The 50,724-nt window shown below is 42.7% G+C and overlaps 2 protein-coding genes across 4 annotated transcripts; one reads left to right on the top strand and one right to left on the bottom strand.

Annotated features, from left to right (window-relative positions):
• Positions 1-5,333: 5,333 nt before the first annotated feature.
• LOC149307214 (uncharacterized) lies at positions 5,334-13,752 on the bottom strand. The gene is made up of 8 exons (XM_089538281.1): positions 13,681-13,752; positions 10,381-10,479; positions 10,074-10,163; positions 9,610-9,774; positions 9,275-9,399; positions 8,861-8,933; positions 7,441-7,579; positions 5,334-7,211 (listed from the first exon to the last, which is right to left on the bottom strand). The coding sequence occupies exons 1-8, from the start codon at positions 13,750-13,752 to the stop codon at positions 7,192-7,194; spliced, it is 783 nt and encodes a 260-aa protein (XP_089394407.1). The 3' UTR covers positions 5,334-7,191.
• Positions 13,753-22,021: 8,269 nt separating this feature from the next.
• LOC149307213 (uncharacterized) lies at positions 22,022-50,384 on the top strand. 3 transcript variants are annotated; one of them, XM_089538600.1, is made up of 20 exons: positions 22,022-22,079; positions 24,969-25,283; positions 26,617-26,768; positions 28,862-29,159; positions 29,330-29,424; positions 30,983-31,091; positions 32,546-32,671; positions 33,499-33,624; positions 34,546-34,629; positions 36,002-36,190; positions 37,535-37,776; positions 38,634-38,856; positions 40,434-40,577; positions 41,166-41,239; positions 41,762-41,846; positions 43,625-43,729; positions 46,018-46,128; positions 46,567-46,680; positions 47,779-47,839; positions 49,182-50,384. In XM_089538600.1, exons 2-20 carry the CDS (start codon positions 25,056-25,058, stop codon positions 49,736-49,738), a joined length of 3,123 nt encoding a protein of 1,040 aa, XP_089394726.1. In that variant the 5' UTR covers positions 22,022-22,079; positions 24,969-25,055; the 3' UTR covers positions 49,739-50,384. The 3 variants fall into 3 exon arrangements, with proteins under 3 accessions (XP_089394726.1, XP_089394727.1, XP_089394725.1); XM_089538601.1 differs by having other exon boundaries at positions 29,327-29,424; positions 38,634-38,820; XM_089538599.1 differs by having other exon boundaries at positions 29,327-29,424.
• Positions 50,385-50,724: the final 340 nt, after the last annotated feature.

Here is a 50,724-nt window from a genome sequence, read left to right as displayed (position 1 = left end):
AACTGCAACATTTTATTCCACACCTCTCAAATGGTTTTCTTTTCAATTCTAAGATGCATCAGAACAAAAATGTTATTTTCTTTCTCCTCCTTCTTTCTCTCTTTCCTTCTCTCACTCCTCCTTCTCCTCTTTCTTTCTCCCTCTCCTCCTTTCCTCTTTCTTTCTTTCTTTCTTTCTTTCTTTCTTTCTTTCTTTCTGTGCATCAATAGTTGTTGTGTACCTTCAAGTTGCTTTCAACTTATGGTGCTCCAGAGGCAAACCAATTCGGTTTGGGTTTTTTTGTTTGTTTGTTGGCAAGATATCTTCAGAGAGGATCTGCCTCTGCCTTCCTGTAAGGCTGAGACAGTGTGACTTGCCCAAAGTCACTCAGTGGGTTTCTATGGCTGAGTGGAGATTTGAACCAAGGAAACCATGGCCCTGACCTAGTGTTTATAAGACCTGAGCAGGGCTGTTGATAACAAGGTGACTTGGAAGTCTCTCATTCATAGGATCACATGAGTTGAAGCTGACTTGATGGCAAAATAGCAACAATACATAGGCTCATAATCTTTGATTTGTTCGCCGTTGCAGTGACTACACTATAGATGCATTCTGGGAGGCGTTCAATGTATACATCCCGCTGAGTGTGTTTCAAGGGGAGGGGGGTGCATATAGGTAGTGGATGTTCAGAAAAGCCTGAATCTTTAATGAAGTAGAGGCTTAATGCTGAAAGTTGCTGTGAGCAATTTATGCCGCAAAGTTTAGGCTTGCAATTTAAAACGTTGGGATATTTCTGAATGCTGATTAGTTGAGGAGAGCCTTGGGTCCGAAAACAGAAAGGCCATTTGAAGGCATGGGTTCTTGCAAAAGTTTAATCAGCTCTTGAAACAGAAAATCAACAGCCAGAAGCCCATCTAGGGGTCAAAGCTGAGCTGGAAACATTCTGGCTGCTGCCACACTGCAGAATCAATGCAATGTGACACCGCTTTAACTGTCATGGCTCCATCCTATCGAATCCTGAGATCTGTAGTTTCTTGTGGCACCAGAGCACTCTGACAAAGAAGGCTACCTGGCTGTATACCATAATAAATATGTGATCCTATGTGAAGGCTACATATCTCACAAAACAATAGATCCAAGAATTCCATTGCACTAAGCCATGGCACTTAAAGTGATGCCAGATTCATTCACTCTGCAGTGTAGATGCAGCTGAAGACAGCTGCCTCTCTTGGCGTCTGCTGAGAAAAAATGCTGCTATCTAGGCATGGTTATTGATGTGCAGAAAGACAGAAAGCTGGGCAGCCCTCGTTTGCTTAGAAAACCGGACTCAGGACTTTATCACATGGAGGCAAATTGCTTAAACCCCGTGCAGAAATGGGATTTTAAAATTCAGAAAATGCATGCAAATGCGGGAGACTTTCAGATGCGTTTGCTTGAAAGAGAAATAATGCAAAAATAACCTGAATGGAAAGTCGACAAAAATGACTCCCTTTTACTTTTGGAATTTCCCAAAAGTAAAACGGAGTCATTTTTGTCAACTTTCCATTTGGATTATTTTTGCCTTATTTCTCTTTTGGGCAAACATCGTCTGAAAAACATCCCACATTTGCAGGATTTTTTTCTACTTTTAAATCTAGTTTTTGCTAGGGATTCATCCAGTGTGATTCTTCAGTGTCTGTTGTTGTTGTTACCTGCCCTCAAGTTGACTCATGGTGATCCTGGGGATGAGATGCCCAGGTTTCAGCAGTGACCAGGAGTGTTTTTGCAGTTAAAGCTAATGTGCCCATTGCAGCTATTCTGAAACAGAGCCTACAGCGCCTGGTATTCAGTGACAGTCTCCCACTCAAGTACTAACCAGGACTATGTGGCTTCCAGGATCAGATAGGATCTGGTGCCTTCAGGATAAATATGCATTCCTAATGTGGGATCTAGTCCTTAAGTCAACATCTGCTTCTGAAGATACAGACTGAAGTCTACAAAAGGCCATGCTACCAAGCTTCTTTCTTTCAGTTAGTCTCAAAACTGCCACAAGATCCCTTTGCACTCTGTATGGAAAATGCCACCCTTAATTTGTTTGTTTGTTTGTTTATGCATTTTACAACTCACCTCTAAGTCAAGGGAGGTGGTCTGTGTTTGAAGTATTTTGCAGTCTTTCTGCCATTAAGAGCTTGAAAACAGCCAGCTGTAAAACTCAGATACCCAAAACAAATTCTGTCCAGCAAAGAGCTAAAACAGAACTCATCATAACCAGAGTGTGCATCTCCTTTTTCTAAACACCAGATAAATACGTAAATAAATCAAAACCCAAAAGTACAACAAGCAACCAAAAATAGCACAAGGTAGCCAGCAGATTTGTGGAAATGTCCATCTGACATTTGAAAATAATCTTTAATTATATTAAAATATAATAATTATATTAAAAATTTAAAAACATACTTGTTTAAAAACATACATATTGTCAAATATACTATCACAATCTATATTGTCTTAGTCACCCCTGCCCCCCACCCCCTTGTAATATATTCTTATGATACATAAATTCTTATGATTATTATTAATCACTATCACCCAACATTTTAATACAGTATAGTCTAAAGTACATCTATTTTATAGCAGAGGAAATGAAATAATGACTAAATTTAATTAATTTAATAACACTTTAAACGACACATCTACTCTCTAAAGAACATATTTAGGCACTGTTTCTTTCATTCAGGGATAGGACTAGCTGATCTTTACGCATTTCTGCCAAGATTTTAATGAGTGCAAAGAGCCGATGAAATGAGAAAAAATGGAACAGAATGGATTTTCCACTGTTGAAAATGTGGAAGATGCCCAGATTGAATGTGGGCTGCCGACTGCTTAGCCACAGGGCAGTGTGATGGTTTGAACTGGTAAGCAATAACCCATTGGTATACCGTGTTTCCCTGAAAATAAGACATAAAATAAGCCATAGCAGGATTTCTAAGCTTGGAATACCGTGTGGCCTCCCTCCTTCCCTTCCTCCCTCCCTCCCTCCCTCCTTCCTTCCCCTCTCTCCCTCTCCTTCCTTCCTTCCTTCCTTCCTTCCTTCCTTCCTTCCTTCCTTCCTGCCCCAGCTTGGCTATGGGGACAAGGTTTGCTCTGCTGTCAACCATGGCTGGGCCGGAGCTCGGAGTGGGGCCAAGGCTTGAGCTCAGCAGTCCTGTACCCAGGTCTAACAGTTAGGACAAAGCTGCTGGGCTCCGAAACCCAAGCCTTGTCCCTGACTCTGGCTCCCTCTGGCCAAGGGAATTAAAAAAAGGAACTTTGTTGGCCAGAGGGAGCTGGGATCAGGGCCAAGGCTTGGGTTTCAGAGACCAGAGGCTCTGTCCTGGCTGCCAGACCTGGGAGTTGGGACTCCTGGACCCAAGCCTCTGCTCCGCTCCAAGCCCCGGCCCAGCTGTGGCTGACTGTGGGTTAGACTTTGCCTCCACAGCCAAGCTGGGGCAGATGCCGCAGAAAAGCAGGTAAGGAGGAAGAGAGAGAAGGACAGAGGGAGATGGGAAGGAAGGAAGAAGGAAACGAGAGGGAGAGAGGAGAAGGAAGGAAGGTGGCTGGGAGGGAAGGAGGGATGCCACACAATATTTCTTATTTCCAGAGCTTATACTGAGCAAATGCTTAGAAATCCTGCTATGGTTTACTTTATGGGTATGCCCTATTTTCAGGGAAACAGATCCCAGTCCCTGTTAAAATTCCCATATGGCCTCTTGTGGGATGGCTTGCTTCACTGGTAGTTGCTGAAGCTGCCATAAGGCTCCTCCCTGTGTGGCTAGTGGTCTCTACAGTGGCACTTCTCATTTCAGGCTTGATTTTAACACTAGTCTTGTACCCAACAATGATCAATTTTACAACAACACATTTTAGTGTTTAACTGTTTAAATGCATTACACAGAACATCAGGACTCAAACCAAGACATCTCTTGCTTCACAGGGCTGTTAGTTGCAAAAGCAGTGCTTTGCAAAGACATCACACTTAAAAACTGTTCAGTCTGAGCCTGCTATTGGTGTACATAGTTTCATCACCTCAGCGCCTGTCCCAAGGGGCTTTTGACTTCCACATCCCGAAACCTTTGAGGGGAGATTCCTTCGGATAAGCCAAGGTACTTCAGACTGTCCCTGCCTTTTGATACTTGCTTGTCACAGTTCATTTAAGACAGACACTGCTAGTTATTGTCCTGAATATAACAGAGGTGTTTTAAAATTTTGGACAAGTCCCCAGCAGAGCCAGAACAGCCATGGGCCTTCCAAAAGAAATGTCTTGTGCAGAATAAGCTTCTGGCTTGACACAACAAGTGTGTCTGGTTTAAGTGGGGGCAGCAAGATGGCACAATGTGGGCTCTTGTCAGTTTATTACATTGTGGAGTTACACTATTCCAATCTAAAAGGCACCTGATGTGATTACATTATGCAAGATGGCTTGTTTTAAACTAGCAATGCGGGACACAAGGAATTTCTCACTGCAGGGATGTTTTCTCCCTTGAGACTTCGGTGACCTAAAGGCACTTAAAATCCATGGACTTTCAGCTGGTAGTCTTTGGCCAAACCAAGCTCAATGAAGAACTGACCTATGTTCTTCTGCTGGTCCCCCTGATTTGTGGAAATGTCCATCTGACATTTGAAAATAATATTTAATTATATTAAAATATAATAATTATATTAAAAATTTAAAAACATACTTGTTTAAAAACATACATATTGTCAAATATGCTATCACAATCTATATTGTCTTAGTCACCCCTGCCCCCAACCCCCTTGTAATATATTCTTATGATACATACATTCTTATGATTTTTATTCATCACTATCACCCAACATTTTAATACAGTATAGTCTAAAGTACATCTATTTTATAGCAGAGGAAATAAAATAATGACTAAATTTAATTAATTTAATAACACTTTAAAGAACACATCTACTCTCTAAAGAACATATTTAGGCACTGTTTCTTTCATTCAGGGACAAGACTAGCTGATCTTTACACATTTCTGCCAAGATTTTAATGAGTGCAAAGAGCCGATGAAATGAGAAAAAATGGAACAGAATGGATTTTCCACTGTTGAAAATGTGGAAGATGCCCAGATTGAATGTGGGCTGCCGACTGCTTAGCCACAGGGCAGTGTGATGGTTTGAACAGGCAAGCAATAACCCGTTGGTATACTATATTTCCTTGAAAATAAGACATAAAATAAGCCATAGCAGGATTTCTAAGCTTGAAATACCGTGTGGCCTCCCTCCTTCCCTCCCTCCCTCCTTCCTTCCCCTCTCTCCCTCTCATTCCCTCCTTCCTTCCTTCCTTCCTTCCTTCCTTCCTTACCTGCTCTTCCAAAGCTTCTGCCCCAGCTTGGCTATGGGGGCAAGGTTTGCTCTGCTGTCAACCATGGCTGGGCCAGAGCTCGGAGTGGGGCCAAGGCTTGAGCTCAACCGTCCTGTCCCCAGGTCTAGCAGTTAGGACAAAGCTGCTGGGCTCCGAAACCCAAGCCTTGTCCCTGACTCTGGCTACCTCTGGCCAAGGGAATTAAAAAAAGGAACTTTGTTGGCCAGAGGGAGCTGGGATCAGGGCCAAGGCTTGGGTTTCAGAGACCAGAGGCTCTGTCCTGGCTGCCAGACCTGGGAGTTGGGACTCCTGGACCCAAGCCTCTGCTCCGCTCCAAGCCCCGGCCCAGCTGTGGCTGACTGTGGGTTAGACTTTGCCTCCACAGCCAAGCTGGGGCAGATGCCTCAGAAAAGCAGGTAAGGAGGAAGAGAGAGAAGGACAGAGGGAGATGGGAAGGAAGGAAGAAGGAAACGAGAGGGAGAGAGGAGAAGGAAGGAAGGTGGCTGGGAGGGAAGGAGGGATGCCACACAATATTTCTTATTTCCAGGGCTTATACTGAGCAAATGCTTAGAAATCCTGCTATGGTTTACTTTATGGGTATGCCCTATTTTCAGGGAAACAGATCCCAGTCCCTGTTAAAATTCCCATATGGCCTCTTGTGGGATGGCTTGCTTCACTGGTAGTTGCTGAAGCTGCCATAAGGCTCCTCCCTGTGTGGCTAGTGGTCTCTACAGTGGCACTTCTCATTTCAGGCTTGATTTTAACACTAGTCCTGTACCCAACAATGATCAATTTTACAACAACAACACATTTTAGTGCTTAACTGTTTAAATACATTACACAGAACATCAGGACTCAAACCAAGACATCTGTTGCTTCACAGGGCTGTTAGTTGCAAAAGCAGTGCTTTGCCAAGACATCACACTTAAAAACTGTTCAGTCTGAGCCTGCTATTGGTGTACATAGTTTCGTCAGCTCAGCGCCTGTCCCAAGGGGCTTTTGACTTCCACATCCCGAAACCTTTGAGGGGAGATTCCTTCGGATAAGCCAAGGTACTTCAGACTGTCCCTGCCTTTTGATACTTGCTTGTCACAGTTCATTTAAGACAGACACTGCTAGTTATTGTCCTGAATATAACAGAGGTGTTTTAAAATTTTGGACAAGTCCCCAGCAGAGCCAGAACAGCCATGGGCCTTCCAAAAGAAATGTCTTGTGCAGAATAAGCTTCTGGCTTGACACAACAAGTGTGTCTGGTTTAAGTGGGGGCAGCAAGATGGCACAATGTGGGCTCTTGTCAGTTTATTACATTGTGGAGTTACACTAGTCCAATCTAAAAGGCACCTGATGTGATTACATTATGCAAGATGGCTTGTTTTAAACTAGCAATGCGGGACACAAGGAATTTCTCACTGCAGGGATGTTTTCTCCCTTGAGACTTCGGTGACCTAAAGGCACTTAAAATCCATGGACTTTCAGCTGGTAGTCTTTGGCCAAACCAATCTCAATGAAGAACTGACCTATGTTCTTCTGTTGGTCCCGCTGAAGCTGAATCATCTCTCCATCCTGAGGATGCTCAATCACAGTACCACTGCAGGCAAACGTCTTCTAGAAGGCCTTCACCAGTTTCTTCTTCTCATAATCATCGGCAATGCCTTGGAGTGGACAGTGGTGAAGGTTTTTCTGCCATTTCTCTGCTGGATCCTTAAATGGATGTAGTCCTCAGTCCCAGCAGGAGGTAAGTCATCACTCTTACTTGCATCAGTAAAGAGGTCGATGGAGTGGAGGTTCTGAAGACCGGACATATGACGTCTTTCGCTTCACCTTTTTTCCGGGTTGGAGGCAACAAAAAGAGGCAGGATCTTCGATGATGGCGGCTCTTAAAATGCTTTGGAGGAAACTTAAAAACAAAATGAAGGAGGGACAAAGTGAGAAAGAGGCAGTTGAAATATCTTCTAATGCACAAGTGTTAAAAGAAGAGTTTCACTTCGCCAAACTGAAAGAGGACTGAGGCAAGGGCCTTCTTTGCTCTGGCTCCCTCAATGTGAAATCCCCTCTCCTTGGATATCTGACTTCATTACTGAGAAATCATGGAAGGGGCTGTGTGTCAGCTCTGTCTGGTCTCTTACCTGCACATCTAGTGGGTCTGTTGTATGGTTGGTAGCGGCTGCAACGTTTATGGAGGTAGCAAGGAGGAAAACAGGACTGGTGAATGCTTGGATCCTGGCTGGTCCCTGGATGTTCTGCCTGAACTGGCGCCTGCTTTTTCTGTTCATATCAAGAGCAAAAGAAGGTGGAAAGGGAGGTGTTAGTAGCAAACCTGACTCTCCAGGTCCTCCAGTGCAACTCTGAGACCAACATCTGATAGACATTCACCATAGAATTGGGCTAGAGGAGCTAGAAATGCCTAGTGGATTTTTCTCTCTAGGGATCTCATGGTCCTCTCCTGGAGTGAAACTTCAAGGGAACCATGTCCTCTGATCAAATATCCCATCCTCTGTTGGGGATGTTGTGAAGGCCAGAATGTTCCCATCTTGCATCTGGACTGGGATGTGTAACAGAACTCATTTCCCTTTGTACACTACACACACACACCCTGAAAATTTGATAAATGGAAAGTAAGCAGTTCATTTGGCTAGAAGATGCAGCAGCCTGGTTGTGACTTCTGCTGCTGACCACTTTCCCTTCTGGTTCCCAGCGATAAATATTTCAGTAATAAGATATCCAAGAAGTGGATTGGTAGAACATTCTAATACAATCCATGAAAAAGGAGAACCAAAAAAGTCAAAGCCGAAAAAGGTGGAAGGATATGTGCTAGTGTTCTAGAATCATTTATCTTTCTAGAACACAGCCACATAGCCCAAAAACCTATTAAAAAAATTAAAGGCGTTTTTGGATGCTTTCCTAGAGGATGTGTTTTGTGCTCATTTACTGTATATACTCATGTATAAGTCTAGAAATTTAGATCAAAACATTGACCCCCAAAAACTGAGTCGACTTTATCCACGGGTCAATCTAAGTACTGTATCTTAACTCATTTTTTAAAAGAAGGCAACATCTCCTGGTGAAAAGCAAGAGCATAATATATAAGCATCAACTACTCTCTCATCCATCCAGCCTTAAGAGTAAGCTATGTCTGCTGGAATTTTATAAGTTCTTTGACATTGTTTTGCTTTGCTTCATCCTCTCCTATTTTACCCTTGACTTATCCACGGGTCATAGCAAAATCCATAATTTTGACCCCAAAACATGGCCTCAACTTATAGTTGTGTATATACGGTATTTCTTTCTTTATTTCTTTATTCAGAAAATCCATAATGTTTCCTTGGCATGAATATCTAATATATGACAAGCTAAAAGTTAATAAAGAATTCAAATATTAACTGATATAACAAAGATTGGTCACTGGTATTAAAATATCCTTCTGTTATGTTTAAATGGGTTTTTTAAAAAAAGAAAAAAAAAGAAAACCCATATTGTTTCCATTCACCGGAGCCATCCCATTACACTTAACACATGTCCTTCCCACATCCCGATGTTGAGTCTCACCTCCATAACATTTGTCCACTTCTGATAGGCACTCTGCAGCTTCTGTGCAACTTTTTCCAAAAACCACAGGATCCTGGGAAAGGAAATGAATTACATTTTCCCTTTATGGTACCTGCCTAGCAAGTTCCAGGCTATTTTCTGTGGAGAGCAAAGGGGCTCTCTTAGCCTTAAAACCATGGGAAGGTCTGTCAAAATCCCCTTCTTCAGTTGTAGGTGGCACTTAGGGGCAATTTGGGAGGGGTAGCCCTCCAATGTCCCTCGGGGGAACAATTCAGCCTTCTAAACCCTCCAGACTGCAATCTGCCATGTTCAACCAAGGGGAGCCATCAAAAGCCAAACAAGCTCCATTTCTATTGCCCTACCCTGGGTTTTCTTTCTGGCAAAAGGCCTGGCAGGGATGTAGGTGAAACTTACCCTTGCCAGACCTTGCTGGCTATCTTGAGGAGGGAGCTTCTGTCCTGAAGGACTACAGGAGACAGGTGTTGTTCTGAAGTCCCCTCTTGTGAGTCTTCCAACTCCTCCACGGCCGTGCTGTACGTCTGCATAAACAAACAGTGAGCAGAAGCTATACACTAGCCGTGTGTATGTGAAGAGTGAAGGGGAAGGTGGGAGGAATTGTTATGAACCGGCCAATTACAGTGGACAGCGAAGGAAAGAAGAAAATCAGCCCGAATTGGTGCTGGGTAAGAATTCTACGAATACAGTGATCTCCCCCCTTTCTCTATGCTATGGGGGGGGGGGGGACTTACAGTGTCCAAGCTCCCACCACTGTGGTCCTCCTCCTCCTCATTGGGCCCTTCCTCCACATCGGTGAACGGCTCACTCCCAGTTGAAATATCATCGCCGAACACCTGTGGCTGGCTGTCTTCGCCGAACACCTGTGGCTGGCTGTCTTGAGGCGCACTGCCTACGGACTGAGAAAAAAGAAAATTGGTCAGCTCAGTCCTAACCCAATGCAGCCAATTGCCTAGGGAACATGAATTGAAATTATTGTTCCAAGTTATTATTGCTCAAGACCAACCTATCCTGAGGTTTTCCTGGTAAGATTTGTTCAGAGAAGGTTTGCCTTGCCTTCCTCTGAGGCTGAGAGAGTGTGGCACCATAGGGTTTTCTTGGCAACCCTATTCAGAGAGTCCTAGTTTAATTCCCAAACAACCATGCCAAACACACACACAACCAGGATTCTAACATGATTTTAGGCAAAAGACACTACCATCATTTCAATGTCCTCTGGCAGCCAATCTTCTGTATCTTCATTCCGCGCTGTCTTGAGCGGCGGAGGACTCAGACCCCGTTCACGGTCCTAGAAAAAAGAAAGGAGAGAAGGAGGAAAGGAGACAAAGGAACCCTTTTTATTCCTTCCTTCTGCTAAAAGATGCAATGGGACATCTTTTAAATCAAAGAACAAGCAATGAAATAGCAATAACACTACCCCTTGCCAAAGAGCTTGCTGGCCCTTATTGAAGACTGACAGGGAGGCTGAAAAGTATATGTTCAAGAAGTCAGCCTGCCCCTCTCACCTTTCTCAGACGACCAAGGCGGACTTGCATGCCCTCATCATGCCTGCGCTTCCTGCCGTTACTCTCCTTGGCAAGGTGCTTCATGTTTTCCTTCTGGATCTGAGGTGGGAAAGGAAGCCCATTTAAGGAGGGAAATATTACCAGCTGGAAGCTCCCTCTTGGAGCTGAGGAATCCCTGTCAGATCTCTCTTGGGCTACAAGAGATTTGATCAAGTGCTTCCTGCAATAGCTTTTTGTGGGTGGCCATGTTCTAGAAAAGTTTTGTCTTGATGTTTCGCCAGCATCTCTGAAGATGCCAGCCACAGATGCTGGCGAAACGTCAGGAAGAAACTCTTCTAGAAAATGGCCACATAGCCCAAAAAACCCACAAAAAACTATGGATGCTGGCCATGAAAGCTTTCTGCTTCCTGCAAGTTTGCAAAACTACATCTGCCACCATGGCAACAAGGAACTTAAAGTTTGTACTAAGGGGCTGTTTCCACTTGTGATTTACAACGATTTAAAATACACCGTTTTAAATAAAACCGATTCAAAATAACCCTGGTCTTATCCCGCTTTTTTTTCCTTTGTTCTCATTTACCAACTAATTCGCTTTAAGTGATCCGCTTGCGTTCCTATTCAAATAAACCAGTGTATATATAAACCGGTTTTAGCCTTATTTCGTTCCCACTCACCATTTTGGGGCTGTCAATCAAAGCAACGTCATCAAAACGTCACTTTTAAATTTCACGGTTTTTTATAAAAGAGCCAATGAGGAGGCACTTAAAGTGCGGCGGGAAAGGGAAGGAGGATTAGATGTGAGGAAAGGGAGAATAGCCTTCCTTCTCAAACAAAGAGCAGGCTTGCATTTTTTTTTTCCCTTCTGTCTCCTGGGGGGAGGACAGGACAGAAGGTTTCGGGTTACTCCTCTGCTCTGCGAGGCTGTGTGTGTTTAGGAGGGAAAGGAGGGGTAGCTTTGTCCACAGCTGGGAGCCTGCGCTTGCAGGGTGAATTCTGAAGACAGATTTTTTCCTTCCTTTTCCTCCCTCTCTGGTCTCTCCCTTCGAAGGAAGGGGAGTCCTGCAATTATCCGTGGGGAAGGATGGTTGAGGGGAGAGAGAAACTGCCTCCCCAAAGCACTTCTGCTTGGCTGCTGCCTTTGAAAAAAGACCCCAGAGAGGCTGGCGGAGGCTGCTTGCTTAGGGAAAGCTCCTTCCAGAGGAACTATGATGGGTTTTGCAGGACGGATCCCCGCTTCATGGCTCTATAGACAGCCCAGGGAGGGAGCACTCTTCCCCTCCATTACAAATGGTGTTCATTGATACACACACACACACACACACACACACACACACACACACACAGGGTTTCCTTATCTCCCCCGAGATTGCTGTGCAGCAACCCTCTCTTTGAGTGGCACGGATGCTGAAGAGATTAAGCGCCTGTAAACCATTAAAATAAAATAAAAATCCTTATCTCTTATTGAAAGACCGCAGCAGAAAAAAGGGGTGAGGGAAGCAAAGATGCCGATGGCCACGACGGATGGGGACAGAAAGGGCAACTCCCCCAAGCTGGACCATCGCGCTCGCTCCTCCCATCCAGCTAACCCGATTTCAGAGGCTGATCGTTCCCATTTAAATAACTAGATTCCTATCCCGAATCAAGGAAAAAATAGAAGGTTCAACCCTTCCATTTTTTTAATGCGGGTTATACGCCTTTAACGCGGTTTATAAAAAGAACCAAGATATGAATCGATTTCAAATGGGGACGCATGCGGGGTGATCTAAAACCGTTCTAGGTTTAAATCGGGTTCAAATGGGCACGCTACTTTCTGAATTGGCTTCGTAACCCGCGTTATACCCCAGTGGAAACGGCCCCAGGGATTATCAGGAGCCCTGGTGGCGCAGTGGTTAAATGCCTGTACTGCAGCCATTCACTCGAAACCACAAGGTTGCGAGTTCAAGACCAGCAAAAGGGCCCAAGCTTGACTCAGGCTTGCATCCTTCCGAGGTCGCTAAAATGAGTACTCAGACTGTTGGGGGCAAATTAGCTTACTTGCTAATTAGCTTACTTGCTGTTCACCGCTATGATCTTTGGAATAGCGGTATATAAATAAAACAAATTATTATTATTATTATTATCATCACTGCATCAGTACTGCCCAGACTTCCTTTAAGGGTGAATTCCTGATGGGGAGGAACAACTAACTGTCTTTGCAAGACAGCCAGACGCAAACATGCTGCCCAAACATAAAACACCATGGAAAATGCATGAGGCTTTTTCTGTACCTTGTCATACAGGTGCGTTTTTTTAATTAATGTCACCAAAGTGGCCATTATTTTCTGTTCATCCAAGATATCCTGGAGGCTGGAGATGGATAAGGAAACAAGTAGGATGCTTAGTGTCCTGCAGCCTGACCATGCTGGCTTATCTGCCTCTAAAAACCTCCTAAGTAAACAACAACCATTGCAAGAGAGCCACAAATCCCACCCTGGATGCTTGGATATTGCACCTCTGGTCTCCAAACAAACCAGAAGTAAATAAAAGGTTGCTTCTGATTTCTTCTAAAACTCTTTGGGAGAACTAGAGACACAATGATCAGCTGAACTTCCATGCTCTCCTTGAACATGTCATACCCAAAGGGTAAAAAGAAAACCTTACAATATATTTCTCACTTATTCTTACTTTCAGACACTTCTAAATCTTTTTTTATTATTCCTAGCTGTTGGGCCCTGACCTGTTCCATCTGGGATGTTTAAATCACATTGGGTTTTCCTCCCTCCATTTGTAAATTGCCCAGAGTCCTGCTTTTTTTGGTGGGGGCAAAGGGAAATAAAAGAATATCTTACAATCCCAACAGTAGGTTTAATAACAGAACACACATGTAATGAAACCAGATTCCCAGCATCTCCCAAAAAACCAAAAGGCACTTACATTTCATATAGGCTGGAAAGCCTTCTACAGCGCTTAAGCCTATGGAATTAAACAAAAAGGAGACAAGAGTTATCAGATATCTGCCCATCTCAAACCTTGCAGTTTTCTAGTTTCAAAGTGTGGCCCTGAAGGGGTGTTGGACTACAACTCCCAGCTAATATTACAATAGCTGTGTTACATCTGCCAGGAATACACTATGGGGAAACCTTAGAATTATATCACATCACCTCTTACAAAGGAGCTTTCAGATTTCTTGTTAGAATTATAATATTTTTAATTAATAGGATGAGTTAAGGATACATTGGATCCTCACAGAAATGCTCGAATAGGGCAGAAATAAAGAAAGAAACCGGCAGCTCTCCCATGGGCCCTTGGAGTAATACCAACCTCAGAACCTCTATCCGAGGATGCATTCTTTTCATTGGCCTTTCCACACATCGCAGAGGCACTTTCCGCCATCGTGGCTCCCTGCGTCTGGCCTTCATTTCGCCAGAAAACACTGAGCCTATAGAAACAAAGAAGGTTCAGCAAAATGGCTTGCAGGAGGTGCTATTCCACTATTATTTACTCCCTGGCAGAACAGAAATACCTGTGCTCATGGGATTGTGATATTCTTACAACGTTGTTGGGGTGTGCCTTCAAGTCTTTTCCTACTCATGGTAGCCCAAAGGCACACCTATCCTGGAGTTTTCTTGGCAAGCTTTGTTCAGAGGAAGTTTGTCATTGCCTTCCTTTGAGGCTGAGAGAGCGTGGATTTGCGCAACGTTACCCAAAATGTTTCCATGGCTAAGTGAAGATTTGAATCCAAGTCTCTCAGCAAGCCAGCCCTCCACTCCGACCCATAGCGAGTGCTATTGGATCCCCCACATATGACTTGGCAAGTTTCGGCCGCACAATTACAAACCCATATAGGGCAAAAAACCCCACTACATCAAGGACTCAGCTCACCTCACAGGAAAAACCAACAACCTTCAACTTAAACACGGAGACATACTAATCAGCTTTAATGTGGTCTCCCTGTTCACCCCAACAACTGAGAGGAGTGAAGATAAGCCACCACCCAAGACTGAGACAAAACTGACAGCCTCACCTACAGGAAAATGGGAAAAGATATAGCAGACCACACCGAAAGACCAAAACAAAAATTCAACAAATAACAATAATAATAATATAATTTATTTATATCCTGCATTTTCCCAGAGGAATCAAGGTAGATTACAGCAAAAACTATAATAAATACAAATAACAATAAAATCACATTTCAAAATCACAATATACATGAAGTAGGGAGAATCATGCCCCTAGCCTAATATGGTTCCATGTTTCTTCCATGTGGAGGATGCTAAGATCACAGTTAAGGGGGTGAAACGTGCACTGGCTGATATTGGAAGCAGTCACAAGTAGGAGCCCTGATGGCGCAGTGGTTAAATGCCTGCACTGCAGCCACTCACTCAAACCCACAAGGTTGTGAGTTCAAGACCAGCAAAAAGGCTCAAGCTCGACTCAGGCTTGCGTTCTTCCAATGTTGCTAAAATGAATACCCAGATTTGTTTAGGGGCAAAACACACTGGGGCGAGGCAACTGCACACACCTCAACTCCACCCAGATGCCAGCGTCTTGCCACATGCCTGACCCATTCCTTTGGGGCCATCCGTCAAGCCCCTTAGTCCCATTAATCAAGTAGTAATTGAGCTTTGACTGGTTTGTACCTAAAGCAGGTAAAAATTACTTTCCCCCAGATATACTATTTTGTTATTTCATTATGATAGTAATACCCATGTTTAATTATGTCACATTCAGAGTATGATAACCAAGTGTAAATTCTATGTCATATAATACTCTTTGTTTTTTCTTATAGAGAAACCGCCCAGAGTGATATTTTCATGGGAAAGGCTTTAATGGAACAGTGGTTGTGCATCAGAATGAAAATGGAGGTCTCTGAGTTCAGTTATTATTGTATTACAAAGAGAACCTGCAAGGCAAAGCATTATAAAAGGCCTCAACAATGTGGCTTCACTTTAATTTAAACTTTTGAAAGGACTCTTGAATTCTGCTAGAATCACATGAAACAGTTTAGGAGCAACTCAATTAGAAAATGTGATTTCTTTCCAGTGAAGAGTAGGATGTAGGCACTTAAAGGCAGTTTTCAACCATTTCATATACAAAACAATAACATTAGTTGGGCATTTGGATTTACTGAACACAAACAATAGGGAAAAAGGACAGCATTGGCAATAGCTCAAGCAAGGAACCTTTCAAAACATCTGACAAATATAGTTAAAAGGAATAAATGGAATTAATATGGTGAGTTTCCATAATCTGTTAATACTAATCAATCAATATTACAAAGGCTTTAATTACATCAAACCATTGAGCTATATATTCCGAAGTATTACATACATTAATCACTGTAGTCAACAAATCACAAGAACAGTACCAGAAAGGTGCTGGTTTTGTTGTGGTACAATCCACTTCACTTTAGCCAGAAGGTTAAGTGGGTATGTGTGAGTGTATGTGTGTGTGTGTATTAAGAGACATATGTTTTGAACATCCCTACCACTGACTTGTTAAACGCTGATGATCCAAAGGCAAATGATAGATGCCCAGAAATTATGTCATTAGATCCCATTGACTGAAGAGACACTATGTGGCCTTTTGGGGTGGTCTGCAGCCGCTCCTTTACTGGCCAGATTGGTACTGTGGCTACTGCATGCTGTGGCACTGATTTGGCCTCCGTAGAGCACAAAAAGGAGCTTGTGCCCTTGGAGAGGCACCATAGCTGCTGCCAAAGGGTGTGATTATTATTATTAACCTTTATTTATAAAGTGATGACACCCCTTTGTTGCTGTGCCTTTTGGACGAAGCACCAGAGGTGCATCATCATGGCACCCTGAGGGCAACATTAGGGCATTGAGCATGGGGACGCTGAGCCCTGACTGTCCAGGGACTAAAGTAGCAAGAGGGTAGGAAAAGGAATTCAACATGCAATTGCTGTAACCAGGTGGGCAAGTGAATGTGTAAATTACTACTACTACTAGCTGTAGTAGTGTAGTATAGTGTAGTAGCAGTAGGAGTGGTAGTAGTGGCAGGCTTCTTTATATATCACACTTTTTATCAGAATAGGGATACTGTATAAAGTGACTTATAGCATTAAAACATTAAAAGACTGGTTTGGTAATTTCTGTGGTCCTTTGGTGAATATACATGGACGAAGTATCAAGAATAAGGTGTACAGTTTATTTGTTAAACATTGCAGTAATTTTTTTTAATAGAGTCACCATCAATCCCAGAGAGTAGCTTCACAATATCATTACACCAAAATGCAAAGGCTGCAACCCAGGTAATGGTAAATGTAAAGGTTTTCCCTTGAAAAGATTGTCTAGTCATGTCTGACTGTAGGGCACAGTGTTCGTCTTCCATATTAAGGGAGGTGGTGTTGTCATGCCAGAAGTACCGGTAAAACCCTCACTGGACACATCACAAACTATCATCAATCTCACATAGCAACAACTTTCAAAAGAGGAAACATCCTTCCTGGCCAACTCTGCAGTAACCATCACTAGAATCCCAGTTGAAGACATCATTGTCTAGGTTGAATCCGCTCTCCATCATCTCCCAGAGGAGGAAGAGATAGGAGGAGAAACAGCCAGGATTCTGCACAAGGCAAAACCACCTCTCAGCAACATAACCAAAAAAGAAGGAAAAGCCATCAAGGAACTCAATTTGGACCCAGAAATTATCATTCTCCCAGCAGACAAAGGCAATGCCACTGTAATCATGGAAACAGAACATTTGGGCCACACAGTGTACAGAAACCCCACACATACAGACAGATACCTGCACAAGAACTCCAACCATCACCCAGGACAAAAAAGAAGCGCAATCAAAACATTGCTAGACTGAGCAAAACGCATCTGTGAACCCCACTTCTTGGAAGATGAACTGAAACATTTGGACCAGGCTCTACAGGCTAATGGTTACTCCAGCTCAGACATCAGAAGGGCTGCCAGACCCAGAAGAACACAGAAGAGTGAAGACAAGCAGCCACCCAAAGGGAAGGTATTTTTTTAATCATACACCAAAGGAGTCTCAGACAGAACAGGGAAACTGGTGAAGAAACACAATATTCAAATGGTTTACAAACCAACCAAGAAAATCCAGCAAATGCTTTGCTCAGCCAAGGACCAGAGAGACCCTCTCACAGCCGCAGGAGTTTACCATATACCATGCAGCTGCGGGCAAATCTACATATCCCTATCCACCAAACGCAGTGTCCAAAGACAAATCAAGGAGCATGAGAGACACTGCAAACTGAGTCAGCCGGAAAAAAAATCAGCAGTGGCAGAACATGTTATAAACCATTCTGGGAATAAAACATTGTTTGATAACACTGAAATTCTGGACCATACCAACAACTATCAGGTCAGAAGGCACAAGGAGGCCACTGAAATCCATAAACATTTGGATAATTTCAACCTGAAATAAGAAACCCTTAAAGTGAATTTTACACACATTACATTTCTTCGTTCCTTGCCCTTTTGGAAGAAATGCGTGTAATAACCTTATGTAGTCAATATACAGTAATACAGGTCAAACTGTAAATAATAAACAGATCCAGAGTTCAGTTAATACATAGAAAATAATCTACAATGTCATCTCTTTCTGTCTCTTTTGACAGCTGGCTGTTGCATTTCTGCATCATTATATACAACCGTTAACACTACTACTGTCTATGTTAGTATCTGCAAGCCATGGTCCTCCAATCACTTCTTTAAAATTTGTAGATTATCCTTTGCAGATCTTTCAGAACTAATGTCCAATTGAAGGAAGAGCACCATCCTTTTCTTTTACTAGCTGCTTTTGTTCATTCTATATTTTGTATGCCAAGCCACTTTGAGACCCACGCATGGGAAGGGACAGAATTTAAGAAATAACACAACAGTTGGCCCTTCTTCTGTACAGATTTTTTATACATGGATCCAAGCATCCACAGTTTGAAAATGTTCCAAAAAAGTATACATTTCAAATATCAAACCTTGATTTTCCATTTTTATAAGGGACACCATTTTGCTATGTCATTATATTTAATGGGACTTGAGCATCCATGGATTTTGTTATCCACGGGGGATCTTGGAACCAAACCCCAGCGGATAACAAGGGTCCACTGTAGTTCAACGAACATAAGAAATGAAGAATTGAATAAGAAGGATGCTTTCAGTTGAGATCAACCAGTCCAACTTGTGATGCCTTCACAAAGGAGTGGTAGATGCCACAGAAAGAAAGACAGGACTCAAAACTAATATCACACAGGAAATAGGCAAAATAACGAGTAGAAATACCTCTTGCGATGAAATCCTGCCACTTTACACCACTTCTCATCCACAACGGACACTACTCACACCTTGGCCAACATTCTCAATTGTTTCCATGGAAACAAAACAAACATCCCTTCCCATTCTATTTGGTCCCATCTGACCATTTTTCCATGAAGTCCAGTGACATGGGTTACAATTCTCTTAATAGGGTGATTTCAACTCCTTTTTAACTTCACTGGTTTTAACTGGCTCTTTTGGTGAGCCACCTTGGATCTCACCTAGCATAGAAATCAAATAGCTATTTGGATCAGAAACTGGAAATGCTGGCTCCTACACCATGAGAAAAGCAGCATATAAATGAAATTATAATTATGGTTATGATTATTGCAAGTTGGTTCTCCTTTACCCAAAATGCTTGGGACTAGAACTGCTGAATTTTGGAATATTTTGGATTTTGGAGCCTCAGATAAAAAGTGCTCAACCTGTTTTAACAACAGAATTAAAACCATTTAAAACTTAGTTTAAAACAGGACAGCACTATAAAACCTCTTCTCTTGTTAACACTTTGTTTCCAAAGGCTTGCTGGAAGAGAAAGGTAGCTCTCCCACTTCCTTTGCAAGATGCTGTGAGCCATTTATACAGAATAATCCCAATGTGATCACACCTGGATTTCTAAAAAAGCAAGGGATGAAAACTTGGGTGGATTGGGAGATAAATGTACACCAGAGACTGACATGAAAATGGAGCATCACTGGAAATGCACAAACGTTACAAAGCTGAGGTCAAACTGTAAATAATAAACAGATTCAAAGTTCAGTTAATACACAGAAAAGAATCTACAATGTCATCTCCTTCTGTCTCTTTTGACGGCTGGCTGTTGCATTTCTGTATCATTATATACAAAAGTGATGTTTCTACTCCCTTGTGTTTCTTATGGGATACATAACTGGTTGGAGAAAGGAAGCAAGGAAGGTTCATTTTTTAAATCTCTTAAAAATAATGATGACAGAAGATTTTGGCCCTATACAGACGGGCACTTTCTTTCGGCCTATGGGTAGACTTAGGGTGCAATGTCCACACGCTGGGTGCCCTAACCCTGCCCCCAGGGCACCATTTTGCAACACACTGGTCCACATGGCATGCGACATCATGATGCCCCTCCGCTGCTGCATCCTCTTGATGCAGCACTGAAGGGGCATCATAAAGCCATGCCACCACAGCTATGGTGCCCCTTGGAGGGCACAAATAGGAGCTCCTTTTTGTGCTTTCCAGAGGCCGGATTGGGGCTGTGGCATGAGGCCCTGATCCGGCCAGCAAAGGGACGGCTGCAGACCGCCCCTTCGGGCTGGTCTATATTGCTTCTTTCAGAAGCAGTGTAGTCAGAAGGAGAAGCCATATCACATCACTTAGGGATGCCATCAGATCATGAAGATGGTGCCACAGCAGAGGAGAGGGGCAGAGAAAGGGAAAAATCTGCTTGAAAGGACAGATGGGGAGAGAGAGAGAGAAGTGAGAAACAGAGAGAGGAACGCAGTCCAATGGATGTTGGTGATTTCTGTGTTAATGGAGCAGTGAATCTATTCCACATTACAGGGAAACCTGCAACCCCTTTGGAATGTTATCACATCACACCTTGGAGAAGTGCTTTGAGGCAGCTCAGATCCAAGCCGGGCATCTCCCACAGCTTTTCAACAACAGGAAAATCCATCCCTGTTTGGATCCGTGTCCTCAGCAGTTGTCCCTCCTTCCCTCGTAGTTGTCCCTGTGGCTCCGGATATCTCGGCCAATGTTATGTGGCCTCTTGCGGGATGGGTTGTCTGGCAGGAAGTTGCTGAAGCTGCAGTGAGGCTCCCTGTGTGGCTGGCAGTCTTCATAGTGGTGCTTCTTACACCAGGGTTGTTCATATTGAGGGTGTCGTTATGCAACTCAGACTTGGCTGGTGTTACCACCATAGTTGAACTTGCGGTCCTGTTGCCACCTGTCTCGTTCTGCAAATAAAGGAAGGGATAGGGAAAGGGCTCAGTCTCTTCTGCAAGACACCCAGGAGTTGAGTATTTCCAGGGAGGGGGGGTTCCTAAATAGGATTGCATGCAACCTTTGGGGTTCTGCCTGAGCTGCAAAGGGAATTTCTGCCAGAGTACATCAGTAAGGGTAATCTCCTATAAGGATTCTTAGGGAACATGCAGTTGCTATGCTATTTTATGGGTTACTTGCATGATGCATCAAACAGGCAATTGCGCTGAGTTTTTAAAAATCTTATGAAGCATCATTTATAAAATTATGCATCAGTGGGTGACTAAACACAAACTCATTTATTTCTTTCTAGTAATGACAGTCAAAGGTTTATCCACACTGCAAAATTGAAGCAGTTTGACACCACTTTAACAGCCATGCCACAACAGCAATAGCAAGTATATTTCCATATCGCTTCTCAGGGCGCTTTAGCACTCCTTAAGAGGTTCACAAAGGGTAAGCTAATAGCCGCCAACAAGCTGGGTATTCATTTTAGTGATCTATGGAAGGATGCCAAGTTGAGTCGACTCTGAGCCCCTGGCTGGTATTGTGAATGAACAGGTGCAATACAAGCATTCAGGGATTCTGGATTGGTAGTTTTGTGAAATATTTAGCCTTCCCTTTCAGAGAGCTCTGGTGCTCCACCAAAGTACAAATCCCAGAATTCTATAGCATTGAGCCATGGAAATTAAAAGTGGTATCAAAACACTTGGGACCCTCTTGTTGGTGTAGTGGTTTCAGTTATGGACTACGACTGTGGAGACCAAGGTTCAATTCCCAGCTCAGCCATGAAACCCGCTGGATGATCTTGGGCAAGTCATATGCCCTTCCCATTCCTAGTCTCCTTATTTCTTAACTGCAGTCTCCTACCCTGCTATAAATAAGTACTAAAATCTAATAAACCAGCATAAGAAATGCAATACAACAAGAGGGCACGCAGTACAGTAAGAGAGCCATTGTGGTGTAAGAAGCAAGAATCAGTAACAAGAAACACTTGGCTGAAATTCTTTCTTCTGTTGTTGTTGTGTACATTCAAGTCGCTTCCGACTTATGGCCGACCCTAAGCCAAACCTATCACAGGGTTTTGTTGGCAAGGTTCTTCAGAGGGGGTTTGCCATTGCCATCCTCTGAAGCTATGAGAGAGTGACTTGCCCAAAACCACCCAGTGGATTTCGATGGGCAAGCTGGGACTAGAACCCTGGTCTCCAGAGTCATAATCCAACCCTCAAATTGCTGCACCATTCTAGGTGTCATTTCTCTATTTGACCAGTGACCTTGTTTCACAATAGGCAATTTACTAAGAGACGGAAGCAAATGCTAAGAGAGAGGCATGTTGCTGCCAGAGTTTCCATAGCAGCTGGCCTGTGTTTCTTGGCATAGCAGAAGCGAGCAGGATCTATTTTAAAGTCTTTCCCACAGCATTTGGGACTCAAAGGTACAGCAGACGTTTCTCAGCAGGTAAGTCTGGGCCATACCAAGTGGCCTCCATTTCTTTAGCGTGGAATTCGGTTCAGCTTCCTCAAAGAGCCTGAGATCTGGGGCGGTTTACTCGGTTGCACAGTTGCTCTCTGATCATGGGATCCTATGGAAACCTCTAAACAGATATCTCTAAGTGCAAGGACCAAGACTATACTGGTTGACTGTTCCTTATTCGAAATGCTTGAGAAAAGAGGTGTTTTGTATTTTGGGATACCTGTATTTGCATATATGTTCATGAGATATCTTGGAAATAGGACCCTGGTCTAAATGCAAAATTCGTTCACTGGTATGTTTCATATGCACCTCATACACAAAGCCTGAAGGTAATTTACACAATGTTTTAAGTAGTTTTGTGCATGAAATAAAACTTGTGTACCCTGAACCATCAGAAAGCAAAGATGTCACTATCTCAGCCACCCATGTTTCAGATTTTGGAATTCCAGAGACTCAATCTGTAGTACGTTAGGGACCTTGTAGGGTTGCCATCACCTGTACCACGAAACTGGGACAAAATGTAAAAAAGTAGGTCAAATGTAGGACAGTAAATGTAGGACATTCAAGAAAAAAGGAGGACACAACCAGCTAAAAGCAAAAAGCATTAATAATTTTTTTTAAAAATTAATATAAATCCTTGTTTACAGAAAACATTCTTCCTGGACAGAAGGCACACAACAACAACAAACATAATAAAATACATCTTAGGAAGTAGAATAAAGATAGAGAGATCTTACCTGTGAAAGTAAGCTGCAGCGGCCTCCCTCCATTTCCTTGGGGCTCCATTTCCTTGGGGCCCAGCCAGTTGGGGCCCAGCAGTGATCTCCTTCTTTGGGGCCCAACCAGCCAGCCAGGCCCCATGTGGCTCTTCCCGCTGCGGCAAGGCCTCCTTGTCTGCCACTGCTGGAGGACTCCTCCATGGCATCCTCCTTCCAGAGAGCCCAGCTCAGGCCCTGCCTTGCTGCCAGCATTGGTGGCCCTGCCCCTAGCCCCTCCTTGGGCCCAGCAAGGCCTAGCAAGACAGCTAGGCCTTGCTTCATGCTGCCACTGCCGCACTAAAAGCAATGGAGGAGGCAGAGGAGAAGGAGGAGGAGGGAGCCAGGAGCCGGGACTGGCTCCAACCCGGGATGTGACATTCAAATCGGTTTAAAAACCATGAATGTCCCTCCAGAAACCAGGATATGGCAAGCCTACTACAGAGACTATTTTAGCAACAATAGCAAATACATTTCTATACCGCTTATCGGTGCACTTAAGCACTCCCTAAGCGGTTTACAAAGTGTAAGCTAACTGCCCCCCAAAATCTGGGTACTCATTTTAGCAACCTCAGAAGGATGCAAGCCTGAGTCAAGCTTCAGCCCCTTTGCTAGAATTGAACTCACAACCTTATGGTTTTTGAGTCTTTGGCTGCAGTACAAGGAATTGATCCACTGCGCCACCAACATTCCTTTGGGTTCAGTTCTGATTGAATTCCAAAAAAGAAATGGCAGATTTGGGAATGACAGTAGGAAATTATACACACACACACACTCCTAGTCGTAATTTTAAAAGCATAAAAATACTTTGTCATTTCAACTCTGCTACTCCCTAGGAAAAAATCCTAAAGAGTAAAGATATACAACTGAGCACTAAAGTTACAATCATGCAAGCTATGTATGGATGCGAGAGCTGGGCAGTTAAGAAAGCAGATAGGAAGAGAATTGATTCATTTGAGATGCGGTGCTGGAGGAAAGTGCTGAGGATCCCATGGACAGCCAAAAAGACAAACAAATGGGTCTTTGAACAGATCAAGACACATCATGAGAACACACGACTTAAGGAAAGACAATAATGCTAGGAAAGGTGAAGGGAAGCAGAAAGAGAGGAAGACCACAGATCATATGGATAGACTCTATAGGCAAGGTCACAGGATGAATTTACAGGACCTTAGCAGAGCAATGAAGGACAGGGAGTCATGAAGATGTCTCATTCACAGGGTCACTAGGATCCAGGGTCAACTCAAAGGTAGTTAGCAGCACACAAACAATTTCCCAATAAGAGGCAGCTAATATGGAGAAAACAGTACTAAAGATATCCAGGTTCCGCGGTGACTAGTAGATGCTGGCGATGGAGGGATTACTCCCAAAGTGACTGACTCTTGTATTACAGTATATATCGACTATAAGTCAACCTCATGTATAAGTCGAGGGCAAGTTTTGGGCCCAAAATTACAGATTTTGCTATGACCAGTGGATAAGTCGAGGGTAAAACATAGGGGCATATAGCTAAGGATGTAAAGGATGAAGCAAAGGAAAACAGTGCCAAAGAACTTACAGAATTCCAGCAGACATAACTCTTTGTGTTACTCTTAAGGTTGGATGAATGAGAGAGCAGAGCGGGTCAGTGCTTCCAGGACAGTTTATACCAGTGATGGTGAACCTTTTCGAGGCCGAGTGCCCAAACTGCAACCCAAAACCCACTTATTTATTGCAAAGTGCCATGTTCCTCTGGCTTTCTAGAAACAAACTCTGGCAAATTCTGTGCTGGGGCGATGGCACATGTGCCCACAGAGAGGGCTCTGAGTGCCACCTCTGGCACGCGTGCCATAGGTTCGCCATCACTGGTTTATACTCTTGCTTTTCACCAGGGGATGGTTTCTTCTTTTAAATAAGAGTAAAGATACAGCCTTACATTGACCAATAAGTCAACTCAGGTTTTTTTGGGTCAATTTTTGACCTAAATTTCTAGACTTATACATGAGTATATACAGTAATCTGATTTGATGCCACATTCATTCATGCCCTGAATTGTAATGCAACACATGAGCAGCTGTTAGTTGCATCACTTGTCCTCAGTTTGCAAAAACAATTGCTCTTTTCTTCTCTCTATACTCAGAGTAACTATGGGGACCTAAGAGTAAGGGACTTTATTCACCACTGATACCTCTAGTTCCATATTGATTTGGACACATCGGATTCCTAAATGTTGCTCCAGAAGGGCAGTGGATTTATGGGGTTGCCTTCCCGGTACAGAGCTGGCAACAGGTATTTCCAACATGGGACTTTTGAAAAAGAGGCTTCAGATCTGCCCAGAAAAGTTGGAGGAAGTTCTAGAAGAAGCTGTCATTTTTCTCAATCCTTATCTGCTGCAGAACCGAAGGGAAGTGACAAGAACAGGGTCCTTTCCCCAAAAGTTTCCTTTCCATCAAAGGTAACAGAACAAGATTATTCCGCAGGTTGTCCCTTTTACTGTGTATAGAAGGCTTTAATTTTTTAATATTAAATTTATTAATTTTTAAATGCAACAATTAAATTTTAATTTTAAAAATTAATTTTAATTTAAAACGGTTAAGACAAAAATGTCCCCAGAATGCTTTGTATGAGTTCAGTTGCAAATGCATCTGCTTATAGACTTAGCTACAAGGAAACAGGGATACTTCTTTATATGATGTTCTTCCAAAAATGCAAAATAATAGGCACATGGCTATCTGCCACATACAAAGTGGCTTTCTGTCGTTTCAGACTGGGATCTTTGTGTCTTTATTTGGAGATGCCAGGGACAGAAGTGGCACCTTTGATATGCAAAACTATTTACCACTTGCCCTGCCAAGGCCCTTCTTCGTTGCTATAATAGTATCTGTGGTGGTAGATATACCAACGGTTCTCCTACCCAAATTACTTCCTTTGGATGCCACCCAGTTTGGGAATGATTATATGAGCAAATTCAAGAAACAAACTATGCAAGGTATTTAGAGAGATCTTGTAGCACCTTTGAGACTAACTGAAAGAAAGAAGTTGGCAGCATGAGCTTTCATAGACTTCACTCTACTTCCTCAGATGGTAAGCTCATTATTATTATTATTTCTACCTCGCCTCTCCAATAAGATCGAGGTGGCTCGCAACATTAAAAGCCATACAGTACAATAAAATAAATCCCACTATCCCTTCCCTCCTTATAACTAATCAACGAGTCAACGTAATAATTAGTAAGTATAATAACTTAATAATAATTAATAAAATACAATAAAAATTAATAAAATAATTAGAGACAGGAAACAAGACATCTTGGTGCCAACTTTTTTCTTTCAGTTAGTCTCAAAGGTTCTCTACGTACTGATTCTACAGACTAACACAGCTATATCTTTGAATTGTATGCAAGGTATCGTGTGCATTTTTGTAAAAACACAGAAATGACAGACACGTTTTAGGACAATTACCTACACACCTTTTTATACATTCCATTGTTGTGGTTGTGTACCCTCAAGTCATTTCCAACTTATGGCAATCCTATCATGGGTGTTTCTTGGCAAGAGCTGTTCATAGGAGGTGTGCCTTTGCCTTTCTCTGAGGCTGAGAGAACGTGTCTGCCCAAAACCATGGCTGAGCTGGGATTCAAACCCTGGTCTCCATAGCCCTAGTCTAATGCTCAAACCATCACACCACAACACCATACATTTATTAGACAACCCCATTTCTGACATTTTCACTTGACATCCTTCCATGCAAAATCTAGCACTCATCTCTCTCTTTCCTTTCTATCTCAGATAGTTGTCAATGGAACATCAGGTTCCCCGGAGCTGAACAGCTCAAGAACCCCAATGAGAGGATACAGTAGGACGTTCCTTCACTCCAGACATCCTCAAACAGCCAACTTGATGAGTATGCAGATTGACGTTTGCTCCAAAGACGATGGCAAGTAAGTTTGGCCGTAACTGTCCATGCAATGGGAAAGGCTGATCGCCGAATGTTATCCTCATCTTCTCAGAAGCAGTCCCTGCTGAATTCAGTGGGATGTGTTCCCAATAGGTGCTTATACTCTTGCTGCCAGATAGAAAAATCCAAATGGATGAATAGGAAGAAGACCCTGGCAGAGGAATGGTCAGATCCCAAGCCCTGCTCTGCAGGCACCATTTAGATGGGAAGAAGGAGGAGAAGCAATACTGGGAAGGTTTATCACACGGGGTTTATCCTGTGCAGAAACAGGATTTAAAATGGGAAAATCCTGCAAAAGCGGAATCGTTTTAACACGACGTCGGGCATTAATGCTATTAATGTAATTATTTTAACTGTCATTGAATTTTATTATGGGAGGCTTAGGGTTAATACATGTTTTATTATGCTTTTGTACTCTTTTGTATTTTTATCTTATGTTGTAATCCCACCTCGACCTGCAGGAAGAGGTGGGAAATTTATTATTATTATTATTATTATTATTATTAACACACACAGAAAGTGGACAAATCCTGCAAAAGTGCCATCATTTTCACATGGGCATTGAGCATTAATCTGACATTAACCCGCACAGAAAGTGGACAAAATCGGCTGCTTTTTACTTTCGGGATTCTTGAAGTAAAGGATTTGATACAAACAAAGGAGTTCTAAGCAGTTGTTTGGAACTTCAGACTGACATCTGGAATTTCCTTTTGAGAACAACAAAGAATAAATTTCCTTTTGAGAATAATGGTTAAGATTAAAAATCCTTTTTAAACTGTTTTTTTTTCCTCCTGGAAGTTATGTATGTATTTTTGGTGTTGGTTTTGGTTTTCTGACCAGCGCAACTAGAATTCATCAATTCCAGAGTGTGGGAAACCAAAACTGCTGCTAGATCAGAGCTTTGAAAAGTTACTTTTTTGATCTCCAGCACCCAGGATCCCAAAGCCAGCATCAACAGTGAGGATCAAAAAAGCCAGCCACTCCAAGTTTGGATTTATCAGGGGACTTAAACTGAGGAGGAAGCTATTTTATGCAAACAGTGCAACTCTTGGGGGCTTCTAGAAGTAGCAATAAACTCCTTTAGAAGAAAGAAATTATTTCAGGGGTTCAAAGAAACAAAAAACAAAACAAAACAAGCTTCATTTATATACCGCTTCATACCACCTAAGCAGTGTCTAAGCGGTTTACAACTGTAAGCAAAGAGGGCTACAAAAGGGAGTGTGGCCCATAGACCACAGCATGCCCATCTCTGATATTGATTTTTAAACAGTAGAATTCAAAATCTTTGGGTTTTATCAGACAAGGGAAATTGGAAGTATAATCCAATGGCAATCTGAACGCAATCATGGGGTTTAACATTATTGCGTGATAGACTACCACACGCAGTTTCGGGCAATGGGAAGTCAGTCCGAACGCAATCATGGGGTTTCATGTTATTGCATGAGAGGTGATCACCTGCAGTTTCGGGCAATGGCAAGCTATTTTTGGGCAATGGGAAGTCAGTCCGAACGCAATCATGGGGTTTCATGTTATTGCATGAGAGGTGATCACATGCAATTGTGGGCAATGGCAAGCTATTTTGGGGCAATGGGAAGTCAGTCTGAATGCAATCATGAGGTTTCATGTTATTGCATGAGAGGTGATCACACGCAATTGTGGGCAATGGCAAGCTATTTTGGGGCAATGGGAAGTCAGTTCGAACGCAATTTGAATTCACATAAATTTGCTGAATTAGCGAATTCACGTCAATGCGTTCTGGCCCCACTTTCTTTTCATTCGAAATTAAGAGAAATTCCTCCCGTGTGATAAACTCCATAGCTGTGTTAGTTTGGAAAATTAGTATGCAAAGGGATCATGTAGCACCTATGAGACTGACTGAGTGAAAGAAAGAAGTTGGCAGCATGAACTTTCATAGACTTGAGCCTACTTCCTCAGATGCACGCGAGGAAGTAGGCTAAAGTCTACAAAAGCTCATGCTATTTCATTGATTATTATAGCTAGACAGGTAGATATTACAGAGTGAGTAAATGCCAGTGTTCTCTGCCCTGTGCATTTATATATGTTTGTTTTTACCAGAGATGGTACAGCAGAAACTGAGCAGCATCCCAGCTCAGATGTCAGAAGGAGTCATTCTTTATCTCACCTCCCAAACTGCAATAAAAGAGAATATAGCCCCATGCAGACACTGGGTAGAAGGACATGGAGTGGCCCAGAGCCAGACCTGAAAGCATCCTTACATGAAGAGAGCCAAAGGAGATCTGAAGTAGAAGGAATGGCCCTGGAGCCTGGAAGACAATCTCAGCTTCTCAGAGAGAGGAACCTGGAGGTGGAACTCAATATGATGCAGTTTGAGCTGTTCTCCCTTAAGCAGAAGGTAATGTAGAATCTCTCTAAAACCTGTATGTAGAGAGATCTTGTAGCACCTTTGAGACTAATTGAAAGAAAGAAGTTGGCAGCAGGAGCTTTCGTAGACTTCCTTCCAAAGGGCAAATTTTACATTTTGCCCCTGAAATATCTTCTGACCCCTTGTCTTTCCCACAGCAGATGGAGAACTCCTTTGCTCACCTGGAAAAGGAAAAGAAATGGCTTGAGACGAATTTCTTGGAAAACAGAAAGCAAGAAGGAGACTTGGATGATAAGTGAGCAAAGCTTTTGTCTTTGAGTGGAGTTGGGCACACAGGATGGCAGAGTTGGTATGCCATACCTTTAATTCTGAATCAAGAGAGGGAACAGATGAAGTTTGGGACCCTTTTGGGGGGTACTGAGTTCTTTTCTCTGGAGAAGTGTTGTGAAGTAATGGACCCACCACCTGATAGGAGTGTACACACCATTTCCCTGCATTTATGTACTCTTTCTGTATCTTTACATAAAGCCAACTAGTGATAGCTGCAACCCAACATTGCAGTGCGTGCGCATACCCTCCAACATTTCAGAAACTGAAACCGGGAAATGTGTGACCAAGCAACATCAGAGTATGGTCAAGATGGCAAAAGTTATGAAAGAGGAAGCACACACAAGCTAAGAAAAGTTGCAGCAGTTTGTTTTTGCCTGAATCTACAAGGAAGGGCAAGATTCCATCCCCTCTTTTCCTCTCTCCTCTCTGCTGAGTTAGGGCCCAAAAAGACAGGTCAAAATAAAGCTGCTTTGGGTCACTTTGGAGGTATGCTGTTTAAATTATGCATGTGTTCTAAAAGGCCGGAAGCCACACCAAAGCTACACTTCACTCCTAAGGACTGGAGCGCAGCTTTGGTGCAGCCTCTGGCCTCTTAGGATGCATGTCTCATTTAAACAGCATACCTCCAAAGTGACCCAAAGCAGCTTTATTTTGACCTGTCTGTACAGGCTCTTACTTTTGCATTTTGGACTCAAGTTGCAGCAACTGAAGTAAGCTGAGAGCTAAGTGGGAAAGTAGGAGGAGGAGACATTTTAGAAGCAGCTGAGAAAGTGGGATGACAGAGGATTAGCCAGGAAAATCCCTGCCAAACTATGGAGTTTATCATGTGGGGGAAATCCCATGTAGAAACGGGATTTAAAAGCTAGATTTTCACACACATTGGAGTTTATCGGACAAGAGGAATTGGAAGTATAATCTGATGGCAATCTGAATGCAATCATGGGATTTCACGTTATTGCGTGATAACCCACTACACACAAATTCAGGCAATGGGAAGTCAGTCTGAACGCAAACATGGGGTTTCACATTATTGCGTGATAGACTGCCACATGCAAATTCGGGCAATGGCATGCTATTTTCGGGCACTGGGGAGCCAGTTCAGACACAATGCGTATTCACATAATTGCACGAAACTAGTGACTTTAAGTGAATGCGTTCTGGCCCCACTTTCTTTTCATTCGAATTTAAGAGAAATTCCTCCCATTTGATAAACTCTGATGATGTTAAACTTGTGTTAACCTGAACGGAAAGTAAAAAAGGAGTGGCTTTTGTCTACTTTCTGTCCACTTTCCGTTTGGGTTAACACAAGTTTAACGCTGATGTTGTGTGAAAATCAACCCGCTTTGCATTTTTTTCTAGTTTAAACCTCTGTTTATCACACGAGATTTCCCTGTGTGATAAACTCCTATGATAGATGGAGAGTATGAAATTATGACTTTATGAGTTATTTGCTCTTTCGATAGAAGACGTGGGAGAAGGAAAGGAAGGAAAGGTCTCATATCTGGATGTGTCTGCCTTTTTAGGATCTTCAGTGTGGAGATGGAGTTGGCAAAGGTCAAATCTTATATAGGCAGAAGGAACCACAAATCATCACAACCAGTAGCCCTGGATGCTGACCAAAATGGAGCTGCGGTAAGAGAGATCTTTGGAACAATTCTATCAGTGGGAGGTATTTGGTGCTAGAATAGCATCTATAGATGCAGCCTATATTTATATTGCAATTATGTAGCAATGTAGAAAAAAGCGTAGGATGCATGAGTGCATAACCTCACCTTGCTATTCCGCATAACTACAAAGATTATATTTAGGCAAGTTTGTGGAGCTGTTTTCTCCAACTTGATGCCCTCCCAGAGATTTTGGACTGCAACACTGTGTATTTCAAAACATTTTTCCTGCCACTTTCCATTTTAGCAAAGAATCTCCAAGCAGTTTGCAATAAAAGCAGTCCCTGAAAAGCATCAAAAAGATGCGGGTTAAATGGGTCTGGAACATGGCCCTCGTCTTGGAATCGCTTCAGCAATTCGGATTAAGTGGGAACCAGAGTTGTTTGAACTGGTTCAAACCGAATTGCAATCTGGTTTAAAAGGTAGTGGGAATGAGGCCCAGGTTTTTGTTAAAATGTAGTTTTTAATATAGTGGGCCCTTGGTATCCACTGGGGTTTTAGCTCCAGGACCCCCTATGGCTACCAAAATTCATGGATGCTCAAGTCCCATTAAATACAGTGGATAGTAAAATGGAGTCCCTTGTATAAAATGGCAAAATCAAGCTTTACTTTTCGTAATTTATATTTTTGTTTTGAATATTTTCAAGCCGTAGATGTGTGAGTCAGTGGGTAAAAAGATCTGTGGATATAGAAGGTTGATTGTATACTTAATCTCAAAAGAGAAATCGTTCCATATGTTAGGGGCCACAATAGAGGAGGCCCTGCCATCAGCCGCTGCAAGTATAGCTGGCAGTCAGGAATTTAGGAAGTTATAATCAAAAACATCTGGAAGGTACTCAAAGATATAGCCCTGTTAGTCTGTAAAATCAGCATGTAGAGAGATCTTGCAGTACCTTTGAGACTAACTGAAAGAAAGAAGTTGGCAACATGAGCTTTCGTAGACTTCAGTCTACTTCTTCAGATCCGTATAGTTTTTACACTCTACTAATGAATCTGAGGAAGTAAAGTGAAGTCTATGAAAGCACGTGCTGCCAACTTCTTTCTTTCAGTTCATCTCAAAGGGGCTACAAGATCTCTCTACATACTGGAAGATACAATGTTATGCTCATTAAAATCTATTCCAGGCCCAGAGGATCTTAGCAGCTGTAGTAGATTTCAAGTTGTTTGGGGAATCAATGCTTTGCTGCTTGCAAACCAGAATAAATTGTGCAACATACATGATTTTAGGTGATGTCCTTCTCTCAATTCCTCCACTATACCAGGCATGCATGCTAGACTGAAACAAGGGAGAGCCTTTCTTGGTGGCTGCTTCCAGATTCTGGAACCCCAGTGGAGGCTACGATGGATCCCTCCTCGCTCTCCTTCCACCAGCAAGCCAACGTTTCCATTAACAAAAATAAACCAAATATTCTTGATTTTCAGGAAAAGAGAGATAATAGTCAAGAGCTGGTTGCTCTTCACAAAAGCCTGGCTGCTCACAAGAAGCACATCAAAACCTTAGAGAGAAAAGGAAGTGAGATGGAGCAGGAGCTGAAATCTGCTAAAGAGGTTTGTTCTGAGAGTTTACAAGGAGTCAGAAATTCAAATTAAGCAGGTTTATTAAGGGCACTACCCAATATTTCTGGTACCAGGCTTTCTCCTGGATAGACCAAAGGGGCTTGCAGACACTGGAAGACTAACAGATAAGTGAAAAAAGAAGCCAACTTAGAGCGAGCAATTCATGCTTGTTGCCAGGTGTGTGTATGTGTGCAAGAGAGCATTGCCCCAAAGATAAGAATTCTGCCTCCCCAATGGGATTTCCCTTCAGTTCCCAAATTTCTAGCATTATAAGGGGTAAATCTAGGTTAGGCCTTGGAGCAGGCAAAGGTACCAAGGGCATGCCAACATGGCAAATATAAGGCTGCACCTGCACTGCAGAAATAATTTGACACTACTTTAACTACCAAGGCTCAGTGCTATCAAATTCTGGGAACTGTACTTTGTTGTGGCACCAGTGCTCCATGACAGGGAAGGCTAAATGTCTCACAAAACTATAATTCCCAGAACTCCATAGCATTGAGCCATGGCGGTTAAAGCAGTGTCAAACTGGATTATTTTTGCAGTGCGGATGCAGCCTAAGATTGCAACCGATGCTCAGTATCCTGCTCTCTGTAAGGCTGGAAATTTGGGGACTGCAGGAAAAATTGACAGAGGGGCAGAAATCTTATTTTGGAGGTTAAGGCCCTTATTTTGCCATTGTAGCTAAGCCCTTTCCCAGTTGCAGAAGTGCATGCTATGCAACTCCAGTGGTTCTTGGCCATTATTATATGTGATGAATCTAGTTACATTTTTTAAAAAGAAAAATCTGGAATATACTTGTTCCCTTTGCACTTCAGGGACAGCAGATGGCGTTCAGCCAACTTTCAGAAGCTGAGCAAAGAGCTACGGATTCACTGCAGGCCAGTCAAGCCCTACGGGAACAAAGAGACAAGTTCCAAGTTGCATATAACAGTATTTGTCTGGTGTGTATCTACAGAGGCAGTCTCTTGGCTTGGGCTGTAAACTTCCACTTGTTTAATTCCTTCTTATTAGAAAATGATTTTACTCATAGTTCAGAGAATTGTGCCTATAAACCAGAATGGGAATCATGAGGCTCTCTGGATGTTGCTGGACTGGTGAGAGTCAAAGTCCAAAATTTCTGGAGGACCAAAAGTTCCTTGACCCTTGTCCAAGCCAGAGATGATGCTTGTGTTTGGACTACAACTCCCCTTATGCTTCACTGTTGCCTCTGCTGGCTAGAGCGAATGGAAGTTGTAGTGCAACAATACAGTATAACAGTATACATATTTCCCACCCTTTTGAAGCTCCCTACACACGAAGGAGATCAGGAGTTTATCCCGTGAATAGTCTGGAAAAATCATGTAATTACGCGAAATGATTTCACACGACGTCGCACAAAACCCACCATTAAAGTGGTCGCAAAGAAGCATTAATGCACATCTTTTTACTTTCAGGATTTCAGCGACAGTGCATTTCCAATATCACTTTATTTCTGCAATTGCATGTGATCATCATTCACGCAATTACTCACCATTTTCACGTCATTTGCGGGATGCTTTAAATGCACTTTAATCTCTCTTTAATATTGAAATCAGCCCCAGTGTGATAAACTCCATACACTGGGCCCTCTGTATGCACAGATTCTGAATCCACAGATTCAATCTTTCATAGCTTGAAAATTTTTTCCAAAATCCAAACCTTGATTTTACGATTTTATATAAGAGACACCTTTTTGTTTTGCCATTGTATATAATGGGACTTGAGCATCCATGGATTCTAGTATCCATGGTGGGTCCTTGAACTAAAACCCCAATGCATACCAAGGGTCCACTGTATTTAAGCCACATTTTAACAAAAATCTTTTTTTAACAAAAATTTGACAGGCGAAAGACCGACTGGAGGAGAAAGTTACTGAGCTGAATCTGGAGCTGAAACCTGCTCTTTCAGATCGGAAAAGACTTCTTGAGGTATTGTGGTTCTTGGTTGATTCGGTGAGAAGAGGATGAGGGGACTAGCAAGAAGGAAAGGCCAAAGCTTGGAGAAATTTACTTTTGCACTACAGCATCCATAATCCCCAAAGCAGCATGACTAGTGGAAATGAACCTCTGAGAATGGTAATGGAGAGAGAGAGAGATTCAGCAGACCAGTGATAGCATTTCTCTTTGACAAGATACATGCATTTGCATTTCAGAATCAGAGTCCATTAACCTCTTCATATAGAAAAGTAGCATTGCCAGGGAGAAGCCTTTCCCTGACATGCTGATTTTCTACATGCAAGAAGTTATTTTATGTAGAGGAGCATTCAGTTTTGTTAATCTCGTTCTGCCACTTGAGAACTATGTAGCCAAATATAGTGAAGATATTACCCCAGAATGGCTGCACAATTTAGAAACCAGACGAGTTAAACCTCAAGGAAAGATAGAGCGATGCCATTTGTTAGTTTGTTTTATTACATACATGATTTATATTTATATCCCACTTTTTCTCAGTGCTGTCAAGGCAGCATCCATGGCTTTTTTCATCCTTTCACTCCCAAAAATAACAAAAATCCTGCCATCTTTTGTGACCACTTATGACTTATATATACATGTACGTATATTCATATTTTATTGATGTCCATAGGTATAGGTATCTTACTAATGTTCATAGTATATATGCATTTTATATATTCATATTTAACATGGTCATTGACCACAATAAAATGATTGATGGATTAATCCTTTCTACTTTTTTGGATTTTGGTATATTTCGGATTTCAGAATTCCAGATAACCGAGACTCAGCCTATATAGATATAGGTTGATATAAATAGCTTTCTTCATCCTTTAACTCCAAAAAAACCCCAAACCCTTCAGTGACCACTTAAACCTATGACTTCTGCTTACATGTATATTTATATTTTATTGATGTCCATAGGTGTATGTATCTTACTAATGTTTTTTCTACTTTAAATCTACTTTAAATCCTTTCTTAGCAGGATTCCTCTAGTGTGATAAGGTCCATAGCATGTACGTATTTTATACATTCATAGGAATTTTGGATTATGTTCATTTAATATGGTCATTGACCACAATAAAATGATTGATTGATGGATCCTTTCTTCTTTTTTGGATTTTGGTGTAATTTGGATTTCAAAACTCATGATAAGGGAGACTCAACCTATAGATAAGGGCACCTACATCAAAAATTTGTTAAAACTCAATTAAATTATCCACAGAATTAAAACGATTTAAAACAAATCCATATAGCGGTTTTCTGGTGCTCTGCTGACTACCTTGTCTCCTCTTGATAAATGCAAGGGAAATGACAGTGATGGTGATTATGCTTTTGATTATTGCAGGAAAAGGTTGCCCTCCATCAGCAAGTCCAGTGGCTCACCCTGGAGCTGGAATGTGCTCAGAAGCAGCAAGAAGGATTCAGTGCCCAAGTCTTGGCCCTCCATTCTGAGCTTGCCAGTGCCAAGAGCCAAGTCAGCCACCAAGACAAGGAGAAAGTCCTCATGAAGGAAGAGCTGGAATCCACCAGACAGGTTATTCGCACTTCTGAACCTGGACCTTGTGCCTCTTTCTCCAGTTGGAGGTAGAATCATAGAATCTATAGCATTGGAAGGAGTCCATAGGCCATCAAATCTAATTCCCCAGTCAATGCAGGATCTCCACCTAAAGCATTTCCAGTAGTGAAGTTGAAGGCTTTCATGGCCAGCATCCATAGTTTTTTGTGGGTTTTTTGGGCTATGTGGCCATGTTCTCGAAGATCTTATTCCTGATGTTTCACCAGCATCTGTGGCTGCCATCTTCAGAGAATGCTTGCATGGAAGTGAGCCAGGGTCACACAGTATGTATGTACACACACACACACACACACACACACACACACACCACTCACTTCCGTGCCAGTGTTCTCGGAAGATGCCAGCCACAGATGTTGGAGAAACATCAGGAATAATCTCTTTGAGAACATGGCCACATAGCCTGAAAAACCCAAAAAAAATTTTTCCAGTAGGTAGCTGCACCTCATATTGAAGATTTCCAGAGAAAGAGACTCCACCACCACTCTAGGCAATTGGTTCCATTGCAAAACTGTTCTTACCCTCAAGAAGATTCTTCTAATGTGCAGTCAGAATCTACTTTGTGTAACTTAAAGCCATTTGACATGGTCCTGGCATCTGGGAGAGCAGAGAACAAACCTTCCTGCTCTTCTCTGTGGCATCTGCAGATTAGACCCAAGACAGTAGAAACACACAAGACAAGTAGCCTATACATTCCGTTTTGGGAAGTACTGGGTTGTTTTCAACTGGCCTGGGGACTGGGAATGGCAGGTCCTTGGTAATATATTGGGACATGCTTCAGGTGAAGTACCTTATATACTCAAGTATAAGTTAACCTCATGTATAAGTCAAGGGCATGTTTTGAGGCCAAAATTATGGATTTTGATATGACCCGTGGATAAGTCAATGGTAAAATTTAGTGGCATATAGCAAAGGATCTAAAGGATGAAGCAAAGCAAAACAATGTCAATGAAGTTATAAAATTCCAGCAGACATAACTCTTTGTGCTTACTCTTAAGGCTGGGTGGATGAGACAGTAGAGGGGTCAGTGCTTCACGTATTATACTCTTGCTTTTCACCAGGAAATGGTTCCTTCTTTTAAATAAGAATTAAGATACAATACTTACATTGATCTGTGGATAAGTCAAGTCGGGTTTTTAGGTCAATTTTTTGACCTAAATTTCTAGACTTATATGTATATACACTAAACATTATGTAGATCTCCAAAATAACATCAGAAAGCACAGATACAAAACTTGGGACTTCCAATATATGTATATTTTTAAAACCATGGCCAAAATAAAAACTGTGCGATTCCCCTTGCAGGCTAAGGAGGTGCTGTCATCAGAAGTGGCTGAGAGTCACCAGAGACTAGAGGACTCTTTGGAAAAGCTTCATCACTTGGAAGCAGAGAAGAAAATCCTCGACAATCGCATCCAAGCACTGGAGAATGAACGTTCCCGGCTGCTGGGAGAGAGGGAAGGAATCCCCTTGCAGAACCAGACAGATGCATGGAAAAACCAGGAGGATGATATGAAGGCTCTCCGGGAAAGCTGCAAAAATCTTAGGTAGTCGGGAGCAAATTCTGAAAGATGCCTTTTCCAGTGATTTTTTATGGAGTGTTCAATTGTGGGGACTCCAGTAACTGCAGTGTGAAATACAGTTGGCCCTCTGTGTCCATGGATTTTTTTATCCATGGAGTCAAGCATCCACTGCTTGAAAATACTAAAAACAAATATAAATTCCCAAAACACACCTTGATTTTGCCATTTTTTTATAAAGGACACCATTTTACTATGCTATTGTATTTAATCTATGGACTTGAGTACCCATAGATTTTGGTATCCACAGGAGACCTGGAACCAAATCCCAGTTGATACCAAAGGCCCACTGTGCAACAGCCTCCAAAGTAGGTTCTGTGTCTCAATCAGCCGTCTGTATTGTTTTGACCTCCAAAAGAAGGAGCAATTTAGACACCCCCCCCCAAAAAAAGAACAACTCATTTTCATCTTAGTTTACAGCACCAAACTAAGATGATTTTAACTCAGCGTAAGGGTTCCCATGACTGACCCACTTGAATAATGGCCAATATGAGCTGGGGGGGGGGGGCTGTAGTCTAAACATTATTTTGGGCACAACTATGTGCAGAATCCATCAGTAGCCAAAAAACTAGTACATGGGATTCTTAGAGCCGTTATCCAAAAAGAAAAAGTCATTTTTCCAAGCTCTGTTCCACTTATATATAATCTGCTTCTTCCTTAAATCCATCAGCGATACCTTTATTGGCCAACTGAAATGCCCAATGTACTTGTTGTAAGCTTTTGAAGCTCCATGGGCTTCTTCATTAGGCAAGATGTTACAATTCAAACAGGAGAAAAAAAGCAATTGGTGTTGTTAGTCAGATGCTATCTTCTTCTTCCTACAGGGAATCTCAGACCTTGCTGCAAAGAGAGAAAGACCTCCTTCAGGTTCGTTGCCTGGAGCTGGAAGCGGCTTTGCATGGAAAGCAGGAGGAGATGAGCATTCAGTTGGCGGAACAGCAAGAAATCTCCCAATACTGGAAAGACAGATGGGAAGAAGTGGCTGTAGCCTTGAAGACCCAAGAGGAAGAGGTGGAGGACCCATGCATGCAAAGCCTTTCTGCCAAAGTATGGGGCAGCCAGAGAGTCCCCTTACCTGCAAAACTGCTCTTCTGTTTTCTTCCCTTCCACTTCTTCTTCAGTGAGAAACCTCTGCCTCATTCAGTAGCTCATGAAACAGATGTCTTTGCGTGTATCTGCACTATAGAAATAGTGAAGTTTAATGCCACTTTAACTGCCATGGCTCCATCCAACACAATTCTGGGATTTGTAGTTTGGTGAGGCACCAGCACTCTTTGGCAGAGAAGGCTAAAGACCTTGTGAAACTCCAAATCCTAGGATTCCATAGGATGGAACTGCAGCACTTAAAGTGGTGTCAAACTACATTATTTCTTCAGTGTAGAGGCAGTCCCTCAGAAGTCAGCAATGCTGAGATGGTTCAAAAGAAGTATTCTTTTGTTCTTGATATCTGTGCCAGCACATAGATCATTAATAATAATAATAATAATAATAATAATAATAATAATAAGGACCCCATGATTATGTGAGAGCCAGTATGGTGTAGTGTTTTGAGTGTTGGACTAGGACCCTTGTTCAAATCCCTGCTCGGCCATGAAAAATCACTGGATGAAGGCAATGGCAAATTCCTTCTGGGGGGAAAAATCTTACTAAGAAAACCCTGTGATAGGATAGCCATAAATCAGAAATGACTTTGGGGAACACAACAACAACGACTCAGGGCCCTTTGACATTACACAATTATAGTGCTGTGATTCTACTTTCAACAGCCATTATTCTGTCCTATGGAATTCTGGGATTTGCACTTTAGGGAGGCACTGAAACTTTCTGGCTGAGGATGGAATCATGGCAATTAAACTGCAATCACAGCTATAATTGTGTACTGTGAAAGGGCCCTTGTATACATTCCATGAATAAATACCTCCAATGCTATCTACTTTGAGTGGCCAACAACGCAATGGCGACTGTGTTTCCTGCATGCCCCAAAGCCAAATTTTGCACACACACAAATCCCAAAACAAATGGACTACTATATATACTCATGTATAAGTCTAGAAATTTTAGTCAAAAACTGACTCCAAAAACCTGGATTGACTTATCCATGGGTCAATGTAGATCCTGTTCTTATAAAAAAAAAAAGGGAGGGGAGAACCATCCCCTGGTGAAAGGCAAGATCTGTCCTGGAAGCACTGACCCCCTTCTATGCATTCATACATCCAGCCTTTAGTGTGACCACAAACAGTTACGTGTGCTGCAGTTTTGTAAGTTCTTTAGCATTGTTTTACTTTGCTTTATCCTTTAGATGTTTATTACATGCCCCTAAATTTTGCCCTTGACTTATCCACGGGTCACATCAGAATCCATAATTTTGGCCCCAAAACGTGCCCTCGACTTATACATGAGGTCGACTTATAGCTGAGTATATACGGTAGTTTTCTCTAGGGAGAAAAAAAAAGAAATCAACAAATCTTGTCCTTTTGTGGAAGGAAGAACAGGAAATTATTATTTCCCCCCAAAGCCAAGAAAGGAACTAAGCCAAGCAAGATGTACATCTCTAATTACTTTTGGAAAAATAACATTGCAGACTCTGAAATCTTCATCTCTGCATTTTTGTTTCTTCCTGGCAGGCAGAATCTCCTATGCTTCTCCAGGTCCAGCTGGATGCTTGCAAACAGGAACTGGAGCTAGAACGGAACCGCAGCCAAGCTTTGCAGCACCAAGTCCAGCAACTGCAGTCTGGCAGCCAAAGCCAGGCTGTTCCTCCACATGAGGTCTGGGATATAGTGGGAATAAGATGTTTTGAGACTCTTCGAGTACATGAGTGGGCCTGCATGGCTAGTGTCTGTTTCCATGTTCAGTAGACATTGCCCTATGGCTTTCATTATGGGAGCAAAGCTCACTAGCAAGGGAAAGATTCTGCATGCCAGAACTCTTGGATTTGATCTCTGGGAAACTCCTGGATGGATGGATTGACTGAGTTTATATTGTGCCATTCTCCCAAAATCAGATTCAAGGACAGGAAATCTGATGCATGAAAGACAAGAGGGTCGGGGGCAACCAGATTTCCAATGGAAGGGTGCCACCACTGAAAAATCTCTGCCTCATTCAGTAGCTCATGAAACAGTTATCTCTACTTTATAAAGAAATGTCATTAGATGGAGAGAACTCCAGTTAGAAGCTTAGGTTTCTTTTCCTATAGTTTTCCTGTGGTTATATTTCTTTGGTGAGCATGGTTAATGCCCAATAACAGGAAGAAACAATGAGACAGTTGCTAACCAGTGTCAGCCTGTGTCAGCCCTTCTGGTGCAGTGGCTTCTTTCCTCCTGCCATGATTTGCACTTTGTTTTTTTTTATTTCAGTGTACAGACTTCAGCTCAGAGAAGCAGAGATTGGAACGGCTTGTCACTTCTCTGGAAGAGCAACTGGCTGAAAAGTAAGTAAACTGGTGGCATGGAGGGAGACCCAGTAGCACAGCTTTCAAGCCTGCTGCTCTCCAGCTGCTTTGGACAGCATCTCCCCAACAGACAGGCCAAAATAAAGTTGCTTCAGGTCACTTTGGAGGTATGCTCTTTAAATGACACACACATCTTAAGAGGCCAGAAGCTGCGCTCCAGTCCTTAGGACCGGAGCATGACTTTGGCGCAGCATTTGGCCTCTTAAGACGCACGCAGCATATAAATAGCATACCTCCAAAGTGACCCAAAGCAGCTTTATTTTGGCCTGTCTGTTCGGGCCCTTGGTCTACTTTCTCAGATGCATGGAGTGAACTGATACTCAGGAATGACCTTTATAATCAGACTGTATAGATTCCACGGTGCCTTGAAGCTTATCCATCCCTAATGTATAGTCTCCATGGGATATTTTTAAAAAATCAAACCAAGCCAACCTATACGTTTTTTGTCCCTCTGGAAAAGCCTTCTGCTTCCTTCATTTAAGAGAACTTTTGTGTCTCCAGGGAACAGGCTTTGAGAGAACTCAAAGATGCCAAGGACATGGACAAAACTCAAGTGGAATTTAAAGGATCTTCATCAGATCCAAAGGTAACAAGAAAAAGTCTTAATTGTCCATTGTGGGAATTTGGATCCTTGACTAGACAGCTCTTTTTCTCATATGGCGGGACTGGGCATGTGTTTACCTGACTGAATATATGGAGTGTCCATGTTGACAGACAGAATATCTTTAAACAATATTATTCTTCAAAACCTATTACAGATATATTTCTCTCTCTAGTATTCTACTCGACACAGTTTTATTTCTTCTTGTGATTGTCCAGTGCTCCTTCTTTAACCTCTGCAGTTAGTTTGTTCATCTCCGCAGGATCATATAATATAGTTGCACAGCCATTCCTCTTGTGTTGGACTTGAGTTGTCTTTCCACTTCCCTGTATATCTGATCCTTGCAACAATTGTCATGTACATTATAATTGTTCCATATTTTTTCTCTAAGCCATTTTCTATCAGGTTTACCAAAAATAATTCTGCTTCCATTGCTATGTCTTTCTTCAATGTAATAAAGAGTAGTACTTTGTGTCTTCTTCACAAAGGGCATTTTCCATCGTGGCCCCTCAGACCTGGAACTCTTTGCCCGACGAGCTCCGCTCAGCAACCTCTCTAGATCTTTTTAGGAAGAATCTGAAGACCTTTCTTTTCCGTCAAGCCTTCCCCCATGTGCCTTGATGTTATCCTTTCTCTCCCCTGTGCATTTTGTTTGATCCAGCTAATTTGTTATACGGGTTTTAATTGGTTTTAGATTGAATGATTGTATGGAATGTTTTTAGAATTTTTTTGTATTGCTTTTAAATGGTATGGGTGGGTTTTTGCATTGTTGGGCTATGGGTTGTCACTTTGTATTGTTTTCTGATGGTGCTTTTTGTAAACCGCTGTGATCTGCAAGGAATAGCGGTCTAGAAATAAATTTTCATTCATTCATTCATACCATTCCATCTACAAAAGGCAGATCCCAGATCCAAAGCATGTATCTTCAAGCCTCCAGAAAAGAGCTTCAAAAAGTTATTTTATTTTTATTTGAACTGGAACTCACAGAAACCCTGATGGTGCTGCCATGAGTGATCCTATTTACAACATTGTTGTTTTTTTAGCGCAACTATGCGCATAACCTCACACATTCTGGTTTTGTTATTCGCACTATTTTTTTTTAATTAGAATTGCATCTTTGTGAGTTCTGTTGCCCACATGTGTCAACACTGCAAATAAAGATGGATCCGATGATGCAGGTGTATTTGAAACATGTTCAAGGCACACAGAGTTTTATCCCGGTTTATCCAGGGTCTATCCACATCGGTTGTTCACACAGCCAACAATGCGACTCTTTCAGGAAAACTTGGAAAAAACTTGAGATCAGTTATCCTGGATGTAGTGGGGGTTTTGGCAGTCACCCACAACTTACTCAGGAGCATTCGAAATTCACGTGAACAGCACAGCTCCAACCCACATGCTACCAGGATTATTTACACCATCAGAATATCCCCTCTGAGCTAAAGTTCAAATAAGGAACATTTACCAGACTCTGTTGCCTTCTCTAACAGAAGGTAGTTCCCTGTTCTGTTAAACCACCTACACAGATCCCTGGCTGTTGTCAGCAACAAGTCATCTGGGGGCGAAGGCTAGGCAGAGTTTTCGAGGGCGATGCCTTGAATGTGCACTGTGGCCTATGGTACACAGTTAGTTCACAGAAAGCTCCGGGGCTTGTGTTCATCTCCTACTAGCAGAGGCAAGGATCCATGAAAGTAACAGGGACTCAGACAAGAGACTGTTCCTACCTGGCTTCTCCACCCACCTTGGTGTGTTTCCTCCCCCAGGGCTGTCATCATCATCATCATCGAGGCTTGGATGCAAAAGTCATTCGGAGCTCCCAGCAAGATCAGGAGAGCCTGAAGCTGCAGCATCAGCTGGTGACTGAACAGGTAAGGAGGAGGCAGCGGTGTCATGTCACCCACCTGCCTCTTGATTCATCTCCTTTACACCTCTTTGGATTGAGAGGGCTGCGTGTTGGTGCGCATGAAAGAAGTGTCATGATCTGAAGGTGGGGATGCACCGATGTGTGTAGAGCCTCTGCAGAACAGCCACACGTAGGCTGAGATTTTACACTGAAGTATAGCTCTGCTTGTACAGTTCCTCATCTTCCTCCTAACCTCACATCTGTCAAGCCCCAGAGAGGGTGCTGATGCTGCCTACCATTAGAGAGGGGGAGAAGACTTGTTGTTGTCGTCGTTGTGTGTCTATAAGTCATTTCCGACTTACAGCACCCCTAAGGTAAACCTATCATAGTGTTTTCTTGGCAAGTTTCTTCAGAGGGAGTTTGCCATACCATCCTCTGGGGCGGAGAGAATGTGACTTGCTCAAGGTTACTCAGTGAGTTTACATGGCCATACTTGGATTCGAACCCTGATCTCCAGAGTCATAGTCCAATGCTCAAAACACTATACCAAGTTGGATGGTAGGAAACCATTAAGACCAGAAAGGAGCTGCTGGACTCAGCTTGATGGGGAAAGAAATGATGGGGTTCTCACTGATGGAATGAGCCCTTCCCACCCGCTTCCCCAGGAACCCAGAGCAGCCAAATCTTCATGGTCCAAATTGTCCCTCACCCCATTTCTCACCAGTAAGAAGCTCTCCCAGTGGGGAGAGACTTTCATGCAGAGCATGGCAGGAGTATAACCCCTTACACCCCCTGTAAAATGTGACATACATGTGCATCAATATGTGAAATGTTCTTTTCTGTGCAGAAAATCATGCACAAAAACCTGATGTGTGTTTTTCATGGTGAAAAGGTCCCAGTTTGCAAAGATTCTTGTCCCTTCAGTATGTTCCTTATCTCAGGGTTTCCTGATACTCAGGAAATCCATTTGCTATCTATCATTAAATATTTTGATTAGGAGCCCATGTGGTGTAGTGGTTTGAGCACTGGACCAAGACTCTAGAGAGCAGGGTTCAAGTCCCAGCTTGGCCATGTAAACCCACTGGGTGACCTTGGGCAAGTCACACTGTCTCAGTGTCAGAGGATGGCCATGGCAAAAACCCGCTAAAGAAACTTGCCAAGAAAACCCTTTGATCGGGTTGCCTTAGAATCGCCATAAGTTGGAAATGATTTTAAGCCACACAACAACAACAACAACAACTTTCTGGACCTAGATCACCCACAACCACACACACACACACACACACACACACATACACACACACACATTGATATAAATATGTACACTAATGCAGGCTTCCACCACCTGTTGGCCTCCAAATGTTTTGGGCTATAACTCCCATGGCACCTTAGCATTGACTAGGTTGGCTGGGGCTGGTTGATGGAACTTGTAATCACAAACATGGAAGACACCAAGTTGTGGGAGCAGTGCAGAAATGGCCATTCAAGCTCTCCACATTCCAGTTCTTGTGTAGCCAAAAATGGGACGACAGACAAAGAAAAGAAAGAGAGATGTATGTTCAAGCAGGGTTTCCAAAGCAGGGGAGGATGCTAAGGGATGAGGATACCAAACAGCTGAGTACAGACTGAACCTGTGAAGTAGTCACAAAATGGTGGCTGGTTGTTGGACAGAAATGGAAAGGGGAGCTGGAACAAGTGTTGTTGTTAACTACAGTCAAGTCAACTTTGATTTATGATGATCCTATGAATGAGAGACCTCATTTGACAGTCTGAGTTTAGTCATCTTGGCATCCAGGGAGAGCCAGACCTGATTTGTTCTAGGACCCATTTATTTATCTTTTCACAGTCCATGACAGCTGCAGAACTCACCTCCAGCACCACATTTCAAAGGAGTTGATCCCCTTTCTATCAGTCTTCTTCACTGATCAGAGAGTCACTGATCACAGATTCTCTTCCTATCAGTCTTCTTCACTTTCACAACCATATAATGGCATGGACCATTCTAACTTTAGTTTTCAATGGCATATCTTTACACTTTCAGAGTCTTGTCTAGTTCTTTCATAGCTGCCCTTCCAAGTCCTAGTTTTCCTCTGATTTTTTGACTGCAGTCTCCATTTTTATTAATAACGGAGCCAAGGTATAGGAAGTATTTGACTATCCCCATGTCTTTATTATCTGCTTTAGAGTTATATAAATCATCGGTGGTCATTAATTGGAAAAAGAATGCACCGCACATTTTGACATTTTGCAGCTGGCCAGAAGCTTTTCAACTGACAAAAGTAGCTTGACATCTGTTTTCTCTTCTCCTAACAGTTGAAGGGGATTTTCAGAGAGAGAGAGAAGCAGAAGCAAAGATCCTGGAAACATCTCGTAAGACTCCAGGAAGAAAGTTCTGCCATGTCTCCTAAGCCTCAAGGAACTCTGGTAACCACTCAGTCTTTCCTCCATCCCTTTAATGATCATCTTTTGAGTCAATTCCCATTGCAGCAGTGCTGTGGATTAGCACTGTTCCTGCATATGAAGAGCTATGGAGTTCAATTCCCAGAGTACACAGACTGGAAAAGTTACTTCTGGGGGACTACCCCTACCAGAATCCCTGAGCCATGCTGGCTGGAAGATTCTGGTAGTTGCAGTCCCCCTAAAATGGAAAGTTTCCATACTCTGCTTCCAAGTGGGAGAAGACCTTTGGTCTCATGTCCATCTTGTGGGCTTCTCTATAAGTCAACCAGCTGAACAGGATGCTGGGCTGCCAGATAGGCCTCTGAAGTTGAAAACATCTGGAGGACACCAAATTGGAAAAGGTGACCCTAAGATAAATAAACTTCCTGAATTTCAATAATAGTATCTTTGTAACTCCTACAGACTATAACTGAATCCATGCAGTTTCCTGAAGGAGGTGCACCCAAACCCTTTGAATCCTGCAGTGGTGGAGAAGTGGAGAGCCTGCGGCAGCAGCTCAAACAAAATGCAGAAATAGTAAGAAAATCTATTGCGGTGTGGCACCTACCAGAGGACAGTTCCTCTGCATTTAGAGAGCAACTGCTTTGCAAATATACCATCAAGCTCCTTTACACAACATGATTCTTGGAAGGAAAGAGACTATCAGTTCTGGTGCATCAATCTATTTATTTATTTCAGAAATCAATTGCATTTTTAAAATCCTTGAGGCCCAGGGAACCTTCCAGCATGATGGAAGTGCCCTTCGTACCCTCCTAGAGATTATTTGGGGGGTATTTTTAAGGGGGGAGAGTTTCAACCTTTTGTGGGGGGCATCCCTGTGCTAGTGTGTAGTGGGCTGGCACTTGCCAGCTGCAAGTCCAAGTCCCCACTGAGGCATGTAAAGCATGGGTGATCATGCAATGCAGTTATTGTCTTTCAGCCTGACATAATCCATAGGGTTGATAAAGTGGGGAAGGCAGAGGGCATATATGCCAGCTGGAGCTCCTGGGAGGAATAGTGGCAGATAGATGTAGCAAAGTAAACCTGAGTGTGGAAAGCAGTTACCTGAGCACATTACTGCACTGTTCATTCTTCAGTTTGCCATAGTGCCATCTTTTTTGGGTGGGGGGGACAGTTGCAGTGGATGGGATATAACTTTAGTCTCACTGAAGTCACTAGGGCTGGATGTTAGTTGTGCCTATGTGCAGTCCCATTGGTTTGCATTAATCCAGATCCAAACAGTGTAAGCAAACTGGGATGGACAATTGTGGAGGGTACCTGCCCCATTTCCCACTCATATCGTGGACATCCAAGAGCTATGCCTCCTTCATCCTTTCCAAACTGGGAGCAACAAAGGCCATTTTGGGTCTCCACAAAGGTGCCTGGTAGATGCAGTTAGTAGAGTGTAAAGCTTCTACTTCCACTCTGCTTCTTAATTCAAAGTCTAATAGTGCTATCCAAGATGTTAAACCTGTTTGAGAGATAAGCTTCAGCACCTTCAAAGATCATTTAAAGTTTGGAGTAAAAGACAGCACAAATTCACAACCCCATTGGCATGGCACTTGCTGCATATGTCCAGTGGCAGTGTCCACTTTCTGAGTATCCATCTATAGCTCATCCTTTCCTTTATTCCAGATTTCCTCCATGGCTTCTGAAATCCAGGCTTTGAAGCAGAAGAACGAGAGCTTAATGAAAGGTAAGAACGGGGAAGACACTGAAAGAGCACTAGTTTTATTCCACATTTCTCTGCAATCTCCAGATACACTGGAGGAAGAGGAGGAAAAAGAAGTATCATGAGGCTAGTTTAGGGATGGAAAGAATATTTGCCTTTCCTTGTTAAAAATAGCTGAAAAACAATTTCACAGTGAAACTATTGTATACAAATAGAAAGCATTTGTTGTTGATGTGTGCCTTCAAGTCGTTGCCTACTTATGGCGACTCTAAGGCAAGCCTATCACAGGGTTTTCTTGGCAAGATTTGCCAGTACCTCCGTCTGAGGCTGAGAGAATGTGACTTACCTAAGGTCAACAGTTATGGATGGGTAAATCTAGGTAATTGTTCCATATTTGCAACTGCTTCTGCAACAGCATTGCGGAAATAATCCAGTTTGATACCACTTTATCTGCCTAGGTGTGGTGCTATGGAATTCTGGGAATTGTAGTTTGTTATGGCACTAGAGCTCTCTGGCAGAGAAGGTGAAATGCATCACAAAACAGTTCCCCGGATTCCATAGCACTGAGCCTTGGCAATTAAAGTGGTGTCAAACTGGATTATTTCTCTAGTGCGGATGCAGCCTGAATGATCATTATGATACTATTTCTAAAATCGTAACTCCCCCATCAATCTAAATACTGCATGGGAAGAAGGAGGTTCATTTTGCCAGTGATCGAAGCACGGCTGAATGATGTTTCCATCAGGTTTAGGGGAGTCAGGCCAGGCGAAGTTATGTAGCTGATACAGAATCCCAGCCTCTATTCCAAAGTGGATGGTGGTGTTAATGATGATTTTTTATGCTGAGACCATGCAGTGTTAAGTATATGGATCCAGAAATTTCCCCTTATTTCTCAAGTATTTGAGAGTGATGATTCCTCAATTCCAAATACAACACAAATCAGGGAGACAGTGGCAGTCCAAGTTAAAATGCATGACTTATATTGCAGCCTTGTAGATCCTGGAAAATGTGTTCAGGTCCGTGGTTGTTTCCTGAACATGCTGCAGATGGCATCCTGTGTATCTGCATTCAGTTACGTAAATAAGAGTGCAGGAGCGTCAGGTGATGTTTTTGTTTAATGTAGTAGTAGGTCCTGCCACTGACTGTGCTCCTAAAAGGGACTGAGTTCTTCTGATGACATATTAGTAATGCAGTATTTGGAAGTACAAGGCTGCAGTCAAGATTAGTGATGCATTTTCAGGGCACCTTATGCCAGCAATCTCCATACATTAAGTGGCTGGCAGGAAGTTGTTGACAGGAGTTTAGTAAATGGATAGACATTAAAGTGACAGCCCTGTTACTGTTTTTCTGCCTCTCTCCTCCACAGCTAAACTGAGGTTCCAGCAGCAGATCCAAGAAATCTGCAATGTTTCAAAGCAGCAGCCAGAAAAAAGCACCATAGACCTGCTGGTTCCTAAACTGACTGGGAAGATCCTGCGCCTGGATTTGCAAAATGCTGAGGGGAGTGACAACTCCTTGACTTCACCCCAAAGTGATGCGCCTACCTCCTCCTCGAACAGTCGAGAGAACCTACTGGTTGTACAGCATCCTTCTCATGACAGTGTTGGACATGAGCAGAGCCACCTCCCTGTTGTCTCCACTGCTGGGCATTCATCTCCACTGCATTCTGCATGCCATGGTTCTCCTATCTCTGCTGCTCCCCTTCAGTTGCATCCAGACATCTCTGATGCATCTGTGCCTTCCATCAGGCTTTCCTTGGAGGCTGCAATCCCCTCTTTGCAAGATGCCCAGAGCCCTGCAGAGAGTGATGGGGCTTTACTCAGTCCCCGGAGTCCAGCTCTTTTATCCCCCAGGCCTTTTGGGCTCCCCAGACCACGGTCTCCCTTTACATTCAGAGGGACCCCTGAACCTTCAGATAGCTGAGGCAAGGGATGATAGCCATTGGTAGCTCCAATTACAGTGGGTGGTGTATCTGCTCTGGGTTACAGTCCAAACTTTAAAGGAGCTATACAAGGTGCTGACCTCAACCTCCATGAAAGGTTCAGCACTCTAGATAGCTCCTTTCAAGTATAGACAAAAGGCCAGATTGGCATTGGAGCCAACAGTTGGCAACATTTCCGCAGCATAGCATAAATACCACATGCGGAGATATGCTCTGCCAGCATGATGCAAAATCACAACATTGTGCAACCCATGTCAATGACTGGATGCCATGATGAAAAATGCACACCTGCAACATAGCCACAATATACAATCTGAATGCACAGCATTGCTGTATGAGCAACTCAATTTCTGCTGCTTTCAGTGGAATAGGTCTGTTAGGCCATCCCAAATTTTGTTTTGGTGTTGGCCTACTGTATATTTCTAACTATACTACAGTCATTTTAATTTGTAAGCCACCTTGAGTACCAATCTAGGGGAAAATGCAGAGTATAAATAAAGTTAATACAGTGGGCCTTTGGTACCTCCTAAGGTTTGTTTCTGCAAATCCCCATGGATACCAAAATCCACGGAGGCTCAAATCCCATTACATACAATGGCACAATAAAATGGTTTTCCGTATATAAAATTGCAAACCCAAGCTTTGCTCATTGCAATTTGTATTTTGGAGGGAATGTATTTTGAGCCATGGCTCATTGAATCCATGTATATCGAAGGCTAACTCTCCAGCAATCATCATCATTTTTATCACCTGAAACCTACAATTCCCAGTATTCCAACCAGCACAACTCATGACTGGGGATGTGGGACATGTAGTCATCCAAAGGCTACAATCTTGTTTGTGGCTTATGTGGCTCAGAGATGCACATGTCTTTTCAGATGGGCCACAGAAGGCTATTCTATTGCCTTTTGTACCCCTTCCCACACCTCTCCCTCCATAAGTGACCAGTGTGCTGCTGCTATCTCCT

The sequence above is a fragment of the Sceloporus occidentalis genome, unplaced genomic scaffold, assembly GCF_023333645.1.
Source record: "Sceloporus occidentalis isolate IW3139 unplaced genomic scaffold, rSceOcc1.0.p SCAF_9, whole genome shotgun sequence".
NCBI classification, from domain to species: domain Eukaryota; kingdom Metazoa; phylum Chordata; class Lepidosauria; order Squamata; family Phrynosomatidae; genus Sceloporus; species Sceloporus occidentalis.
Note: the sequence above shows the minus strand (reverse complement) of the source record. Positions and strands in the feature narration are given on the sequence as shown.

Bases quoted from the DNA above. Each gene is read 5' to 3' on its own strand.
- LOC149307213 (XM_089538599.1), top strand. From the start codon at position 25,056: ATGTTGCTCCAGAAGGGCAGTGGATTTATGGGGTTGCCTTCCCGGTAC. The intron at 29,160-29,326 runs GTAATGTAGAAT...TCTTTCCCACAG, and splicing joins TGTTCTCCCTTAAGCAGAAG to CAGATGGAGAACTCCTTTGC. The intron at 29,425-30,982 runs GTGAGCAAAGCT...CTGCCTTTTTAG, and splicing joins GAAGGAGACTTGGATGATAA to GATCTTCAGTGTGGAGATGG.
- LOC149307214 (XM_089538281.1), bottom strand. From the start codon at position 13,752: ATGGCGGAAAGTGCCTCTGCGATGTGTGGAAAGGCCAATGAAAAGAAT. The intron at 9,400-9,609 runs GTAAGTCCCCCC...TTGTTTATGCAG, and splicing joins GTGGTGGGAGCTTGGACACT to ACGTACAGCACGGCCGTGGA. The intron at 8,934-9,274 runs GTAAGTTTCACC...TTCCTTTCCCAG, and splicing joins GCCAGCAAGGTCTGGCAAGG to GATCCTGTGGTTTTTGGAAA.